The following is a 72089-nucleotide window of genomic DNA, read 5'->3' as shown; positions in this document are numbered from 1 at the left end:
GGCCCGGCTTTTCCTAGTCGGCCAGGAGCACAGCCGGCCTCCAGAAGCCGGCGACTCCCTTCCTCGAAGCAGGAGCCCCATTAAGGAGACAAGACGAGGTGAGGCTACAGTGATAGCCCCCGATGCGGATCACTGTAGCCACACTCACCTCGACAAAGCCCTCATCATCAGAGGCGCGGCTACAGTAAGCAGCCGCCGACAAGACCCTAGGCGGTGGGGCCGGCCTGTCGACCGAGTAGCCGGCAGCCGGCGGGACCCAGCAGCCGGCGGAGAAGCCGGCAGGCGTAGACACTGACGGCTGGGGCCAGTTCCCAGTCGGATTACCATTGTACCCCCGGGGGTAGGGCTATATAAACCCCCCGGAGCACCCATGCAAAGGGTTCGCACCTCTGCATGTTTGGCTTCCAAGCATAGCACACACACACGCACCATAGATAGAGAGAAGCAAGAGCTAGCCTTGTTCTTCTTCTCCCTTGATCCCAACAGCTCTAGGGGCGATTGTAGCTACTCTTTATCGATCTAGTGATCATGCGGAGACCCCGCAGAGCAGGACTAGGGGTGTTATCTCCTCGGAGAGCCCCGAACCTGGGTAAGATTCGCCGGCGTGCATGTCTTCACCTCATCCCGTTTCCAGGCACCGGCGACGTTTTGTTGGCTCCCACAATGATAAGCCATCCCTTGGCATATGTCGCACCAAGCACCAGACATTTGGCGCCCACCGTGGGGCCAGGTGCACCATTGTCCGGAGACCTGTTCTGGACGGGAACCCTCTTCCTCCCCCGCGAGCGCAGCCAGCCTGCTGCGCCCGATGGCGTTTGCCCCGACGCGGTGCAAGGCGTCGACGACGTCTGCGCAGCGAGCCGCCTCGCCGATCTGCTCGGCGAGACTCGCATCTCCGATGAGCATGCGTCCGACGCAGGCACCGACTACCCCGAGAGCCGCCTCGTCAGCCTCCTCGACCAACTTCACGTCTCCAGCGAGCCTGCTGCGGACATGGAGTCTGTCGGCTCCACCGACCCGATGCTCATAGACTCCGACACCGCGTCGCTCGACGCCTACCCCTCCGACTTGGTGGTCTTCGACGACCCACTCCCTCGAGCTGACAGCGGCAGCAGCTGTCACCGAAGTGCTGGTCATCAGCCACGTCTCCAACTCGGGCGGGAGCGCCCGCGACGCTCAGCAAGCGGCGATGCACGACCTCTCCATCCCCATCCCAGCCGACGCCGACGCCGAGACCCTGGAGGCACGCCGTCTTGCCCTCATCACGGAGAGCAAGAAGATAGCCTCGATGAGACGCCTCGCTGAAGCCCACCAGCGCCAAGTCGACCGCGCCGCCTTCGGAACGCCGTCGCCCAGCGGTCCGAGCCGAGCCGGCTTCGTCCAGAAGCGCGGTGCAGCCGTTGCCAGCATGCTGGGCGCAGATCGCCCGTCTACGCCACCCCGCTCGAGAATCTGCGAGCCGCTCAGGCGGCGGCAGAAGAGCTCAATGGGTTGGGGGCCGATGAGCTCCCCTACATGACAAGCCGGCGCCCGTGCTGATAGTCATCCCCCGCGCCGGGAGCACGCCGCGACGTCCCGCTCGCCGACTGCGAGCGGCACGCACCAGAGGAAAGACAAGGAGCCGGCTGCCAGCCGCAGCCGGACTCGCATCACTATCGAGCGCGACGCGAATGGCCGCCCTCGGGCGGTCGAACACCAAGGAAACCTGCCGCCTCCCCCGCCTCGAAGAGAAAGGCGCCTCACTCCGCCGCCCATCACGCATCCGACTCTTGGCGACCGACTCGGCCGCCGAGAAGGAGTCGGCGAGAGTGACGCTCGCCACAGGATCGACCGCCTTGCTCGATCCTTGGCGTTAGAAGAAGAAGACGATGTCGGCCCACCATGCTTTGGCCCCCGCATCCGCGACGAGCCCTTCCCCAAAGGGTTCTCGCTCCCCAGAGACACACCCAAGTACAACGGCTCAGTGAAGCCGGAAGATTGGCTCATCGACTACTCCACAGCCGTCAGCATCGCCAACGGCAATCGGCGCGTCGCCGTGAAGTACGTCCCCTTGATGCTGCAAGGGACGGCGCGCACGTGGCTCAACAGCCTCAAGCCATACAGCATCAACAGCTGGCTGGACTTCACCGAAGTTTCGTCCGCAACTTCACCAGCACCTACAAGCGACCTCCCAAGCCTCGCCAGCTCTCCCTCTGCGTCCAAGGGCCCAACGAGTCGACCCGCGACTACCTCACGTGATGGGCCGAGCTCCGCAACTCCTGCGAGGGAGTGCACGAGGTCCAGGCCATCGAGTACTTCACTGCCGGGTGCCGAGAGGGCACCCTCCTCAAGCACCGACTCCTCTGCAACGAGCCGGCTACCCTCGATGAGTTGCTGATCACCGCCGACAAGTATGCCACTGCCGACTCCTCCATGAAGACCGAGCTCCGAGTGGACGCCTCGGGGAAGGTAGTTGCTCCGGCTCCCAAGATGCCGGCTGGCGACCCAAACCGGCGCCCCTACCAGAACGACCACAAGCGCAAGGGCCCCATGCCGACTTCCTCCAGTCGGCAGGTGGCCACAGTCGAAGACGAGCAGCCCGAGGAGCGGCCCGCTCCCAAGAAGAAGGGAGGCCGGCCGCCCTGGCAGCCGTCCTTCTCCTACGAGCAAGCACTCAATGCTCCCTGCAAGTTCCACAGCGGCGCGAAGCCGTCCAACCATACAACACGAAAATGCCACTGGCTCACCCGCATCACCAAGGGCGAAGGGATGGTGCCGCCTCCGCCTCCCGGCCCGCCGCCTCCAGCTCCCCAGCAGCCGGCGGCCCGGCCTGCAGTCGGCGCCATCCAAGACGAGTTCCCCGAAGCGCACGACGCCTACGTCGTCTTCACAAGTCAAGTCGACGACAAGCGCAGCCGACGCCGGCAACACCAAGAAGTAAACGCAGTCGCCTCTAGCACCGCCGAGTTCATGCACTGGTCGGAAAAGCCCATCAGCTGGAGCCAGACCGACCACCCAGAGGTGATGCCCTCGCCTGGCTCCTATGCTATGGTCCTAGACGTCACCCTCGCGACGGAGAGGCGAGCTGCCAGATTTTCCCGCGTCCTGATAGACGGCGGAAGCAGTATCAACATACTGTACCGCGACACCATGGACAAGCTGAACATCAAAGCAAAGCAGCTCCTGCCGAGCCGCACTGTCTTCCATGGTATCGTACCCGGCCTATCTTGCTCTCCAATCGACAAGATCAAAATGGATGTTCTCTTCGGAGACAAAGATCACTTTCGCCGGGAAGCAATATGGTTCGAGGTGGTAGATCTGGAGAGCCCCTATCATGCACTGCTTGGCCGACCTGCTTTGGCCAAGTTCATGGTTGTGCCCCACTATGCCTACCTGAAGATGAAGATGCCGAGCTCGAAGGGGATCATCACGGTAGACGGCGACTACAAGAAGTCCATCGAGTGTGCCATGGCCAGCAGCCGGCTGGCCGAGTCCCTCGTGGTGGCCGAAGAGAAGAAGATGTTGGAGCGGGTTGTGGCCATGGCCGGCAAGCAGCCAGCCTTGTCCCCCAACCCCAAGGACGGTGATGCGCAGGGCTCCTTCCAGCCTGCGAAAGAGACAAAGAAGATACCTCTAGACCCAGAGCACCCGGAGAGGTTCGCCGTGATTGGGGCGAACTTGGACAGTAAATAGGAAGGCGAGCTCGCCGACTTCCTCCGTGAGAATCGAGACATCTTTGCATGGTCCCCAAAGGACATGCCGGGTGTCCCGAAGGATTTCGCCGAGCACAAGTTACATGTCCGAGCTGATGCGAAGCCAGTCAGGCAACCCCTCCGCCGACTATCAGAAGAGAAGCGAAGAGTCGTGGGAGAAGAGATAGCCCGGCTCCTTGCAGCCGGCTTCATCATGGAAGTGTTCTTTCCAGAATGGCTTGCCAATCCAGTTCTGGTTTTGAAGAAGAATAACAAGTGGCGCATGTGTATAGACTACACAAGTTTGAACAAGGCCTGCCCAAAGGATCCGTTTGCTTTGCCACGGATTGACCAAGTAATAGACTCCACAGCCGGATGCGAGCTGTTGTGTTTTTGGATGCATACTCAGGGTATCATCAGATCAAGTTGGACCCGGCTGACCGCCTGAAGACTGCCTTCATCACACCCTTTGGAGCTTTCTGCTACCTGACAATGACATTCGGCTTGAGAAACGCCGGTGCCACTTTTCAGCGTTGCATGCAGAAATGTCTCTTGAAACAACTCGGCAGAAATGCCCACGTCTACGTAGACGACATTGTGGTGAAGACAGAGAAGCGCGGTACCTTGCTGGAAGACCTGAAGGAAACATTCGCCAACTTGCGCCGATTCCAGATCAAGCTCAACCCCGAGAAGTGCGTGTTCGGAGTGCCAGCCGGCCAGCTGCTAGGCTTCCTGGTCTCCGAACGCGGCATTGAGTGCAACCCTGTCAAGATCAAAGCCATCGAGAGGATGGAGATTCCCACCAAGCTGCGAGATGTGCAGAAGTTCACTGGCTGCTTAGCCTCCCTGAACCGTTTTATCAGCCGACTAGGAGAGAAGGCCCTCCCCCTGTACCGACTCATGAAGAAGTCCACTCACTTTGAGTGGAATGATCAAGCCGACCAAGCCTTCCATGAGTTGAAGAAAATGTTGAACACTCCGCCTGTCCTGGCCGCGCCGACTGAGAAGGAGCCCATGCTCCTCTACATCGCCGCGACAAGCCGAGTCGTCAGCACTGTTGTTGTGGTCCAGCGCCCGGAGGAAGGCCGAGCCCAGCTGGTCCAGAGGCCGGTCTACTATCTCAGCGAAGTACTGTCTAGCTCAAAGCAAAACTACCCGCACTATCAGAAGATGTGCTATGGGGTATACTTCGCTGCCAAGAAATTGAAGCCCTACTTCCAAGAGCACCCCATCACGGTCGTGTGCACTGCCCCGCTCGCCGAGATCATAGGCAGCAGGGATGCATCCGGCCGGGTGGCCAAATGGGCCATTGCCTTGGCGCCCTACACGATCTTCTATCAACCCCGCACCGCCATCAAGTCGCAAGCATTGGCCGACTTCCTCGTCGACTGGGCCGAGACCCAGTACTTACCGCCGGCTCCCGACTCCACCCATTGGCGGATGCACTTTGACGGGTCCAAGATGCGCACTGGCTTGGGAGCCGGCATCGTCCTCACCTCTCCCAAAGGCGACAAGCTCAAGTACACGCTGCAGATCCACTTCGCCGCCTCCAACAACGTGGCCGAGTACGAGGCGCTCGTACATGGGCTCCGGCTAGCCAAAGAACTCGGCATACGCCGGATCCTGTGCTACGGCGACTCAGACTTAGTGGTCCAGCAATCATCTGGCGACTGGGACGCCAAGGACGCAAACATGGCAAGCTACCGATTCCTCGTCCAGCAGATGAGCGGATACTTCGAAGGGTGCGAGTTCCTTCACGTGCCAAGGGCCGACAACGACCAAGCAGATGCCCTAGCACGGATCGGCTCCACCCGACAAGCCATACCGACGGGCGTCTCCCTCCAGCGCCTCCTCAAGCCGTCCATCAAGCCGTCTCCAGAGTCGGATTCCATCTTCGTACCGCCTGCGCCAGAAACAGCCGGATCCGGCTCAAGAAATCCCGCAGGCGGCGCGGGGACTTCGACGACTGCCCCGGGGACTGACGTAGTCGCACCTGGCCCAGGGACTTCAAAACCCGGCCCGGGGACTGCAGCAGTCGGCCCGGGGACTGCAACGACACAAGAAGCGGTGGACGACTCCAATGCAACACCCAACCCACCCACCCGAGTCATGGTGGCCACGTTAACAGCAGAAGAAGTCACAGCTCCCTCATGGGCCCAGCCCATCCTCAAGTTCCTAGTCAGCAGAGAGCTGCCGGCTGATGAGATCGCAGCAAGACTAGTGCAACGACGAGCCGCAGCATACACAATAATCAACAGGGAGCTTGTGAAGCGCAGCGTCACTGGAATCTTCCAGCGTTGCGTCGAGCCAGAAAAAGGAGTGGCAATCCTCAAAGACATCCACCAAGGCGAATGCGGCCATCACGCCGCCTCAAGATCCCTCGTGGCCAAGGCTTTCCGCCATGGTTTCTTCTGGCCGACTGCCTTGGAGGATGCTAAAGAAATAGTCAAGACCTGCAGAGGATGTCAAGTCTTCAGTTCCAAACAACACCTGCCGGCTTCTGCCCTCAAGACCATTCCCCTCACCTGGCCTTTTGCCGTCTGGGGACTGGACATGGTGGGCCCTTTCAAGACGGCCCGCGGTGGCTTGACACATCTACTCGTTGCTGTGGACAAGTTCACAAAGTGGATCGAAGCAAAGCCGATTAAGAAGCTGAACGGGCCGACTGCCGTGACATTCATCACCGACATCACTACTCGGTACGGCGTGCCGCACAGCATCATCACCGACAATGGCACGAACTTCACCAAAGGCGCACTGGCACGTTTCTGCGTGACACAGGGCATCCGACTGGACTTAGCGTCCGTTGCCCACCCGCAGTCAAACGGCCAAGTCGAGCGAGCAAATGGACTTATCCTCTCCGGCATCAAGCCCCGATTGGTTGTACCACTGGAGCGATCGGCCGGCTGCTGGCTCGAAGAGCTGCCGGCTGTCCTCTGGAGTCTGCGAACTACACCCAACAAGTCAACCGGCTTCACTCCATTCTTCCTTGTGTACGGTGCCGAGGCTGTCATCCCTACAGACATCGAATTCGACTCGCCTCGGATCACCATGTACACGGAGGAGGAAGCCAAAGAAGCAAGAGAAGACGGCGTCGACCTACTGGAAGAAGGCCGGCTGTTAGCCCTCAGCCGGTCCGCCATCTACCAGCAAGGCCTGCGCCGCTACTACAACCGCAAGGTCAAGCCAAGATCCTTCCAAGAGGGCGACCTTGTGCTCCGGCTGATCCAGCGAACAGCCGGCCAGCACAAGCTCTCGGCCCCTTGGGAAGGCCCCTTCGTCGTCAGCAAGGCACTCGGCAACGACTCCTACTACTTGATCGACGCGCAAAAGCCAAGAGCACGCAAGAGAGACGACTCCGGCAAGGAGTCGGAGCGACCATGGAACGCAAACCTCCTAAGACGATTTTACAGCTGAAAAGCAGTATGTATCACGCTACCCCTTTTGTATTAAGTTACAAACCAACAGGCCCCCCGAACAGTACTCGGGGACTGCCTTTTATTTATCTATGAATGACGAGTGTCATATCCATGAATGTATTATTACATTTTGAACTCTTGTCCGGCACCGGGTCCGACTAGTCGGCCCGGGGACTGGCCGCCTTGAGCTATATTCTAAGTTCTTCCCGAAGTCAGCAAAGTAGTGTGCCGGCTCCCAAGTCCTCCCTTGTTGAAAGTCGCAGCTCAAAGAACTGACTGTCCGACTAGCAAGAGGAAAGACAGAAAAGACGCCCACACGAAAAACGGCTAAGGAACAACTAACCCATATAGCAAAGAGACGGCCTCCATATACGCCTGCCGGCTGTCACAGCAGCCGGCTGGCCGGCTTCCTAAAAAACTTAGCTTAAGTCCAGCAGAGCTAAAAGTACTTCCCCCTCCCCAATCGGCCAGGCACTCCCCGGCTACAGTTTGTAGAAAAACTGTTTGACTAGGGAGGCGGCAACCAAGGGAGGGCGGCAAAGGAAAAAAAGCAGAAGGACAAAAAGCGAAAGTACAAGGAAAGGCCGATTGCATAACTTATATACATAAGGCCGCCTAAAGGCTGGCAACAGACTTGAGTTTCAATACACCCAGTGGGTGGAATTGTGCAGACTTAACCAAACATTGTTCAAAGCAACAAGACAGGAAAACAAAAGAAAGAAGACTAAGGTGCGACTTGGAGGCCGAACTGATCGGTGAAGGCAGCTCGCCGGCTGAAGGAGTGGCCGCCTAGTTGGTCCCGGCCTGACCACCTCCCGCGGCAGGAGACGCACTCGCACGCGACGTAGTGCTGGAGGCGCGGTCAGGCTGGCCGGCTTCTCCACCAGCCGGCTCGGCGTCTTCACCTCCTCTTCCTCCTCCTCCTCGCCCTCGTCGCTGGAGTCGATCTCCTCCGCCGAGTCCTCGCCATGCGCCGGGTCCAGCCCGAACCAATCTTCCGGCTGGGCGACTCCATTGTCGTCCACCTCGGGGGCGAAGACGTTGGTGTCGGTGTAGTCGGCGATCGCCGAAGCTCGCCGAATGATGGCCGGCCGCGCCGGCTCCAGCTCCGTGTCGGCTTGCTGCCGCCAGGTCGCCAGCTGGTCCAGGTTCAGGCCGGGATACCAGGCCTTGACGAACTCCAGCGCCCGCCTGGCGCCGGAGCGAGCCGCTGACGCCTTCCAAGCCTCGAAGCGGCCGACGGCCACCTCCAGCCAGTCGGCGGTCCGGCTGGGAGTGCGCGGGACCACTTGGCCGGGCCAGAGGGCGGCCAAGACCTGCGACCCGGCACGCTGAAGCCGGCGGAGCAGCCTGTGAGCCGGCTGGATACGAGCCTGGATCGCCAGGAGCTGCTCCTCCAGCGAGCGGCCGGCGGTCGGCGAGATCTCGAAGCCGGCTTGCCTCTTCGCCTGGCGACGAGCTTCGATGGCCTGGTTGGCAGCAGTTGAGTAGCCAGGGAAGTACTCTGCGCGAAGGAGAAAAGGAAAGAAGAACACCAAAATCAGAAAAAACAAGCCGAAGTGGCAGATGGCAAGAAAGGATGAAGGGTAGACGACTTACCGTCAACCAGGTCCTCAATCTGGCCATAGCCAGAGACCAGAGTCTGCCTGGCCTCTGCCCAGCCGGCCGCCTCCGTCTCGAACTCGGCCTGAAGGGCGGCCTCGCGATCCTGCGCAGCTTTCAGCGCAGCCTTGTGGCCTTCCTCCTGGTCGGCCAGCTTCTTGACCAGGCGGTCGCGCTCCTGCACCAAGGCGGCGAGCTCCGCGTCCTTGGCACGAAGAGCAGTCTGGGACTCCCCCAGCTGTGCCCTCAGACTGGCGTTGGCCGCTGCAGAGATAGAAGAAGAAGAAGAAGAATGAGAAATCATCAAGGAAGATCCGAGCCGACTGCTCAGCAGTCAGCCCGAATCTCGGGGACTACACCCAGTGGGTGCGCTGACGCGCCCCCACACGAGATAAAAATCAAGTCACATACCTCGGCTTTCCGTGAGATCGGCGGTCTTCTGAGTCAACTCCCGAGCCTGGGAGTTGAAGGCGGCCGCTCGGAGATTGTGGTAGTCCTGCAAGACGGACAGAAGACCGACGTGAGAACAAAAGCAGCAAAAACAAAATTCTCCAAGAAGTTCCAAGCCGCCTGCTCAGCAGCCGACTCGGAACTCGGGGACTACACCCAGTGGGTGCGCTGACGCGCCCCCACGAGAGAAATCAAGTTCAAAAAGAGCAAAATGAGGATACTAACCCGGATGGCTGCCCGTGTGGCGAGGAATTCGTCGGTGAACTGCCTCAGCGCCGCGGCTTGGCTCTGCAGCCGGGTCCGGACGTCTTGCGCGACGACGTTCACCACGGCCGACCCTCCGCCCGGCGTCCACCCCGAGGTAGCGCTGGCCGCCTCCGCGTCTCGAGCCGACGAGCTGGAGCCCACGGCCGGCTGTGGCTCCGACGCAGCCTTCTGCGGTTCAGCCGCGGCCTTCCCCGCACGCCGGCTTGACGGAACCCGGACCGCCACCTCAGCCCCCGCGGCCGGCTCGCCCCCCGCCGACTGTGCGGGCGCAGGCTCAGGCTGGCGGCCTTGGGTCGCCCCAGTCGGAGGAGTCGGCCCCGGCGCCTCCCTCAAGAAGATGACGTCGTCGCCGCTCCCTCCCAAACCCGGCTGGGAACCGCTGGCTCCCCCTGGCGAGGGATCCGCGCCCCCGGGCACCATGGTGCGCAGGGGGGTGACCATCAAGGCCTCCCCTGCCGCCGCTTCGGCCTCGGCCTCTGCCTGGGCCTTGGCTGCGGCCTCGGCAAGCGCCTTCGCCGCCTCCTCCTCCCGAGCTGCCTGGGCGGCGGCTGCCCTCCGTGCCTCCGCCTCCCGCGCTTCCTGCTCCTCCCGCACCTCCCGCGCGTTCCTTTCCGTCGCCTCCAGGAGGGCGGCACGGGGATCTACGCGGCGGGTGGTGCTCCCAGAGCCCCCTGGCGACTCGACAACGGAGCCGGCAGCCGCCCGCTCAAGTGACAGTGGAGCACTGATCATTGAAAAAGAAGACGAAGACTCAAGAACCATCAAAGGAAAGAAAGAAGGACAGTACGAAGAAAGAGAGAACTTACGCCGATACCGTCTGCGGCTGCTTCACCACCTTGCGGAAGCGAGCCGCCTTCGCGGCCGCCTCTTCCCGCCTGGTGGCCGCCGCCCCACCCCTAGGCTTCTTCGTCCGGCTGCCGAACATGCCCTGGGTGGCGCGACGTTTCTGGCCTCTACCCCGAGCAGGCTGCGCGCCGGAAGAGCTCGCGCCGTGTCCGGGGGCCGGCTGGCGGGGCGGGACGGCTTCGGCTTCGTCTTCGTCTGGCCAGTCCTCGAAGGTAGCGGTAAACCCGGAGCCGCCTGCTTCACCGCCAGCCGGCTCGGTGGCGTCCTCCATATGGACTGCCCCCAGGTCGGGGTCCTCCTGGTCGTGCTCGGTCCGGTCGGGGACGAAGCGGCGCTCCGCGTCCGCCCCGCCGGCCGGTCGAAGCAGAGGACTCTGTCAAAAAGAGCGAACCGACGGAGTTAGAGTCGGCCCAAAGGAACTCGGCGACAAAGCTGAGAGAGAGAAAGAGAAAAAGAGAAAGGGAGCGTACCGTAGGCGGGGGATTGGCGCGGCTGTATGGCTCCTTGCCAAATTGCCAGTCATCGGAAAGCTGGCAATTGGCGAGGTAGTTCACCATGTCGGCGGCGTCAGGCCGCGGCATCTCCTTGGTACACATCCGGCTCGGATCGAGCTGGCCGCTCATCTGACAGATCAGATGAGGCCGGCTCTGGAGCGGAAGGACCCGGCGCGTGACGAACGCGGCCAGGAGGTCGGGCCCCGTCAGCCCCTCCGACTGGACCATCACCCGCAGGCGGGCGATGGCGGCGTTTCCTCCCTGCGACAGCGTTACCGCCCGGAAGGACCACTGGGGCAGCCTCCCCGCCGGCGGGCCGGCTACGTAAGCCGGCAGGTTGAGGTAGTCGCCTCGGGGAGCGATGTTCCGCACGTAGAAGTATGACTTCTGCCACTTCTTCACCGATTGGATCAGCGTGATGACGGGGAAGGGGTTGTCGGCGCCCGATCTCCGCGACGCGATGAAGGCGCCAGTGTGAGCTGGCACGCCCTGCTGCGCGTACCCAGCTTCGACTGGAAGAACTCCCCCCAGAGCTCGAGGGTGGGGAGGACGCCGAGGTAGCCCTCGCACAGGGTGACGAAGGCCGACAGCAGCACCACCGCGTTGGGGGTGAGGTGATGCGGCTGGAGCTGATAGAAGTCCAGCCAGGAGCGGAAGAAGGCGCTCACTGGCAGGCCGAAGCCGCGCAGGAAGTGCGAGCGGAAGACCACCCGCTCGCCATCCCGCGGCGCCGGCCTGACTTCCTTCTCCGGCGCGAGGCGGACCTCCACTTTGTCCGCGCTGGGCAGACGCCGGGTGTCGCGGAGGAAGTCGATGTGGTCGTTGTGGACGATGGAGCCGTCCCAATCCCCGCCAAGCTGCTCTACGTGGGGAGGCATAGCGGAAGCTAGCACGGCGGCGGAGAAGCGTGCGAAGGAAGAGCGCGGCGGCGAGGCGCTGTCGCAAGAACGAGCAAGGCGAGAAGACGAAGGAAGCGGGAGGAGCGTGCGAGGGTCTGCCGCCCTCCACCTCCCCCTACTTATAGCCTCACGCGGCCGAAGAGGCCGGACGTGGGGGGACGTGGGATTAACTGCGCCCACTTCCCCCACGTCTCGCGTTTATTGCGCATAAGTGCGAGCCGAAACTGCCGCACGGAACGTGCGGGCGGTTTCGGGATACAAAGGATCCGCGCCTGGGCCGGGGCGCGGACGTGGCGGGCCCCCTCCCTGCGGCGATGTCCCGTCACGCGCGTGGGCTGGCAGGCTTTCCGGCCACGTGGCACGCCAACGGCCCGAGGCCGGCCCGTGGCCTGGTGCACGAGCTTGCGGGTTCCCGCCCCCCGACTCCAGAAGAATTCGACTAAAGGCGGCACGCCTGCACCAAGGCCGGCTCCTAGCTGCCGGCTTGTCACGATAGGAAGCTGATCGAGCTTCTCGAACCCCACTCCACCTCGAAGCCCAATCAGCTTCGGGGACTACTGTCGGAGTAATTGGCCACGGGTAGCCTAACCGACTACCCCTGGCTCTTCAGAAAATTTATCAGGCCTTTGGGCCTTCAAGCACTCCAAGCATTTGGGCCGCCTTCCCCGGCCGGCTACCACTAAAGCCGACTCCCGGAAGGTGACCCAGCCTCACCGACTCCAAGAAGCCGGCCAAGAAGGACGCCGACTCCTAGAAGCCGGCCAAGACCACAACCGCTCCTACATAACGACGACCTGACGGGGCATGGCCACAGTGCGGCCCACGACCCCCGAAGCCCGAGGCAGGCATGGCTACAGGAGGCCGTACGGGAGGGATGTCTCCCGCGCGGCCCGGCACTGTAGCCACGCCAGCCGCGACGTCATCCACGACCCCCTCCTGTACGGCCCAAGGACCGCGGGCCCCTTCAGCCAGAGAGAGGCGTGAAGGCGGCCCGGCTTTTCCTAGTCGGCCAGGAGCACAGCCGGCCTCCAGAAGCCGGCGACTCCCTTCCTCGAAGCAGGAGCCCCATTAAGGAGACAAGACGAGGTGAGGCTACAGTGATAGCCCCCGATGCGGATCACTGTAGCCACGCTCACCTCGACAAAGCCCTCATCATCAGAGGCGCGGCTACAGTAAGCAGCCGCCGACAAGACCCTAGGCGGTGGGGCCGGCCTGTCGACCGAGTAGCCGGCAGCCGGCGGGACCCACCAGCCGGCGGGACCCAGCAGCCGGCGGAGAAGCCGGCAGGCGTAGACACTGACGGCTGGGGCCAGTTCCCAGTCGGATTACCATTGTACCCCCGGGGGGTAGGGCTATATAAACCCCCCGGAGCACCCATGCAAAGGGTTCGCACCTCTGCATGTTTGGCTTCCAAGCATAGCACACACACACGCACCATAGATAGAGAGAAGCAAGAGCTAGCCTTGTTCTTCTTCTCCCTTGATCCCAACAGCTCTAGGGGCGATTGTAGCTACTCTTTATCGATCTAGTGATCATGCGGAGACCCCGTAGAGCAGGACTAGGGGTGTTATCTCCTCGGAGAGCCCCGAACCTGGGTAAGATTCGCCGGCGTGCATGTCTTCGCCTCATCCCGTTTCCAGGCACCGGCGACGTTTTGTTGGCTCCCACAATGATAAGCCATGCCTTGGCATATGTCGCACCAACCACCCGACAGGCAGTTTGGAGGAGGGTTTTGCTGCAACACACAAAAGACCTTTGCGGTTACCCGGTTAACCGTTGGAGCGTCAAACGACCTCCAAATGGAACGAAACTTGACAGGTGGTCTATCGGTGGTATACCAAGGCCACTTGACAAGCCTCGGTCCATTCCGAGAACGTTTAACACCTGCTCACGAAAAGAGACAAGAGGGGTGCGCCGGTGCATGTGGGAGTGTCGGATTACGAAACGGACAACGGGGAAAATGCTCGGACACATGAGACGAACACGTATGCAAATGAGATGCACATGATGACATGATATGATATGCATGACATGAACAAAATGCAAAATGAAAGACAAAACCCAAACACGAAGGGAATATCATAACACATAGCCGAAAATGGCAAGAGTTGGAGTTACAAATATGGAAAGTTACATCCGGGGTGTTACAACACTCCACCACTACGAGAGGATCTCGTCCCGAGATCTAGGACTGAAAGAACTCCGGATATTCGGAACGGAGGTGGTCCTCGCGTTCCCAGGTGGCTTCTCGGTCGAAATGGTGCGACCACTTCACTTTCAGGAACTTGATTGACTTGTTGCGAGTCTTGCGCTCAGTTTCTTCAAGAATAGCAACGGGGTGCTCATGATAAGATAGATCTTTTTGGAGATCAATCTCTTCGAAATTGATGGTGCGCACAGGAGTCTTGAAGCACTTGCGAAGCTGTGACACGTGGAACACATCGTGCACATTCGCGAAGGTTGAGGGAAGCTCAAGTTGATAGGCGAGGTCGCCTCTTTTGCCAATGATCTTGAAAGGACCCACGTATCTAGGGGCAAGCTTCCCTTTGATACCGAAGCGACGAGTGCCTTTCATTGGAGAGACGCGGAGGTAGACATGGTCTCCGATCTCGAAAGCCACATCACGGTGCTTGCTATCATAGTAACTCTTCTGGCGCGATTGCGCGGCTTTGAGATTTTCACGGATGACTTTACACATTTCTTCAGCCTCTGTGATTAAGTCATTGCCAAGAAGTTGGCGTTCACCCGTCTCTGACCAATTGAGAGGAGTACGACACTTTCTGCCATAGAGAATTTCGAATGGGGCCTTGCCCGAACTCGCTTGGAAGCTGTTGTTGTAGGAGAATTCGGCATATGGAAGACAATCTTCCCACTTCATGCCAAAGGAAATGACACAAGCCCTGAGCATATTTTCAAGGATTTGATTGACTCGCTCGACTTGGCCACTAGTTTGAGGATGGAAAGCTGTGCTGAAGCGAATGTTGGTACCCATGGCCTTCTGGAAGGAGTCCCAGAACTTAGAAGTGAAAATGCTTCCACGATATGAAGATATCAATTGTGGAATGTCGTGCAAGGAGACAATCCTGGAGGTGTATAGCTCTGCCAACTGAGCTGCTGTGATAGATTCTTTGATTGGAAGGAAATGAGCCACTTTTGTAAGCTTGTCGATGACAACGAAGATAGCATCATTTCCACGCTTGGACTTAGGAAATCCAGTCACGAAGTCCATTTCGATATGATCAAACTTCCATTCTGGGATAGCAAGAGGTTGGAGGAGACCAGCTGGTCGTTGGTGTTCTGCTTTCACCCTTCGACAGACATCACATTCGTTCACGAATTGAGCGATTTCTCGCTTCATTCGAGTCCACCAATACGACTGCTTGAGGTCATGGTACATCTTCGTACTTCAAGGATGAATGGAAAGAAGAGAATTGTGTGCCTCGTTCATAATGACTTTCCTTAGATCACCTTTAGGAACCACAATCCGGTCCTCAAAGAATAAAGTGTCTCTGTCATCAATGCGATAGCACTTGTATTTGGAAAGACCCTTGTCGATACCACGTTTCACCTTCTTCACCATGGTATCCAGGAGTTGTGCCTCACGAATTTGATCTTCCAAGGTAGGAGAGACTAGGAGGTTGGCAAGAAAGCCTTGAGGAACAACTTGGAGATTCAACTTGCGGAAAGCTTCACAAAGGTCCGGTTGGAATGGCTTGAGAATTAAGCTGTTGCAATAAGCCTTCCTGCTCAAAGCATCTGCAATGACATTGGCCTTGCCTGGAGTATATTCAATACTCGGATTGTACTCTTGAATCATCTCGACCCATCGAGTTTGCCTGAGGTTGAGGTTGGCCTGAGTGAAGATGTACTTGAGACTCTTATGATCGGTGAATATGTCCACTTTTCTTCCCAACAAGAGATGTCTCCATGTTATTAATGCATGGACAACTGCCGTCAACTCAAGATCGTGAGTGGGGTAGTTCTTTTCGTTGGGCTTCAACTGACGAGAGGTATAGGCCACAACTTTCTTCTCTTGCATTAACACAGCACTGAGACCTTGAAGAGAAGCATCACATAAAACTTCGAATGGCTTGGATTCGTCAGGAGGAGTTAAGATAGGAGCTGTGACGAGTTTCTCTTTGAGAGTGTTGAAAGCAACGTCACACTCAGGAGTCCAGACATACTTCACATGCTTCTGGAGGAGGTTGGAAAGTGGCTTTGCAATCTTAGAGAAATTCTCAACGAATCTTCGGCAATAGCTTGCAAGACCAAGGAAACTACGGAGCTGCTTCACATTCTGAGGAGGTTCCCAATTCACAATTGCAGACACCTTCTCGGGATTAACAGCGATGCCCTTGGCAGAGATGATATGACCAAGGTAAAGAACTTCATCAAGCCAAAACTCACATTTGGAAAACTTCGCATAGAATTGATACTCTCTGAGCTTGTCGAGCACCAATCGCAAATGTTTGGCATGGTCCTTCTTATTCTTGGAGAAGAGCAAGATATCATCGAGATACACCAGGACGAATTCATTGGTATAGGGGTTGAAGATGAAGTTCATCATTCGAGAGAACGTTGGAGGAGCATTGACAAGGCCGAAAGACATGACAGTATATTCATAAGAACCAAAGCTTGTTCTGAATGCTGTCTTGGGAATATCTTCTTCACGAATGTGAATCTGATGATAACCCATTCGAAGGTCAAGCTTGGAGAATACTTTAGCACCTTTAAGTTGCTCGAATAGCTCATTGATGTTGGGAAGTGGATACTTGTACTTAATTGTCTTCTTGTTCAATGGACGGTAGTCGACACAAAGTCGGTCCGTGCCATCCTTCTTCTGGACAAAAAGAACACCACAACCCCATGGAGATGAACTCAGTCTGATCAAACCCAGACGCTCTTGTTCATCGAGCTATTTATTCAATTCTTTCAACTCCTTGGGTCCAAGCTTGTAAGGACACTTGCAAACGGGTTCCGTGCCAGGCTCAAGATCGATAACAAACTCAACTGGCCGGTGAGGAGGCATACCCGGAAGCTCTTCTGGAAAGACATCTTGGTACTCACAAACGACTGGAATTTGAGAAATAGCATCCAACTCACCCTTCTCATTGAGAGAGAATAACCGAATGGTCTCGTCACGAGCGGCATAGATAATCACATCCTCAGAAGAGTGTGTCAATTGAATTTCCCTGGCAGCACAATCAAGTTGAGCCTTGTGCTTAGAAAGCCAGTCCATGCCGAGAATTAGATCAATATCCGAGTCACCAAGAACCATTGGAGAAGATAAAAATTTATAGTTGCCCATCTTGATAGAAACATCAGGAGCCATCATTTTGGTATTCATGAATAAGCCCGGAGAGGAAACCGCTATCGTCTTAGACACATCGACAGTATGCAAATTGTTCATGGATGCAAAAGGTCTTGATATGAAAGAAATAGATGCACCAGTATCAAATAGGACTTTTGCAGGAATATCATTAACTGAGAGATTACCCATTATCACATCAGTAGATTCCTCCGCTTGAGCTGCATTCATCAGGTTCACCTTTGCAGACTTGGGATTATGCTTGACCACTGCATTGCTGGAAGATCTCATAGGAGGAGGAGGCAGAAGGCGCCTTTGGTTAAAGCACTTGTTAGCATAGTGACCTTTCTGCTGACACTTGTTGCAAGTCACCTCTGAGAGTGGACGATGATAAGGAGCATTCGACTTTGGAGCTTGATTCTGAGACTTTTTCTGATAGCCAGGGTTGGATGGGTGGGAAGATCCATGGCCACCTTTGTTCTTCTGCTGGAAAGGCTGACGAAACGGAGGAGGAGGAGGCAACCAAAACTTCTGTTGCTTAGCAGCCACTAGTGAGGAAGAAGAAGACTGAACCGTGTCCCTGACTCTCTTCTTAGAAGCCTCACACTTGATCTGAGCAGCCTCTTGCTTCAGAGCCATATTGTAGAAATCATCATACTTGGTCGGCTCAAAAAGCATGAGAGGTAATTGCAGATCTTCTCTGAGGCCACCTATGAATTGATAGATCATGCTCTTTTCATCAGGAACGTCTTGCTTAGCGAAGCGAGCGAGTTTCTGAAACTGGGTATTGTATTGATACACGGACATGCTGCCTTGCTTGAGATTGCGGAACTCCTCACGCTTGCTCTCAACAACACTTTGTGGAATGTGGTGAGCTTTGAAGTCTCGGCGGAAATCATCCCAGGTAATCACACGACCTCCTCTGGAATCTTTGTATTCTTGATACCACTCGGCAGCTTGATCCTTGAGTTGAAAAGAAGCGAACTTGACAAAGTCCTCAGGCCTGACATTGCTACATTCAAAATGCTTGTTGATGTCCACGAGCCAATCATCGGCGTCTGTGGCCTCGGCACAGTAGCTGAAAGACTTCGGCTGATTTGCGAGGAACTGGTTGAGGGTAGCGAAGTGAGGCTGATTGTTGCCTTGGCCTTGATTTCCTTGATTGCCTTGCCCTTGGGTGCGCTCTTGCAAGAGTTGCAAAATCATCTGAGCATTGGCGTTGGTGGCTGCCATGATGGTGGCGGAGGTGGTGGCGGAGGGTTCGCCTGACTCCCCTCATTGCGTTCCGGATTCTGACGCGTTGGCGGAGCCATCCTGAAGAGGGTGACATCCGTTAGCATCTTGATAGACAAATAGACAAGTTGAATCAACGGATAGAAATTGCAGCATATAGTCTTCATAATAAACATTCGAACGAGGATGAACGAATGAATTCCATAGTAAATCATCACACTTCCAATAGGTGAGAAGCCACTTGATAAGAGATTGATGAATAAAATAAAAAGGTACGAGTGGAACAAATAAATGGTAAGGATTACCCAATCACAAACCAAATATCTGTGGAAAGAAATGCTAAGAGCTACTTGAATCCCACCTATAAACTCCCGAAACTTTCTGGTTATGCAATCTGGTGTTGGGGATATAGGGGACACAAAATATATTAACCAAACTAGCAATCCCTAGATCCAGCTGTATCCATCCGTCAACACATAACCAAGAAACCTTCGGAAATCATGTACCTCAACCTTCGAAAAGCATCCGTTATACGAGTTATGGCAATACTCCCGAACTCCCGCCCCAGTACTGGGTGGCGTCGAGGTGATCTCACCAACAACTGCATAAAAGAGATTTTCGATGTCTGCGAAACTCAGGTATTCCAGAACTGCAACGATAAAATTGTGACGACAACAGCTCGGAGCTCAACTCCCCGGGACACTGCCTCAACCCCTAAATGTCAGGAGGCACCAAGAACAATGTTCTCGTCACAAAACCATCGGAACGATTCTAAGATACCCGCGTGATCCTAAAAAAATTAGTGAAAATTTGAGGAGAGAAGAGTCAAAACTTCTATGTCAGGAGGCCTCACCAGAGCGATGAAGGGACTGAGGAGTAAAAAGAATCCTACTCTCCGATACATATAATCCTAAGACTCAAAACATTTTTGTTCTAGACTCAACAACGCCAACGATTCGATCAAGCAGGGGGCTCATAAGTCGGGGATGGCTCTGATTACCAACTTGTAACGCCCCCGATGCGGCTATATCTCCCACGTGTCAAGGCACGACTTAGAGGCATAACCGCATTGTAGGTATTGTCGCAAGAAGGGTCATCTTCACACAATCCCATGTAATGAACAAGAATGGGATAACGAGAGTTGGCTTACAATCGCCACTTCACACAATACATAAATAAAATCATACATCATCCAAAATCCACACATAGACCGACTACGGTCAAATCCAAATGAAAATAAGATAACCCCAAATGCTAGATCCCCGATCGTCCCAACTTGGCACCACTACTGATCATCGGGAAACGAAACATAGTAATGACCACGTTCCTTGTCGAACTCCCACTTGAGCTCGGTTGCGTCATCTGCACTGGCATCGTCGGCACCTGCAACTGTTTTGGTAGAATCTGTGAGTCACGAGGACTCAGCAATCTCACACCCGCGAGATCAAGACTATTTAAGCTTATAGGAAAAGATGGTGTAATGAGGTGGAGCTGCAGCAAGCACTAAGCATATATGGTGGCTAACATACACAAATGAGAGCGAGAAGAGAAGCAACGCAACGGTCGCGAAGCTAGAAATGATCAAGAAGTGATCCTGAAACTACTTACGTTCATGCATAACTCAAACCGTGTTCACTTCCCGGACTCCGCCGAAAAGAGACCATCACGGCTACACACACGGTTGATGTATTTTAGTTAAGTCAAGTGTCAAGTTCTCTACAACCGGACATTAACAAATTCCCATCTGCCACATAACCGCGGGCACGGCTTTCGAAAGATAATACCCTGCAGGGGTGTCCCAAGTTAGCCCATTATAAGCTCTCACAGTCAACGAAGGATAAACCTTCTCCCGGGAAGACCCGATCAGTCTCGGAATCCCGGTTTACAAGACATTTCGACAATGGTAAAACAAGACCAGCAAAGCCACCCGAATGTGCTGACAAATCCCGATAGGAGCTACACATATCTCGTTCTCAGGGCACACCGGATGGGCAAGACGTCGGGTTGGCATAGACCCTGGTTGCCTAGGGGGCGCCGGACATCGCCCAGTTTGGGCCAGCACTCGAAGGAGCACTGGTCCGGGGGGTTAAATAAAGATGACCCTCGGGCTCGCGAAAACCCAAGGGAAAAAGGCTTAGGTAGGCAAATGTAAAACCAAGGTTGGGCCTTGCTGGAGGAGTTTTATTCAAGGCGAACTATCCAGGGGGTCCCATAAATCACCCAACCGCGTAAGGAACGCAAACTCAAGGAACATAATACCGGTATGACGGAAACTAGGGCGGAAAGAGTGGAACAAAGCACCAGGCATAAGGCCGAGCCTTCCACCCTTTACCAAATATATAGATGCATTAATTAAATAAGAGATATTGTGATATGCCAAAATATCCATGTTCCAACATGGAACTAACTTCAACTTCACCTGCAACTAGTAACGCTATAAGAAGGGCTGAGCAAAAGCGGTAACTTAGCCAAACAACGGTTTGCTAGGAATGGATGGTTAGAGGCTTGACATGGCAATATGGGAGGCATGATATAGCAAGTGGTAGGTAGCGCAGCATAGCAATAGAACGAACAACTAGCAAAGCAAAGATAGAAGTGATTTCGAGGGTATGGTCATCTTGCCTGCAAGGTTCTCAGAGTTGTCGAAAGCTTGATCCTCGTAAGCGTACTCAAAAGGTTCCTCGTTCACGAACTCATCTCCCGGCTCTACCCACAGCAAGAAAACAAGCAATGGAACCACAATCAATCACGGGAAATGCACAAACAACATGATGCAATACATGCATGATATGCGAGATATGATATGCGATGCGTATGCGTGCTCCGGAAGAAAAAGAATGAACAAGGCAGTAAATTGGCAAACCAATTATGCCACTGGAAAGATGAGATGATTTCGGTCGAAATCGATATAAAGATCACCGGAAACGGATGCACGGTTTGCAAATGGCAAGCGAAACAAGAAAGACCCGATTCTGCGATTAACAGCATGATAGCACTTAGAATACATCAAGTAACTATGCTACAGCACCCCAACATAGCAACAAAGCATATGGCAGTAATATAAAAGAGATTCTTGACAAAAGATGAACACTGAGCTACGGCTAGATCACAACATAACAGGTTCAAAAAAGCATGGCAAAAATACAAAAGATATCAGGTTCACAGACTTGGAGAAAATACTGAACATGGTTGAAACAGCATCAGGTAGCAATGTTCAGAGCAGGCAATCAACATGCTACAGGAACTTAACATAGCAAAACAAGGCATGGCATGAAACTACTAAATGCATAGAACAAAAGTCCCTTATTGACCATAAGCCAAAAAGGATCAGAAGATATGATGAAACCCATGTAAACATAGCAACTTTCGTTTACAGGTTTCAGACTTGGCAGAAAACAGAACATGGCATTACCAGAATTATGAAGGCATCTTTGTGAGCTTGATTCACTCATCACAAAGCAATGCATGACAAACCAAGCATACCTACAGCAAGATGGCATGTTTATGAAGCTATCCATGGCAAGATCAAGTTCATATCATGTATGGATCAACTACAACAACCTTGGCAAAATTGAATATCACGTTACATTCTGCCAGAAATATTTTATAGCAAAAGTAGAGCAAGATTAAGACATGCTAGGGCACTCCATAATTGCAAACAGGGGCATGGATGGATAGATCACAACCCTATATACAAAACATCCTTACTGAACATACTCAAAATAAGCATGGATCTCACTGTAGCCACATGGATACATGGCAACAAACTAACAGTAGTAACAGACAGCAAAATCCTAAGTCCCTGAAAACAGAAACATCACGAAGCCTAGTTTGCATGCTTGTGCTAATCACCACATAGATCACAAAAATACATGGCATAGACCTCTATAAAGATGGCATGGCATAGATCAAAACACCTGTAGAGCTCATGCCCATAAGATGCACACACCAAATGCGACAAAAATAACAAAACATCAAGTTCTGATAAGTAACAGCAGTAAACATCATATAGCACTCTTGCACCAGAGATTTGGGCATTAAGATGGACTCAAACGAGCATGGCACAATAGAACAAAATGAAGAGCATCTCGTGACGAACATTTCGATATATGATGCACGCAAAACAGAGCAGTATGCAATGAGATATGATGTGATGAATATAGCAACATATTGCAAAATCTCTGGGACTTGGAGGAAAATATGGGGCAACCTGCAGATCTAGGGTTCGCGAACCGAGGCGGGCGGCTCGCCGGAGTTCGTCGCGGGGAGGGCTGAGGAGGCGCCGGCGGGGACGAGGACGAGCGCGGAGACGACGGTTCGGAGGAGGCGGCGGCAGTCGGCGAGGAGGAGCACGGCGGGCGCGGGTGGAGCCGCGGCGGACGGTGCGGGCTCGCGCCCGGCGAGGCACCGGCGAAGGCGGCGACGGGCGGCCGGCGAGAGGCGTGGGCGAGGACGGCGAGGCGCGGGTCGCCTCGGGCGCGGGCGAGCGGGAGGCGCGGCGTGGCTCGGGCGCGCGGGCCGGGAGGGCCCTGCCTGGGCCCCGGCAGGCCGGCGCGCGGCGGCGCGGGGAAGTGGGCGCGGGACACGTGGCGCGATCTTATTGGGCGAGGGCGGCGGCGGACGTGTCCGGCGCACGGAGGAGGAGGAGGCTAGGGTTTTGGACGCAAATTTCGGAGGGGGAGGTGTTTATATAGGCATAGGGAGCTAGGAGAGTCCAAATGAGGCACGGTTTTCGCCCACACGATCGTGATCGAACGACCGAGAGCATGGAGGGGACTTAGATGAGTTATTGGGCTGTTTGGAGGGGGTTTTGCTGCAACACACAAAAGACCTTTGCGGTTACCCGGTTAACCGTTGGAGCGTCAAACGACCTCCAAATGGAACGAAACTTGACAGGTGGTCTACCGGTGGTATACCAAGGCCACTTGACAAACCTCGGTCTATTCCGAGAACGTTTAACACCTGCTCACGAAAAGAGACAAGACGGGTGCGCCGGTGCATGTGGGAGTGTCGGATTGCGAAACGGACAACGGGGAAAATGCTCGGACACATGAGACGAACACGTATGCAAATGAGATGCACATGATGACATGATATGATATGCATGACATGAGCAAAATGCAAAACGAAAGACAAAACCCAAACACGAAGGGAATATCATAACACATAGCCGAAAATGGCAAGAGTTGGAGTTACAAATATGGAAAGTTACATCCGGGGTGTTACAATGAAGGAGGCGGCAGAGATCGACGAGCACCAGCCGTAGTAGTACTCTTTGTTTTGTTTAATTAAGAGCGCTGGTCTTTAATTTGTTAGAGTAATGTTTAGGTCAGCTGGCTCTGTTTAGTTGCTGAACTTGCTCGATTAAGAAGTGTGGGTGTGCTGTAGTCTCCTTTGTGTACCCAAATTATGCAATGACGTGGATGACCACCGTAACCAGGGAAATTCGAACCAAAATTTTTGACGTTCAAACTCATCACACACGGGTTAAGCTATCTGAATCGTTTGTGATGTTCACATATCGTACACAGTTCTGAATAAGGGATCGTGTCTGATGACACTTTGCGCGCCAGTTTTTTCGCTGAACCGATTCAAAATTTTCGGCTTCCGCGGAAATATCTACCTCCCCGCTCCCCCTTACCAAAAGCCACATTTCCCCTGTTTATGACTTCCTTTTCAAGTTGAAACCTTCACTCCTTGCTTGCAGCGTCGCCTCCTCGTCGGCGACCCTCCTTCATGCTGCTCGGCCTCGTCTATCTAGGCAGGTAATCCACACCCGGCCCCCATCCTCCTCCTCCTTCCACATCCCACATGCCCCGACCACCGGCGCGACACCTTCCACCCAAATCACCGACCCCTCACCAAATAAGCGCCGCCCTAAGACATGGTGCACGCAGTATAGCCAGGAGCTCAAGGAGCATTTGGCAGCGGAGAAGCAAATCGTGGACGCACGCGTGGATGAGGTCGCGATGGCTGCCATTCGTGCTGAACCCCAGATCTTGGAGGAGCACCTCGCCGTTGAGGCCACCGTCGATGCCTCGCGTGCCGACGCCGCGTTGCGGTTGACTGCTTTAAACGACAGTTCGTGGCGTTTTCTCGAGGCCACCCTCGGTGCCTTCGACGAAGACTAGGAGGTGTTTTCTCAGCGTGCATGTGCTTACCTCAACTCGAGAGCCAGCAGGTTGGTGCCCGGAGCGGCTCAGGCAACTCGCCACTATGATGAGGGCACCCGCGATGCTGAGGCCTCGCCCCCTTCCATGTCCAAGGAGCCAATCGTCATCGATATCTCTGACAATGAGGAGTAGCTTGTCTTATTAGCTCACTATAAGGACCCATGTTCAGTTTGCTAGCTACTGCCTTTCCTTAACAAATTCTAGTGAATTGTGTTATCTACTTTTACCATGCAATCTGTTGCTCTAGTGTATAGTTCTATATGTCATGCAATGTGGTGCTCACTTATTAACATTTTGGTTAATTAGTTGTCGTGTTCAGTTAACTGTTTGGTTCAATTCTGTAAATGTGATGTTCAATTCTTCAGGGTGCAATTTTGTATTGTCTTCCATGTGAGAAATAAATTGAATTTTTCTTCACAAAATACATGAGAAACAAATACATTGCTATATTTCCAAGTTGTCAAGCATGCTTGGTTTGGTTAACTGTCTGATCTTCTAGTATGTTATACATTGTGCAATGTGGTGCTCAGCTAACGTTTGGTTCATTTGTTATGGTGTTTAGTTAACTGTTTGGTTCAATTCTGCAATGCGATGTTCAATTGTTGTGAGTGCATTATGTTAATATATACCATGTGAGAAATAAATCGAATTTGGCTGTACTAAATACATGAGAAACAAATACAATTGCTATATTTCCAAGTTTTTAAGCATGCTTGGTCTGGTTAACTATCTGGTCTTCTATTAGGAGTATGTTATATTGTGCAATGTGGTGCTCAGTTAATGTTTGGTTCATTTGTTGTGGTGTTTAGTTAACTGCTTGGTTCAATTCTGCAATGCGATGTCCAATTGTCGTGGGTAGAATTTTGTATTGTTGTGCATGTAAGGAATAAATCGAATTTGGCTGCACTTAATACATGAGAAACATATACGATTGTTATATTTCCTAGTTCTTAATCATGCTTGGTTTGGATAAATGGGTTTTCCATGTGGCTTGAATTAATCTGATGAATCTGCAATGTGCTTATTTTTCATCAACATATTTTACGAATAGCAATGCGAATCCTTACTTAACCTGATCACTAACTACCTTATATGTGTTGTAGGGAAACAATGAGAGGCACTGACGTTTACAATCGAGGTTTGCACATGCATGGTCCTTTGTCTAATAGCACATTATTGTGCAATTGCAGGAACCATTCTAATATTTAGTTTTTTAACAATTTGGTCTTGCACATGTAGGTCCTGCTATCAGAGGTTCTGACCCACTGTTCGATCCTTTTTGCATATGGGGAAATGAGTTGTCCATGAATATCAGTCAAGTCAAGAAATTCAGAAAGATTGCTAGGATAAAGAAATTAGAGACAAAAAACAACAAGATCTTTGTCTGCACAATGAAGAAGACATCAGTTCACTATAGGATGGTACTAACTATTATACCTTGCCTTTTTTATTCCTTTGCCCCATTTCCAATATAGAGAAGATATTTATGCACATCCTTGTTTTCAGGCCTTTCCAAAGCAGTTCACTGATGATTACCTCTCAAACCACCTGTATGGTCAGGAGGCGAAGAAGGTATTCATACAACACCCACGGTTCAATATTGAAGTGTTCCTGAAGAGGACGAAGGATGAATGGTCAATCATCCACAGGCACTGGCCTAAAGTTGCAAAGACCTTCAACATCAATGAAGGCTCAATATTCGCCTTCCGTTTCAGCAGTTTTCCAGATGAGATACATCTGTCTATGTACCGTCTATGATGCTAATATCGAAAGGTTATATATGTTACATGTGAAACTTGATGCTGGTGCAGTTGTGTAATGGGGTAGCTGAGTGCTGAAGCTATATGATGTTGTACTCTGATGTATTTCAATTATGAATGCCAATTAGATTAATAAATGGATTATTAATAATAGGACAATTAGCCTGCTAATTGGGGTTTTCTATTGCAAACAGTTATTGAGAAAACACTATGGGCGATGACCTCAGTTCACTATAGGATGGTACTAACTATTATACCTTGTCTTTTTTATTCCTTTGCCCCATTTCCAATATAGAGAAGATATTTATGCACATCCTTGTTTTCAGGCCTTTCCAAAGCAGTTCACTGATGATTACCTCTAAAACCACCTGTATGGTCAGGAGGCGAATAAGGTATTCATACAACACCAACGGTTCAATATTGAAGTGTTCCTGAAGAGGACGAAGGATGAATGGTCAATCATCCACAGGCACTGGCCTAAAGTTGCAAAGACCTTCAACATCAATGAAGGCTCAATATTCGCCTTCCGTTTCAGCAGTTTTCCAGATGAGATACATCTGTCTATGTACCGTCTATGATGCTAATATCGAAAGGTTATAGATGTTGCATGTGAAACTTGATGCTCATGCAGTTGTGTAATGGGGTAGCTGAGTGCTGAAACTATATGATGATGTACTCTGATGTATTTCAATTATGAATGCCAATTAGATTAATAAATGGATTATTAATAATAGGAAAATTAGCCTGCTAATTGGGGTTTTCTATTGCAAACAGTTATTGAGAAAACACCGTGGGCGATGACCTCAGGCAACACACACAGTTTCTAGGAATAAACCGTGTTGGATTAATGAACAATCACACACGACATCCTCTTGAAAACTGTTTGCGTCAGGCCACCTGGCGCAAACGTTTACCACATAAAACTGTGTGTGATAGATAACCTTTGCCACGCAGTTTCTTCTACGCACCATGTGTGATGCATTCAATAACGCAAACGATAAAATTGTTAATACCGTGTGCAATGGAAACGCTATCACAAATGATTTAACGGGGAAAATTGTGTGTGATGTACCTGCACACAGAAACGTTTTCCTTGAAGCGACTGTGTGATATGTATATACGAACGAAAATGTTTAGCGGGGACTGACTGTGTGGGATGAACTTACGACCGGAAACGATTTCGCCTGTATAATTGAATTTTTTTAGCACTACTCTACGTATAACTGTATTTGATCGCTCGCCGGTTGCACACGACCTCATTTTGCCGAGCGTGTGTGCCAGGAGGGCATATCCCCGATGGTTTCTGGGTCGTGTGGGAAGGACCCCCTATCGTAGTCACTCACTAGGCGACGGTTCCAAATGCCGTCGCGGAAAGGGGTTAAAAACCATTTGTATAGCACCTCGCTGTACTAGTGCCCCCTGTGCGCCAGCGACGACCTGTGCACCACTGCAGGCTCTGTCCCACTCCGTCTTCATTATCTTGCCAGCAAGATGGCCATCAGTTAGCAACCCATATGACACATGATCAAAGCTAACAAGTAGAACATGATGTATGCTCACTGAACACAACTTACAATGATCACTACTAAGTACTAACACATTATCAGTGCTACTCTAATAAGTGGTTACAGTTATCAGTGCTAACACTGATCAGATGAATCCACCGCTCACATGTCCTACTTGCACCTACTATTTTTGGCATTCATGTATGTCCTACTTGCATGCCACATGCACTCACGTACCCTAGCAACAAGAGCAACATAACAACAGCAGCAATAAGAGTAGCATCAACAACAATAGCAAAAGAGTAGCATGAACAACATCAGTAAGAACTAACAACAGTAGCATATACACTAGTAGTAGCATCAAGAACACACAATGTTGCACTACAAACTAACAATTTGGTAGTAGAAAGTAACAATGTGGCACTAAAACGATGCAAGCTGTTGTGGAACGTAGCAGAAATTCAAAATTTTCTACGCATCACCAAGATCAATCTATGGAGTTTACTAGCAACGAGAGGGAAGGAGTGCATCTACATAGCCTTGTAGATCGCGAGCGGAAGCGTTCAAGAGAACGGGGTTGATGGAGTCGTACTCGTCGTGATCCAAATCACCGATGATCCTAGCGCCGAACGGACGGCACCTCCGCGTTCAACACACGTACGGAGCAGCGATGTATCCTCCTTCTTGATCCAGCAAGGGGGGAGGAGAGGTTGATGGAGATCCAGCAGCACGACGGCGTGGTGGTGGAAGTAGCGGGATCCCAACAGGGCTTCTCCAAGCGCTGCGGGAGGAGGGAGATGTGTCACGGGAGGGAGAGGGAGGCGCCAGGGCTTGGATTGCTGCTGCCCTCCCTCCCCCCCACTATATATAGGGCCAAGGGAGAGGGGGGGCGCAGCCTTGGCCCTTCCTCCAAGGAAGGGTGCGGCCAGGGAGGAGTCCATCCTCCCCAAGGCACCTCGGAGGTGCCTTCCCCCTTTAGGACTCTCCCTTTATCTTATCTCTTGGCGCATGGGCCTCTTGGGGCTGGTTCCCTTGGCCCATATAGACCAAGGCGCACCCCCCACAGCCCATGTGGCCCCCCCGGGGCTGGTGGACCCCCGGACCCCTTTCGGCACTCCCGGTACAATACCGATAAAGTGCGAAACTTTTCCGGCGACCAAATAAGACTTCCCATATATAAATCTTTACCTCCGGACCATTCCGGAACTCCTCGTGACGTCCGGGATCTCATCCGGGACTCCGAACAACTTTTGGGTTACCGCATACTAATATCTCTACAACCCTAGCGTCACCGAACCTTAAGTGTGTAGACCCTACGGGTTCGGGAGACATGCAGACATGACCGAGACGACTCTCCGGCCAATAACCAACAGCGGGATCTGGATACCCATGTTGGCTCCCACATGCTCCTCGATGATCTCATCGGATGAACCACGATGTCGAGGATTCAATCAATCCCGTATTCAATTCCCTTTGTCTATCGATGTGTTACTTGCCCGAGATTTGATCGTCGGTATCCCTATACCTTGTTCAATCTCGTTACCGGCAAGTCTCTTTACTCGTTCCGCAACACATCATCCCGTGATCAACTCCTTGGTCACATTGTGCACATTATGATGATGTCCTACCGAGTGGGCCCAGAGATACCTCTCCGTTTACACGGAGTGACAAATCCCAGTCTCGATTCGTGCCAACCCAACAGACACTTTCGGAGATACCTGTAGTGCACCTTTATAGCCACCCAGTTACGTTGTGACGTTTGGTACACCCAAAGCATTCCTACGGTATCCGGGAGTTGCACAATCTCATGGTCGAAGGAAATGATACTTGACATTAGAAAAGCTCTGAGCAAACGAACTACACGATCTTGTGCTAGGCTTAGGATTGGGTCTTGTCCATCACATCATTCTCCTAATGATGTGATCCCGTTATCAACGACATCCAATGTCCTAGGTCAGGAAACCGTAACCATCCATTGATCAACGAGCTAGTCAACTAGAGGCTTACTAGGGACATGGTGTTGTCTATGTATCCACACATGTATCTTAGTTTCCTATCAATACAATTCTAGCATTGATAATAAACGATTATCGTGAACAAGGAAATATAATAATAACCAATTTATTATTGCCTCTAGGGCATATTTCCAACAGTCTCCCACTTGCACTAGAGTCAATAATCTAGTTCACATCACCATGTGATTAACACTGACAGGTCACATCACCATGTGACCAACATCCAAAGAGTTTACTAGAGTCAACAATCTAGTTCACATCACTATGTGATTAACACTCAATGAGTTCTGGTTTGATCATGTTATGCTTGTGAGAGAGGTTATTAGTCAACGGGTCTGAACCTTTCAGATCCGTGCGTGCTTTACGAATATCTATGTCATCTTGTGGATGCTACCACGCGCTATTTGGAGCCATTTCAAATAACTGCTCTACTATACGAATCCGGTTTACTATTCAGAGTCATCCGGATTAGTGTCAAAGTTCGCATCGACGTAACCCTTTACGACGAACTCCTTTTCACCTCCATAATCGAGAAAATTCCTTAGTCCACTAGATACTAAGGATAAGTTCGACCGCTGTCATGTGATCCATTCCCGGATCACTATTGTACCCCTTGACCAACTCATGGCAAGGCACACTTCATGTGCGGTACACAGCATAGCATACTGTAGAGCCTACGTCTAAAGCATAGGGGACGATCTTCATCCTTTCTCTCTCTTCTGCTGTGGTCAGGTCTTGAGTCTTACTCAATACTCACACCTTGTAACACAGCCAAGAACTCCTTCTTTGCTGATCTACTTTGAACTCTTTCAAAATCATGTCAAGGTGTGCGTTCTTTGAAAGTATTATCAAGCGTCTTGATCTATCTCTATAGATCTTGATGCCCAATATGTAAGCAGCTTTATCCAGGTCTTCCTTTGAAAAACTCCTTTCAAACAACCCTTTATGCTTTCCAGAAATTTTACATCATTTCGGATCAACAATATGTCATTCACATATACTTATCAGAAATGTTGTAGCGCTCCCACTCACTTTATTGTAAATACAAGTTTCTAACAAACTTTGTATAAACCCAAAAACTTTGATCACTCCATCAAAGCGTACATTCCAACTCCGAGATGCTTGCTCTAGTCCATGGAAAGATCGCTGGAGCTAGCATACCTTTTAGCATCCTTAGGATCGACAAAACCTTTCTGATTGTATCACATACAACCTTTCCTTACGAAAACTGGTAAGAAAACTTGTTTTGACATCCATCTGCCAGATTTCATAAATGCAGCTAATGCTAACATGATTCCGACGGACTTAAGCATCGCTACGGATGAGAAAATCTCATCGTAGTCAACTCCTTGAACTTGTGGAAATACTCTTTGCCACAAGTCGAGCTTCATAGACGGTAACATTACCGTCCATGTCCGTCTTCTTCTTAAAGATCCATTTATCTCGGATTTCATGGCTTCTAACCATTTGTCGGAATATGGGCCCACCATCGCTTCTCCATAGCTCGTAGGTTCATTGTTGTCTAACAACATGACTTTCAAGACAGGATCACGTACCACTCTGAAGTAGCACGCATCCTCGTCGTCCTACGAGGTTTGGTAGTGACTTGATCCGAAGTTTCATGATCACTATCATAAGCTTCCACTTCAATTGGTGTAGGTGCCACAGGAACAACTTCCTGTGCCCTGCTACACTCTAGTTGAAGTGACGGTTCAATAACCTTATCAAGTCTCCACCATCCTCCCACTCAATTCTTTCGAGAAAGGACTCGTTTCTAGAAGCAATTACTTTTGCTTCCAGATCTGAAATAGGAGGTATACCCAACTGTTTTGGGTATTCTATGAAGATGCATTTATCCGCTTTGGGTTCGAGCTTATCAGCCTAAAACTTTTTTTTACATAAGCATCGCAGCCCCAAACTTTTAAGAAACGACAACTTAGGTTTCTCTAAACGGTGTCGTCTCAACGGAATTGCGTGGTGCCCCTTTTAAAGTGAATGCGGTTGTCTCTAATGCCTAACCCATAAACGATAGTGGTAATTTGATAAGAGACATCATGGCATGCACTATATCCAATAGGGTGCAGTTATGATGTTCGGAGACACCATCACACTGTGGTGTTCCAGGCGGTATTAATTGTGAAACACTTTCCGCAATGTCTTAATTGTGTGCCAAACTCGTAACTCAGATACTCATCTCTATGATCATATCACAGACATTTTATCCTCTTGTCACGACAATCTTCAACTTCACTTTGAAATTACTTGAACCTTTCAATAATTCAGACTTGTGTTTCATCAAGTAAATACACTCAGCATCTACTCAAATCATCTGTGAAGTAAGAACATAACGATATCCACTGCATGCCTCAGCACTCATTGGACTGCATACATCAAAATGTATTACTTCCAATAAGTTGCTCTCTTGTTCCATCTCACTGAAAACGAGGCCTTTCAGTCATCTTGCCCATGTGGTATGATTTGCATGTCTCAAGTGATTCAAAATCAAGTGAGTACAAACGATCCATTTGCATGGAGTTTCTTCATGCACATATACCAATAGATATGGTTCGCATGTCTCAATCTTTTCAAAAACGAGTGAGTCCAAAGATCCATCTACATGGAGCTTCTTCATGCGTTCTATACCAATATGACTCAAATGGCAGTGCCACAAGTATGTGGAGCTATCATTACTATTTTATATCTTTTGGCACGAACATGTGTATCACTACGATCGAGATTCATTTTAGGTGCAAGACCATTGAAGGTATTATTCAAATAAACAGAGTAACCATTATTCTCCTTAAATGAATAACCGTATTGCGATAAACATAATCCAATCATGCTCAACGCAAACACCAAATCTCGATGGTAGAGGGAGCATGCGATGCTTGATCACATCAACCTTGGAAACACTTCCAACACATATCGTCATCTCACCTTTAGCTAGTCTCCGTTTATTCCGCAGCTTTTATTTCGAGTTACTAACACTTAGCAACCGAACCGGTATCTAATACCCTGGTGCTGCTAGGAGTACTAGTAAAGTACACATTCATATAATGTATATCCAATATACTTCTGTCGACCTTGCCTGCCTTCTCATCTACCAAGTATCTAGGGTAGTACTGTTTCAGTGACCGTTCCCCTCATTACAGGAGCACTTAGTCTCGGGTTTGGGTTCAACCTTGGGTTTCTTCACTAGAGCAGCAACTGATTTGCCGTTTCATGAAGTATCCCTTCTTGCCCTTGCCCTTCTAGAAACTAGTGGTTTTACTAACCATCAACAATTGATGCTCCTTCTTGATTTCTACTTTCACGGTGTCCAACATCGCGAATAGCTCAAGGATCATCATATCTATCCCTGATATGTTATAGTTCATCACGAAGCTCTAATAGCTTGGTGGGAGTGACTATGGAGAACCATCACTATCTCATCTGGGAGATTAACTCCCACTCGATTCAGCGATTGTGGTACTCAGACAATCTGAGCACATGCTCAACGATTGAGCTTTTCTCCCTTAGTTTGCAGGTTTAAGAAACTTGTCAGAGGTCTCATACCTCTTGACGTGGGCACTAGTCTGAAATCCCAATTTCAGTCTTCGGAACATCTCATATGTTCAGCGACGTTTCAAAACCATCTTTGGTGCCACAATTCTAAACCGTTAGCAATACACACTGAACTATCACGTAGTCATCAAAACGTGTATGTCAGATGTTTCGTAACATCTACAGACGACGCTGAGGTTCAGCACACCGAGCGGTGCATTAAGGACATAAGCCTTCTGTGCAGCAATGAGGACAATCCTCAGTTTACGGACCCAGTCCGCATAATTGCTACTACCAACTTTCAACTAAATTTTCTCTAGGAACATATCTTAAACAGTAGAACTAAAGCGCAAGCTATGACATAATTTGCAAAGACTTTTTGACTATGTTCATGATAATGAAGTTCATCTGATTATTTAATGAACTCCCACTCAGATAGACATCCCTCTAGTCATCTAAGTGATACATGATCCGAGTCAAACTAGGCCGTGTCCGATCATCACGTGAGACGGACTAGTCATCATCGGTGAACATCTCCATGTTGATCGCATCTACTATACGACTCATGTTCGACCTTTCGATCTCTTGTGTTCCGAGGCCATGTTTGTACATGCTAGGCTCGTCAAGTCAACCTAAGTGTTTCGCATGTGTTCCGAGGCCATGTCTGTACATGCTAGGCTCGTCAACACCCGTTGTATTCGAACGTTAGAATCTATCACACCCGATCATCACGTGGTGCTTCGAAACAACGAACCTTCGCAACGGTGCACAGTTAGGCGGAACACTTTCTTGAAATTATTACAAGGGATCACTTACTTACTACCGTCGTTCTAAGCAAATAAGATGCATAACATGATAAACATCACATGCAATCAAATAGTGACATGATATGGCCAATATCATTTTGCTCCTTTGATCTCCATCTTCGGGGCACCATGATCATCTTTGTCACCGGCATGACACCATGATCTCCATCATCATGATCTCCATCATTGTGTCTTCATGAAGTTGTCACGCCAATGATTACTTATACTTCTATGGCTAACGCGCTTAGCAATAAAGTAAAGTAATTTACATGGCGTTATTCAATGACACGCAGGTCATACAATAAATTAAGTCAACTCCTATGGCTCCTGCCGGTTGTCATACTCATCGACATGCAAGTCGTGATTCCTATTACAAGAACATGATCAATCTCATACATCACATATATCATTCATCACATCCTTTTGGCCATATCACATCACATAGCATACCCTGCAAAAACAAGTTAGACATCCTCTAATTGTTGTTGCATGTTTTACGTGGCTGCTATGGGTTTCTAGCAAGAACGTTTCTTACCTACGCAAAAGCCACAACGTGATATGCCAATTTCTATTTACCCTTCATACGGACCCTTTTCATCGAATCCGATCCGACTAAAGTGGGAGAGACAGACACCCGCTAGCCACCTTATGCAACTAGTGCATGTCAGTCGGTGGAACCTGTCTCACGTAAGTGTACGTGTAAGGTCGGTCCGGGCCGCTTCATCCCACGATGCCGCCGAATCAAGATAAGACTAGTAACGGCAAGTAAATTGACAAAATCGACGCCCACAACTACTTTGTGTTCTACTCGTGCATAGAAACTACGCATAGACCTAGCTCATGATGCCACTGTTGTGGAACGTAGCAGAAATTCAAAATTTTCTACGCATCACCAAGATCAATCTATGGAGTTTACTAGCAACGAGAGGGAAGGAGTGCATCTACATACCCTTGTAGATCGCGAGCGGAAGCGTTCAAGAGAACGGGGTTGATGGAGTCGTACTCGTCGTGATCCAAATCACCGATGATCCTAGCGCCGAACGGACGGCACCTCCGCGTTCAACACACGTACGGAGCAGCGACGTCTCCTCCTTCTTGATCCAGCAAGGGGGGAGGAGAGGTTGATGGAGATCCAGCAGCACGACGGCGTGGTGGTGGAAGTAGCGGGATCCCAACAGGGCTTCTCCAAGCGCTGCGGGAGGAGGGAGATGTGTCACGGGAGGGAGAGGGAGGCGCCAGGGCTTGGATTGCTGCTGCCCTCCCTCCCCCCACTATATATAGGGCCAAGGGAGAGGGGGGCGCAGCCTTGGCCCTTCCTCCAAGGAAGGGTGCGGCCAGGGAGGAGTCCATCCTCCCCAAGGCACCTCGAAGGTGCCTTCCCCCTTTAGGACTCTCCCTTTATCTTATCTCTTGGCGCATGGGCCTCTTGGGGCTGGTTCCCTTGGCCCATATAGACCAAGGCGCACCCCCCACAGCCCATGTGGCCCCCCCGGGGCTGGTGGACCCCTTGGTGGACCCCCGGACCCCTTTCGGCACTCCCGGTACAATACCGATAAAGTGCGAAACTTTTCCGGCGACGAAAATAAGACTTCCCATATATAAATCTTTACCTCCGGACCATTCCGGAACTCCTCGTGACGTCCGGGATCTCATCCGGGACTTCGAACAACTTTCGGGTTACCGCATACTAATATCTCTACAACCCTAGCGTCACCGAACCTTAAGTGTGTAGACCCTACGGGTTCGGGAGACATGCAGACATGACCGAGACGACTCTCCGGCCAATAACCAACAGCGGGATCTGGATACCCATGTTGGCTCCCACATGCTCCTCGATGATCTCATCGGATGAACCACGATGTCGAGGATTCAATCAATCCCGTATTCAATTCCCTTTGTCTATCGATGTGTTACTTGCCCGAGATTCGATCGTCGGTATCCCTATACCTTGTTCAATCTCGTTACCGGCAAGTCTCTTTACTCGTTCCGCAACACATCATCCCGTGATCAACTCCTTGGTCACATTGTGCACATTATGATGATGTCCTACCGAGTGGGCCCAGAGATACCTCTCCGTTTACACGGAGTGACAAATCCCAGTCTCGATTCGTGCCAACCCAACAGACACTTTCGGAGATACCTGTAGTGCACCTTTATAGCCACCCAGTTACGTTGTGACGTTTGGTACACCCAAAGCATTCCTACGGTATCCGGGAGTTGCACAATCTCATGGTCTAAGGAAATGATACTTGACATTAGAAAAGCTCTGAGCAAACGAACTACACGATCTTGTGCTAGGCTTAGGATTGGATCTTGTCCATCACATCATTCTCCTAATGATGTGATCCCGTTATCAACGACATCCAATGTCCTAGATCAGGAAACCGTAACCATCCATTGATCAACGAGCTAGTCAACTAGAGGCTTACTAGGGACATGGTGTTGTCTATGTATCCACACATGTATCTTAGTTTCCTATCAATACAATTCTAGCATTGATAATAAACGATTATCGTGAACAAGGAAATATAATAATAACCAATTTATTATTGCCTCTAGGGCATATTTCCAACACAAGCTACCACTACATTATGTACAATCTAGGAATATGGGATGAACAAAGTAAGCATGCACTCTTGTTCATCCCCCAAACAGTGGATTATCACCGAATCCGGTCGAATCTAGTAGAATCCAGTCGAATCAGATCGAATCGGATTGAATGTACGGGCCACAATCTAATCTAGCACAGTATGAACTACCCTAAGAACCCTAACTAAGAAGCAGAGGGGGATTTGAGAGCTTACAGTGGGGGTTGGAGGTGTAGCGTACGCCGGCCGTGGTGAAAACTCCAGCTGGAAGAGGGGTGCTGCCGCCGCCGATGAAGAGGACCCGACCATTCCAGGGTCGCGGCCGTGCACCTCGGCCTGCGCCGGCTCAAAGATGACGCCGGCGTCTTCGAGATCCCCTCCCCTTGCACCGGACGCAGAGGAGAAAACCTCTCTTATGGGGGTAAAAATACCCCCATAAGAGAGGCCTGCAAAGGACGACGCCGGCGGGTATTGGATCCCCGCGATGTTCGAGCCGATGGAGAGGACCACCGGCTTCGGTGGTGGAGCCGGAGCGACCCGCGCCGGCGCTGCATTGGCCCGGGGCGGCGGCATGGTGCAGACAGGGGAGGGAGCTCGCAGTGCCGCCACCAGATCTACTCCAGCCGCGGAGAGGCCGGCAACCCACCTCTCTTAGATGGGATTGCTGCCGGTGATGACCAGAGTGGGTGGGGCGTGGCGAGACGGCGACGTGGCCATCGGAGAAACCGAACAGGCGGTGAGGTAAGAGAGAGGGAGTGGGTGTGAATTGGCAAGGAAGGTGACGGGAGAGGGCTCGGGGAGTTATGAGCAGTCGCGTCGTCTCCCGCACGTCCCAAGGCGTGCAGGCACTCGCCACGCGTGGCTCGAGCGAGCCTGGCTCGCAAAAAAGGGCCTATTCAGCCGTTCGTCCAGAGCCAGGCTGAGACATGCTTTGAAGTTCGTGCGGGCCAGGTTTTTGATGCGGCCTAAGCAACCAAACAAGACAGATTCTTTCCGCGCGGGTCTGGCCCGACCTAATGCGACCAACCAAACACGTCCTAATTAGATGAGATGTTGGTTTTCGAGAGCAACTAGTTAACGAGCGCTTCTTCGGGAGCCTCGCAACGATCAGCGCCACTTGGCGCACTCTCAGCCATTCGCCACATGTCGTGCTCTGGACGCTCCCTCCGGATTTTTATTTATTTTTCGCACGCGTTTTCGGCTTTTTAAACGGTTGTTTTTTCGGGTTTTTTCGACGTTTTGGTTTTCCTTAGCTTTTCGATAAAAAAAATTCGAATTTTTTTTGCACGAAAAAAGCGTTTTCTTTTTCTTTTTTTCACGAAAGTCACGGTTTTTCTTCCGCGAGAGGCACAAGTGTGCTTTAGCGAGAGTCACGGCCATGCCTTTCGGAAACAGAAAAAATGCGTTTTCTGGGTTTTTTCGCGAGAGTCACGGTTTTGCTTACGCGAGAGGCACGGTTGTGCTTTCGCGAGAGTCACGGCCGTGCCTTTTGGAAAGGGAAAAACAAAATGCGTTTTCTGTTTTTTTTCTTTCGCGAGAGTCACGGTTTTGCTTCCGCGAGAGACACGGTTGTGTTTTCGCGAGAGTCACGGCCGTGCCTCTCGGAAAGGGGAAAAACACGCGTTTTTTCTTCTTTTTTTCTTTCGCGAGAGTCACGGTTGTGCTTTCGCGAGAGTCACGGCCGTGCCTCTCGGAAACGAAAAAAAACACGTTTTCTTTTTTTTGCTTCCACGAGAGGCGCGGTTTTGATTTCGCGAGAGGCACGGGCGTGCCTCTTTAGGAAAGAAAAAAAACGTGCTCCTGGTTCAGTTTTTCGTCCGGTTTTTTCGTAAAAAAAAGTTCGTCAAAACCTATCAACATGGGATCTAGTTTTGAAGATCTCGACGCGAGGAATCTAATGGTGAAAACGGTTCGAGATTTGGACGCACGGTTTAAGAGATAAAACGTTTTGAATAAACAGATCTATGAAAAAGGGAAAACTTCCAGATTGCGACAAGTGATGCGCTATACCTGGGGGAGTGTTTTTTTGCAACAAATACTCCTTAATTAATGACTTGGATGGTTTTCTCCATGTTTGTTTTAGCTCACCTAGGCTCGACGGGCCAGGCTTGCTCGCGGAGGCTACCAATCAAGATGCTCCAAACACAACCTGGGCTTGCTGCCTTGCGCTGCAGCCTCTAACCGCAGCCGTCTGATCGAGATAATTGCACGTATCGTCCTGGAAGTCGACGGCTAGGTCCAACATGATCTTGGAAGTTGAGAAGTGCTTCAATACGGTCCTGATACATGGAAATACGTGATCAATACGGTCCTGGAAGTTGAAACGGCAGTCCTAGCTCTACACGTTGCATACATATTGCATATTCTCGCGTACGACATGTCAGCACGGGGCCACGTCCGTATAGGACCCATGTGTTAGTGGGCGCCAGAAATAGAAGAAACAAAAGGCGGTGGGGGGTTTCGAACCTGCGACCTCGGCACATACGTCGCGTTTGCTTAGCCACCACAAGCGTTTTCTCTTGATCGCTGTAGGGATGTATTTCCTATTATATATACCTCATTGTCTTTTCCGCTGTAGCGCACACACACTTTTTTCCCCTGAGGACGCGCGTGCTAGCAAATTAAGCTGGCAGCAGTATTTGTTTTTGTCGCGAAAAACAGTAGTATTTGCTCCTAATAAGATGCACATGGTTTTATATTTAGACAAACAGACAAAGAAAATGGATTTATATTTTTGTATAACCTGTCATTTTGTTGGACTAATAACTTTAGCTTGTCACATTTTACCTTGTCCTTATGCATGAAAAATATTTACTTAGATGTCAGAAACTAAAAACAAATGATTACTTATGGAAAATAGAAGTTCTTCTAAATTTGTTGTAGGTAAGATAAATTTTATTGTTTAAGTGAAGGCACACTTTGGACAATTTCTTCGCATTTCATATCTATTTTCATTTGTGTCAGTGAACTGATTTTAGTAGATTTTCAAGCGCTAGTTTTCTATTCTAAATATGCAAAAACATAATAAATTAATCTCATGTTTGATAGATTACCGTGCCAAGTTTACACCGCAAAAAAACACACATGCTGTTTTCCGGATGTGCTATATATATGTACCATTCAGTGTTATGTGTTAAAGTTATTTTTTTGCGGAACTATGTGTTTAAGTTTTCAACCCTGAAAGCACATGTTGATTTCGGAATGTGCTTACATATATCATTAGAAGTAATCCATATATTTCTTCCATTTGTCATGGTTGTGAAATTCCAAAGTAAAAAAATCGGATCCTTGTGGATTTGATGATTTACGTGGTCGAATAATAAAATTAATGTTTCTTTCATTATTAGTTTCTGGTTATCAGTGAGCGAACGAACTTAAAATGGCCTCATTAAGGATTTTTAAGAAGAAAATGCATGCAGGCGCACTAGTGCTCATAAGAAGGGAATAATCTATTTATTAATATCGATAGCCCTGGTTGAGTTGGCTAGCACGAGCGAGCGAGCGAACATGCATTCTGCCTGGTCGTGTGTTCGACTCGCTAGGCAATAGCAATTTTTACTTGTATTTTCTCCTCGCGCTCACTGACAGGCAGGTCCCACACAGGTGGAGAGAGAGAGAGTTGACCTGTTCTCCAGCAGCGCGTTATGCAATACGTATGCGATGTGTAGAGTCAGGACCGTCGTTCCATGTATCAGGACCGTATTGATCACGTATTTCCATGTACCGGGACTGTATTGAAGCACTTCGGACCTTGCCGCCGACTTCAATGACGATACGTGCAATTATCTCCCGTCTGATCAGACAAATCACGCATCCTAGCCGCACACTCCAAGGTCCTGAGTTATTTCTCTCGTCTCCTTCCCCCACCTCGGCCGCACGCCCGCACCCTCGGCGCCTCGACTACTATACATCCTACAGATTCCCCCGTCCAAAGGCAGGCGAGATGGCTTCCCCCGCGGCGGCGGCGCCGCCAACGGAGCCCGAAAGGTGGAGAGACCTGGACATGCTCCTCTCCCGCCCCGGCAACCTCGTCCACTCCACCTTCGATCCCAGCCCCGGGGTGAGCCGCCGCCGCCGCCACCGCTCCAACCCCTGTCCGGCGTTTTCGATCCTTCTCGCGATTTCACACTGAATCGGCTACTTGCGCCGTGCTTGCAGCTGCGGGACCTTATTGGGAGCTACGTCGAGGTGCTGGTGGTGGGGGCGGGCGGGCTGGGCTGCGAGCTCCTCAAGGACCTCGCCCTCTCCGGGTTCAAGAACCTGCACGTCATCGACATGGACACCATCGACGTCTCCAACCTCAACCGCCAGTTCCTCTTCAGGTCCTTTTTGACACCCAGTCCTTCTGATTATACACAAGAATAGGGTTTATGCAGTATAGTGGTATTAAACTTTGCTGCCTTGTTCACGTGCTAAGCGCTAGATTTAAGGTTGTTTGCTCCACGGGATCATATTTCTGGCTTGCATAGATAGTGGGCAATGTATGGATTGGAGAATAGATAAATAGAAGGACGTTCTACTGTTAGGTCCTGTAAAATGAAACTGGGTTCAATTATTTGGAAGTTCTGAGTGACCAGAAGTGAGGAACACTAGAGAGGATTTCAGGTTAACATATACTTTTGTCCTATGTGATGTGATGTCAACAATATATCAGCATTTGGAAAATATTATGTGGGCATGGTACATTAGAAATTAGATAACTGTAAGAACGCATTATCCATGGTATATCAGATAACTACATGGTATATTAGATAAATATTATGCGAATTTCTGAAGCAATAACAAATATATATTGGTAAAAAGGGAATCCTCATTCTCCATAAAATTTGGTCAGCATGGTAAACGGTGGATTATGATAATCTTGTGTCATTGAATCCCTTCTAAGATATTAGATACTGTATGTTTTGCTACCTGTTCTTAATCAAGTTGCAAGCAGCCAAACAATTATTGTGGTCATAAACATGCAAGATCATTGAAGGCCAATCATTGAATACGACACTTTGTCTAACTTCAGTATGATTGCCAAACCAGTGATAGATTCTCACACACACAATAAATAAGTGAATTGACAGCAGCTGTAAACATAAGCACTGCACAGGACAACAACCGCAAACCAAGCCTTACTCATCGAGTAAGGCCAAAACCTCACTTTATTGCGGCATCAACTGTATATCTGTTTGGATTTTGCATGTTCTACTTACGTTTCTCTGTAATGTTACCATCTCAATGAGCATTGCATGTGATTTTATACAGGATTCAAGATGTTGGGAAGCCCAAGGCTGAAGTAGCTGCGAAGAGGGTTATGGAGCGAGTTAGTGGAGTGAACATTGTGCCCCATTTTTGTAGGATTGAAGATAAAGAGCTAGAGTTCTATAATCAGTTCCAAATAATTGTTCTTGGTCTGGACTCAATTGAAGCTCGAAGCTACATCAATTCTGTGGCTTGTGGTTTCTTAGGTATATATTTCAATGCCGTTTTTATGGATCTCTAGTCTTTTACTTGGAAAGAAGGCTTCAACTAGTAAATATCTTTGGTCTGCAATGTGTCCATATGTCCTTTCCTTGTATAAATTTGCAAGTGACTATAGCGTGCACATTCATAGCAACTATAGATTGAGACTGAAGAAAGTTTTGCAAAAAAAGTGCTAGAGATGAATGTGAATCAATACTGTTCTGTGTTAATATTTCCATCCCAAGTAAAATGGTATGTTGGGCTGCACATAAAATGATAAAATCATGGTTCTCTAATATAATACAGGTAGTATTTGCCCGTTTATGACTCAAATGATGAGAAACTTGTAAATTTACACAATGAAACTCATAATATCCTTCATTTATGTCCTGATGCCGGTATGTCTTTGGAATTGCAGAGTATGACTCAGACGACAGACCAGTCCAGGAGACAGTTAAACCTATGGTAGATGGTGGGACAGAAGGTTTCAAAGGTCACGCTAGAGTCATTATACCAGGGATGACGCCTTGCTTTGAATGCAACATATGGCTTTTTCCTCCCCAGGTCAAGTTTCCCTTATGTACCCTTGCTGAGACTCCAAGAACTGCAGCTCATTGCATTGAGTATGCTCATTTGATCAAATGGGACGAGGTATAATTCTTGCATCTGTAATTTGCTCTTTAATTTATTTTCATTTGTAACAACTATATTTTGTCTTGTAGGTTCACAGTGGAAAACCTTTTGATGCTGATGATACAGAACATATGCAGTGGATTTATTCAGAGGTTTGCTCTAGTCTGATGACATACAAAATTATATAGTGTCCTATCTTTATCTGTCTAATCTTTTGTCATGTATACTTGACAGGCTTTAAAGAGAGCAGAACTTTTTGGTATTTCCGGAGTTACGTATTCTTTGACTCAGGTGTGTCATCTTCTCCGTTTATTTATTCTCCAGGCCTAAGATGTAACTTAATCCCTATCTATCCCAGAATGTTTCAATGTTCGACTCCTCTATTCTTAACTGTGCTTGTGCCCTCGTTAATAATGCATTCTATCGTAAAACTAATAATAATCAAAATTCTTGCCAGAATCATAGTATTTTGTTATTTATACCTTTATATATCATAACAAACCCAACCTTATTACGTTAAATTCATGTTCAAAGGGGGGCCAATATTGTGCTGGTAAGGTGAAAATTCCAGTGCTGGGTTGGTCAGAAGTTTTTTGAGTGAGTGTGGAATGTGGATGCAACTCAAATTCAATATCTGCCATATACTCCAAATTATTGCCCTGTTAAGATTATCTCGTTTTTCTAGTAGTCTGCTGTGCTCCAGTAGTAGGTGATTTTGCTACTAGTATTTGCTGTTATAATCATTGTGTAGTTGGGTTAGGCTGTGTGCAAGTTTGCACTATGGGCAAGCTGGCACTGGTAGTAGTAGCTCATTATCCACTTCAATAGTGGACAGTTTGATATTTAAGAAGTTGAAGATAAGAATGGTCTTAGTTTATAACTTGTGTAAGTTTTGTTTAATCATAGCGATGTTTAAAGTTAACTAGCCTTGTAATCCACCTACATATGATTTTTCTGACTAAATATCTATTCACACAATAATCTCTGTCTCTTTTCTGCATGCTGCTCTTTTGCTTTGTGCAAAAAAAATATCTATTCACACATGGTTTAGCTGTCACCTATGCAGCTTCAGCATGCTTGTCAATGTTTAATTTCCACAGTATTGCGTTATGTCCAATTTTTTCTTCTGACAGAAGTTTTTTGTGTGCCATTTAGTTAGTTTATTTATCAGCAACTAGTTCTCTGTATGCCATGATGCTTCTTTGGTCTGTTACATCCGCCTACTTAATGCCAATCAAATATAAAATAAAATTACCACCGCTTAATGGGAATCCCACAACTTAGAATGTATCTTAGCGTCCTTCAGATAGTAGGCATTTCAGAGAGAACCTTTTCATATTTGGTAGTATGTGGAGGCATTTTTGCTATTGTTGCGCCAGTGATCTAATCTGCAAATTTTCTTATCCCTCTATATTCCTTCAGGCCAATTAATTTGGATGACCAAGTACAATTTTATTACTTTTTCTGTTGTATAAATCTTGGAATCAGGAAGCACAAAGTTGTTAATTTTAAGAGGACATTGACATTTGTATTCCTGATTACAGGGTGTTGTCAAGAATATCATCCCAGCTATTGCTTCAACGAATGCAATTATTTCTGCTGCGTGTGCACTTGAAGCTTTGAAGCTCGTCTCTGGCTGCAGCAAAAGCGTGTCAAATTATCTCACGTGAGTTGCATTACTCCCATTCTTACTCTGTTACTCAAATAGTTGGTATCCCCAAAGAGTAAGACCGAAGTTTTTTTATTTTTGTTACTTGTAAATACTTTTATTCTTATCTTTTAGTCAAAACTATTACTATTTGAATGCAAAACATACACGCCAAAACTCCTGCAGCAAAGTGGACCATGCATTGGTTAGTCAGGAAGGCACACCATAGGAGTATTCAGAAAATGATAGGTTGATTCATGTTGCATTACTTGTAATGGTTCATTTCACTCACCTGAGTTTATTTCAGTGTATGAACTAGGTAAAACTGCAGGCGCACGTCTGACAACCTACGCAACAGATTCCAAACAGACTAATATTTTAGATAATACTCCCTCCGTTCCAAAATAGATGACCGAACATTGTACTAACTTTGTACTAAAGTTAGTACAAAGTTGAGTCATCTATTTTGGAACCGAGGGAGTAAATCATAAATGAACCATACACACCAACTTTCAATCGATGACAAAAGGAAAACATATAATCTTCATATTATTCACGTCCGTTTGCACAAGGCAATATCTCGCATGCAAAGCTTTTTTTTGAAAAATAAAACATGCAAACTTTCTGAGTACGAGACAAATACAGCTTGTTGAAAGAAACTCTTTGGTTATTTGAGCGCACACATTCAGAAGTAAAGCTTCATTAGCAATGTGGCGCATTATGAATCTAATTTGCTTGAATTGCTCCTAAAGATTTGGGTGTTTGGCTAGCTATTATTTTCTCTTAATCATGTGGCAAATAAATATTATTTTTTATTCCAAACTACTCACTCCGTCCCATAATATAAGAGCGTTTTTTACACTAGTGTAATGTCAAAAACGCTCTTATATTATGGGACGGAGGGAGTAGCTATTATTTGCTTGAGGTTCTTTTTTTGTCTTGTGATGGCATTCTATTCTATCCTTGATTGGTTGAAATCATTTGGTTAAAATTGGTTATTGACTTATGGCATCATATGTCGCCATATTCCCTCAAAATATTATTTACATACGCCCACATGGTATTGTTGCTGGTAACTTGTTTGACAACCATATCTGAAGGAGATGCATTCCGGTTACAAAAACATGACGCATTGCCAATTTGAAGAGCCTAACAGTTAATTTTATGTTCTCATGCAGGTACAATGGTCTTGTAGGAACTCATATTAAAGTCACAGAGTTTGTTAGAGATACAGATTGCCTTGTATGTGGGCCTGGTACCCTTATTGAGCTGGATACGTCATCGACACTTTCGGAGGTCAGTAACACTCAAATCATAAAAACTTGCATACCTTGTGCACATCTGTTCGTATAGTGAAGGTATATATCGACTTGAAAGGCGATGAGATGAATCATGAACTACATTTGTACACAAAATATGGAAGGTGCTAAGATGTGTTAACTTTCAAATACATAAACATGAAGTTTTATTTAGCTCACATGTCCACATACATGAATGCATTCATCATGTAAAAAAATACATCATTTGGCTCAAAAGAAATGTATATTTTGCTGCATTGCCTGCAAACTTCATAACATGTGCCGTATTTTCAGCAAAATGGTACTTCTAAATAGTGGGTTTTACTATAGTCTGAACAACGAGAAAGCTGAAAAGAAAACACTTCCTCACTGACACAAAGGCTAGGCAGTTTAATACCTAGGTTTATGTTCCTAGTTGCATCACACATATAATTCTAAAATGGCACTGAATAGAGAATGTACTGTTGTGTATACGGAGCCTGTGTGCCTGTAGATTTCTGAATCCTTTTCCACTTATCATGGACAGTTCATCAAGATGCTTGAGGAGCACCCCAAACTGCTGATGTCAAAAGCTAGCGTAACGCACGGAGGCAACAATCTGTACATGCAGTCGCCAGAAGTTCTTGAGCAGATGACACGGCCAAACCTGAGCATCCCCATGTTTGAGCTCCTTAAAGGAACCCCATTTGCTACTGTGCATGTTAGTGGTATGGCGGAGAGCAATGGGAAGAAAGTGTCATCGCTGAGGAAGCTGCGTGTAGCCTTCAAGGGCGTCGAGGAAGCTTCGAAGATGGATACAACTGAGAGCTCGTGATATCATCGTTTAGATAATATTAACCCCCCATTTAGTTGAGGGAGTAGTGTATTTCGAAGCAGATGAAACAGAAGCTGAAATTTACACTTGCACAATCTCTTCGGGGTCAACTTAAATATATTTGGCAAAACTTGGTAGTTTCTGCAGTAGTTTGGCTTGTATCTCAGTGGTGGACTGCTATTTCACCGGATCTGGTTTAAGACGCAGCAGTTTTGCCGAGAAGACGGTTCCTGCCATGATCTCATAAAATGACAGTAGCCTAGAGAAATCCTTGCATCTCAGACAAGCCCTTTCCTTCTGTAACTGTTTCAGGGTCTCTTTAAACACCGGAGAGAAAAAAACATAATGCTATACGTAGAATTTTGGTTGGGATAATCAATTTTATGCCCCACTCGGCTGTTTGCCCCTAGTTTTCAAAAACTCTCAGTCCTGCCCAAGCCACTATCACTGTGAAAACTTCATAACAAATTCATATTGACTTGAAAAAATACAAATAAGATATCCAAATGTTCAGAAAAAAAATCACTTATATGTGCATGTCATAAGATGAGCGAAGTGCCTTGGTCCAGGCTGATGATTTTTGAAAATTAGTGGCAAAACTGGGACACAACTAGGGGCGCAGAAATAATTATCCCATTTTGGTCTGTTTGATTGATTGTATCATAGGAAAACAAATATTTTTTTCAAAAATATTTTAGTGGATGCTAAAATTCCTTTGGAATGTAGTGCAATGAATCCCTTTCTTATATAGGATTTATAATCCTATAAATCAAACAACCAACATAGAAAAAATTCACAAAGATTCCAATCTTTCAAAATTCCAATGAAAATCCTTTGAATCATAGGAGGGCTTAATTTTGTTTCTGGGTAATGACAGGACCGTGGCAACAAGGAAGCGCGAGAGCATTTCCAGATTACTTAAACTTAGCTACCGAGCTCACCTGTGAACAGTAAAATCAGAAAAAAGTAATAGAAATTAAAAAAACTGATTTTTTTTCTAGAAGATGTTTTGAGTGTATGATGTCCGTGCCAATTTTCAACACGTCCGGACATCTGAATAGCTCCCGACAAAAAGAAAGGGTATGTGAAATAGTTTATCAGACCGATTTTTTTTGTTTTGCTGACAGATACTCAGATGTTTGAACGCGCTAAAAATTGACACGAACCTCACGCACTCAAACATTTTTCATGCAAAAAAAAACTCAGGATTTTTTGAAAATTTTCAGTATTATTTTATTTTACTGTTCACCAAGATCATATGCAGGGCCGGCTCTATGTTGCGGACGGCCCTTGGGCGAACTCCACGACAATAATACTAATTTTTTTATCAAGCTACCTATCAACGCTACAATCCATTGCAACACGTTCTGGTGATGTTCATGTGAAAGGGAAAGCCCCACTTCAATACTATTTCCCTCTTACAGCTCACGCATGCAATAATGCTTCCACTAATCTTGTTTCTTGGATACCCTGGTCACTGGGTATGTAAAGCTAAATACAGATGGATCTGTTTTGAATGGAGTTGGAGGAACTGGTATGCTGCTCCGTGACCACACCGGCGCCATCATCTTCAGCTCTTGTAGACACCTTTTTTCTTGTGATGATATTTTGGAGGCTGAGATCTTAGCAATCCGGGAGGGACGAGAAAATTGCAAAAAACCACCACAATTGTGGACGCGATTTCACAAAACCGCCACCTTTCTTTTTTTCAAAAAACCACCACGTTTGTGCTGATAGTTTTCAAATAACGCTGATCGAGCGTTTTGCCGCGTCTGATAGCAAACCTGACCGGTTGGGCCCGCTGTCAGGTGCCACGTGGACAGGGGGCGACGACGGCCGTCACGCGCCGTTAGACGGCGTCGCACAAAGCCTAACGACCCAATCCAAAGCAGCCAGTTCCCCCTCTCCTCCCCCGATTCCCCCCTCCCCCCATGGCGACCGGCGGCGGCGGTGACGACAGGGACGACCCCCACCTCTCCATCCTCGATTCCGCGGGCCTCTCCGCCCTTCGTAGCTCGCCGACGGTGCTCCCAGGTACTGCTGGCCCTGTTCGATCCGCCATTGCCGGTGTTGATGAGCGCGGCGAGGAGGTCAGCAGATTCAAAGCGAGCTCCGACGACCTTGAGTCCAGGGCGGCGGCCAATCTGGCCCAGGTGTGGAAGGCCAATCCAGGGCATAGCCATCAGTACACATCCGGCCTTGGTGGCGTGGAGTGAGTTTTTTCCCCTTTCCAGTTATTTGCATTGCGATTCTGGTAGTGTAGGTGAACAATTGATGTGATTTAGGTACTGTAGTTATAAGGTTTCCTTTGTTTGCAGCTGAATGTAGGAATTAGGGCAGTGCAATTAGGGTTTGTAGCTCAACTAAGGAATTAGGGTTTGTAGTTGTAGAATTGTTAACTGAATTGTAGCTCAATTAAGGAATTAGTTTTTCAATTCAGGAGTTAGGGTTTTAATTGTACAATTGGTGTTCAATTTGCTATGAGCTGAATTTTCTTAACTGAAATCTCTTAACTGAACATGATGTTTACTTACTTTTGCTGTGAAACAATTGGGTTTTAATTGTTAACTGAATTCTCTAAGTTTACTGAATTTGCTGTGAAACAATTGGGTTTTAATTGTTAACTGAATTCTCTAAGTTTACTGAATTTGCTGTAAAATAATTGGGTTTTAATTGTTAACTGAATTCTCTAAGTTTACTGAATGTGCTATGAGCTGAATTTTCTTAACTGAATATGTGGTTTACTTACTTTTGCAGTTTGGATGAAGATGAACCTTGGGATCTCAGGTTCCATTTTCAAGGTTGTGACAACCTGGAAAGGACCATATGTGAATCTGATATCACATACATCAATATGTTAGCTATTATTGGGATTGAGGGGTATGATCAGAAGGACTCAATGTATTATGTGAAGCAACATGGTGTGGGAATGGCAGGCATGAAGCAAATCAAATCTGAGGAAGATGTTGAAGAAATGCTGATATTATATGAGGGCAAGAGGTGTGTCAATGTCACAGTGATGAAAGGAAGAGAGTCTGACATGGAAATGAACATTGGAGATGGATGTGAGCAGCAGATTCCAATTTCTGAGATTGGTTCTCCTAAGGTATATAGTGTAGATGATGCAGGTGTGATATATCAAACTCAGACCAGTGAACCACAGCCAGAAGATTCTTATGGTGAATATCTTTTCACACAGGAGAGTTGCAATGTTAGAAGTGGGAAGGACACAGCAGGTATCAAAGTATTAGATGACTTTCTTAATGAGTTTGCTGACATACCAGTAGTGCATGAAGAAGATTACATGGAAGAGGACAAGGAGGAAGAGGTGCAAGAGGAAGAGGAGGAAGGAAAGGAACAACAGGAAGATGAGCTAGAGGAAGAGGAAGATGAAGATGATGCAGACTTAAATCAGAAAATAAAAGACTTGAAGAGGAAGAGGGTTTTTGAAGGTGATTGTGAGCCAGAAGACTTATTCTGTGAGAATGAGGAGGAGGAGGATGGAGAGGGGTTTGTTCAAGCACCACCTGTGCAGAAATTGCCTGTTAGAAGAGGTCCAACAGATAGAGCACATTGCAGTTCACAAGGTGAACTTGAGGCAGACTACATTCCTGTATCTGATGAAGATATGGATGAACTTTATGTTGATTCAGATGAAGAAGTAGTGGTGCATTGTCCCACATTTGGAAGAAAGTCCAGGGCAAAAAAGAGGAAGGCCAGGATATGGTATGATGAGAATAGACTTGTGCCAGAGCAACAAATATGTTGGCATATGTGTTTTGTTGATGTTTACCAATTCAGAAGAGCACTAGTTAACTTGCATGTGACACAAAGGAGGAACTTCCATTACCACAGGAACAACAAAGACAGGATCATAGTTGATTGTCTTGAGGAAGGCTGCCCCTTTCACATGGTTGCATCTGTGGTTGCAAATGAGAAAACATTCAGCATTAGGAAACTGCAACTAGAGCATACTTGTGCTCCAAGTGGTGAGAATTGCAAGGTTCCTGCTAGGTATGTGGCCAAAGCTGTTGAAGACTGCTTCAGGACTGACCCCAGAGCAGGTATTGAGACTGTCATAGACAAGACAAAGGAGAAGTATGGTGTGGAGGTTGGAAAGATGAAGGCTTATAGGGCAAGGCAGCAAGCTTTGAATGTTGTGCAGGGTGACCAGGAAGCACAATATACTAGAATTAGAGACTATCTGCAAGCTGTTTTGGACACAAATCCTGGGAGCAGATGCATTGTGACAACTAGGGTGGTGAAAGAGCATCCAAGCAAGAATCCAAGATTTCATAGACTTTTCATTTGTCTAGCAGCTCAAAGGGAGGGTTTTCTTAATGGATGTAGACCTTTCATTGGTATGTGTCAGCTCTCTTATTTGTCTTTTACCTACACACTATTGCTATGTTTCTAAGTTTTATTTTTTTAGGTCTAGATGGTTGTTTTGTGAAGTTAAACACAGTTCAACAGATCTTGGCAGCTACTGGCAGAGATGGAAACAATAATATATTTCCTTTGGCCTTTGGAGTAGTTGAGAAGGAGGACACCCCTACTTGGTGCTGGTTTTTAACTCAGCTCAAGATTGTTCTTGGTGGTGAATCAGGACAATTTGGAAATTACACAATAATTTCAGACAGGCAGAAGGTAATGTCAATACCACATTCCTTGAGATTTTCATTGCACACCATAGTTCTTGTTGCACAACTTAGTTATAGCAAACTTAATTAGTATTTTCATTTCTGAAACCAGGGTCTGCTTAATGCCATTGACCAAATATTTCCTAACTGCCCTCAAAGATATTGTTTAAGGCATATTTATGCAAATTTCCAAAGTGCTGGATTTAGAGGAGATGAGCTTAAACAATATATGGATGCAGCAGCTTATTCTTACACTAGGAATGGGTTTGAAGAAGCAATGGAAGAAATTAGAAAGGAAAGTGAGGATGCTTGGGTCTGGCTTAAGAAAATTCCTGTAGAAACATGGGCTAGATATGCTATGGACACCAACTGTAAAACTGATCTAGTAGTGAACAACATTAGTGAGGTGTTCAACAGGATGATTTTGGATATTAGGGGCAAACCCATTAAAACAATGGTTGAAGGGGCTAGGTCCAAATTGATGGTGAAGTTCAATGAAAAAAGAAGTGGGGGGCAGAGTGCTAGATGGACAATAACCCCAACATATACAGAAATGCTAGAGGAGTCCAAAGAATGGGCTAGGAATTGCAAGGCTTTGATGGCTGGGCCAGATCTATATCAAGTAAATAGTGGTGAGAAATCATATGCAGTTGACTTGAAGAAGTGGACATGTGGCTGCAGAAAATGGGACATGAGAGGTGTACCATGTAACCATGCTGTCTCTGCCATCTACAAATCAAAACAGCAGCCTGAAGATTTTGTACACCAGTTCTTCAAGAAGCCTATGTACTTAGAAACTTACAAGCCAATGATTTACCCTGTTCCTGGACCTGACCTATGGAGAAGAACAGATTCAAGAGACATAGACCCCCCTGTGTTCCATAGGAAGAAGGGAAGAAACCAGACTCAGAGAAGGAAGGGCCAGTTTGAAGTACCAAAACCCAAAGACACTTCAAGAATTGGAACTATAACTTGCAGCAACTGTGGAAAGCAAGGGCATAGGTACACAAATTGTGGTGATCCTTTGAAGCCAGCACTTGCAGCTAGGAAGAACAAGCATAAGGTCCTCAATTTAATAGCTTTTGCATCAAATTTATATTTTATATCTCACTGAACAACTAATGCACACCTTTGTTCTATTTAATTTTGTATCAGGAGAGAAGATCTGCCCCTACAGATGCAAGAGCTCCAAGAGCAACATCTGGTGGAAGAGTTGCAGCTGAACAGCCTGCTCCAACAGCTGCTGCAAGTTCTAGGGCTGCATCATCTGCTCCCAGGCCTACTTCTGCTGCTGCTGCAAGAGCCTCATCATCAGCAACAACAGCCAATGCAGCAACTGCTCCCAGGGCTACTTCTGCTGCTGTTGCTGCTGCAAGAGCCTCTTCATCAGCAACAACAGCCACTGCATCAACTGCTCCCAGGCCTACTTCTACTGCTGCAAGAGCCTCTTCATCAGCAAACAGCCACTTCATCAAGAGCTAGGTCTTCATTTGCTCCTCCAAGGACTGCCACTACTGCTCAATCTGCTTATGGAAGGGCGAGGAAGAGGCCTAACAGACTTAGGGATTACTTCTATGCTAGTGGAAATTAGAGCATATCTAGCTGTTGTTCTTGTTGTGCTGCTGGCATGTCTTTTGGAGAAAAACTATGTGCTTGTTGTGCTGCTGGCAACTTGTCTTTTGGAGAAAACTATGTGCTTGTTGTGCTGCTGGCAAGTTAGAACTTGCTGAATGCTGCTGCCAAACTATGTGTCATGTTGCCAAACTTGTTATGTTGTGGTGCTGGCAAGTTAGAACTTGGTGTAATGTTGGCAACCTATGTGAACCATGTTGTTTATTGTGAACCTGATGTCATGTTATGGTGTTGTTCAACTATATGGCTTCACATTCTGTTGAAAATGGTGTTGTTCAACTATATGGCTAGGGGTATGCTAACCATAGTGGTGGATGCCTCTCGTCGACGGTTGTCGAGAGGCTAGGGGTATGCTAATCATAGTGGTGGATGCCTCGCGGCAACGGTTGTCGAGAGGCTAGGGGTATGCTAACCATAGTGGTGGATGCCTCTCGTCAACGGTTGTCGAGAGGCTAGGGGTATGTTAACCATAGTGGTGGATGCCTCTCGTCGACAGTTGTCGAGAGGATAGGGTTATCCAAACCTTGGATAACCCTATCCTCTCGACAACCATCGACCAAAGGCATCCACCACTTTAGTTTGCATAACCCTACCCTCTCGACAACCGTCCACAAAAAGCATTCAACAAAAAGGTTTGGCTAACCCTACCCTATTCAATTCGGACAAGAATGCATATCAATAAAACAATTCCATATGAGCAAATTCAACTAATATCATAGCTCCAAACACATATATAGTTCAACAAATATTCCATTGCACATTACAACATAGTCTTCACACACCACCATACATAGTTCAACATCATAATACTAAGGTTCATATTGGACCCCAATAGTCTTCACACCACACCATACATAGATCAACAAATAACAACCAGCAAGGCAGAACACATAATACCAACAAACATCATACTTTACTCATTGCAAATTTCACTGATTTTCCTTATCTTCATCTTGTTCTCCTCCCCAGCCTTAAGCAAATCAGCTATGATATACTCAAGTCTTTTTTTCTCTTTCTTCAACTGTTCCATACCTTGCTCTGCTACATCATTCTTCCAATTACTAACCAACTCATCATTGCTCTGCTTGATCACTTGGAGTGCTGTCTTCAGTTCCATATTCTCTTTCTCTAACCTAGCCCTTTCTTCATCGGCTTCAACTACAACACTTTCTACATTACCATCCTCCATAATCTTCTTGTAATTCTCCTTCATCACATTCTTGTGAACTGTTGCAAAAAAATGCTTGTTTCCTTGATGTGGTTGTGGTGCTTCTCCTGGATTAGCCTCTTCTCTTCTCCAAGCTTCACTATGAGCTTTTCTTTGGATTCATTCTCTTTGCTACTCTGCTCATACATATCCCAAAGTTTGCGAAGTGCATTTTTCATGGGTTCTGGCCACTGTGGGTCAATCCACTGAACCAGACCACAATTGTCTCCCTCCTGTAATAACAATAATTAATAACCATTTACTAAAACCTGCCTAATTCAGTGAGATAGCAGGACAGGGTAATAACAAATTTGTTCTAATGCACACCTTTGTTCTAATTAAAATGATGGAACAAATAACAAATTTAATAGCAGGACAACAATATCAGCTAACTAACACACATACTCAGTGACAACACAACAAATTATTTTCAATTAACATAGTAAAACCTGCCAAATCTCATCTAACAAATATATTGAGTTAACCATTCATTTCACCTGCCAGATTAATTCATCAAAACACCAAATAATACACCATTTTCATATAACTAAGTAAACTGCTGTCAGCTAACAAACAAACCTACATTCAGTTAACCTGCAACTAACCTCATTACCACATCCGTAAAACCTACGGCCAATGTTGATTCCTTGAAAAACAACAGCCCTGTGCACAACAACGTTGTGGCAGCACACCGGTCCTCCGGCAACAATGCCACACCACTCGGGGTCAACAATGGTATGCGGGATCTAGAATAGTGCAATATAACTCATATATACTCCCAGAGCTCAAATCAATGAAAAGCAAAGCTCAAATCGATGGAAACCCTAACCCTAATCCACGGGCAAATCATACTCACATAGGTTTCGTCGTCGTGGGCGTTGAAGAGGGGTGACACAGAGTCCTCGCTGCTGGTTTCGCCGTCCTTCCAGTCGACCATGGCTGCGGCGGGTTTCGGCCGGCGGCGAGAAATGAGCAGCGGAAGAGATGGGAGGCAGAGACTGGATCGAGAGCGAGGAGAATGGACGACTGGGTTCGGCTGCACCAGGCTTTGTGCGACGCCGTCTAACGGCGCGTGACGGCCGCCGTCGCCCCCTGTCCACGTGGCACCTGACAGCGGGCCCAACCGGTCAGGTTTGCTATCAGACGCGGCAAAACGCTCGATCAGCGTTATTTGAAAACTATCAGCACAAACGTGGTGGTTTTTAAAAAAAAACGAAAGGTGGCGGTTTTGTGAAATCGCGTCCACAATTGTGATGGTTTTTTGCAATTTACTCGGGAGGGACTCATGCTCGCTCTACAGTGAAGCAGTATACCAATTTATATTGAAAGCGACAGTTTGGAAGCAGTGAACATGGTGAAAAGTGGAGATACAAATAGATCAAAATATGCCTTTCTTATTAGAGAGATTAAAGATAGTATGTCCGAACGTAGTTCTTGTATTACTCATATCCATCGTAGTTGTAATAATTCTAGTCATGTTTTGTCCAATTTTGGGAGGACTCAAGGCCGAATTGCTGTATGGCTTGGGTCAGGACCAGATGCCGTTTTGAACGCTGTTAAGCGTGACTGTAACCATGTTTTGATTGAGTAATACAAGAATTATTCCAAAAAAATATTAAAATTGCGATGAACAAATCATGTACGTATTTTTGAAAGACAGAGAGAACGATGATCGATGAACTTGCGCCGTAGCACCGTCGCAGCCTCGCCGACAGCTGGACGGCAAGAGCAAGACGGGCCAACGGCAGCACACCACACGGCGGCGAGAGCCGTCTTCAACAGCCTGTTACAGCGGCGGCGGCAAGAATAGGGAGCGGCAGTTCAGAGATGAAGAAGCGATCACGATGGGATGTTTTCTACGAGAACGCGATCGTGATGGATCGATGCATGCGAGATGCTTCGTGCGAGTGATTTCCTAGCGCTAGCGATCAATTGGCCCAGCCCATCACGTTGTTCTTTTTTTCCTTTTCTCTATTTTTTCTGAGCTATACATATAGATAGATACCAGATAGGGGTGCAGAGCGGCGTCCCGCAAAGTCCCGCAAAAGTGCCAAGCTAGTACAAAATACTTTAATGCACTCTGATCCAGCTAAAAGAGAATTTTCTTGTTTTGAACCGGAAGCGGGGCGGGCGCCGCCCTGCATCCCTAATACCAGATCATGAGCCCCCTCCAGGCTGGGCCCGAGGCCATCGCCCCTCTAATACACACGAGGGCCATTCCTGATCAGATGAGCCCGAGCTCAGAATTGGACATTCGTAAACTTACTTAATATCCGTAAAACCCCAACTCAATAGCAATATCTGTTGGAAATATTCCTAAAGGCAATAATATTTGAGTATTACAAGTTTATAATTAATGTTTATATTCTATGCTATAACTGCTATGGTTCTCGAAATGTGATTCAGCAATAAACTCATAAGCACGTGTAGAGTTACAACGGTAAAACAAGATTCCTAGTCTGGCCTCTAGGACTAGCTCAAGTATTGCATGATGGTTCTGTTTTCTTGATCATTGGCATAGTTAAGTGTGTTGGGAAAGGTAGTAGAAAACAAATTTTCGTCCTACGATCACGATTAATGAACGCTATGAAGATGCATTAGAGGAGGTTTAGATCGGATCGTTAGAATTTTCAGTCGCGGAACTCGGACGCCCCCTCCCCCCTCTCTCTCGCGACCGCATCGCCCCCCAGCGGGCGAGCGGTGGCGCGACCGGCCTCCTCCCTCCAGGCCCCCTCCCTCCTCCCTTCCTGCCGCCGTCGCCAGCGCCCGCGGCCGGCTTGGCCCCGGGGATGCTGGTGGCGGCGGCCTCCTTGCCCTTCCCCTCCCGGTCGCTCTCCGGCGCGGGCGGAGCTGCTCTGGGGGGTGCACTCAGGCGGCGGCGGTCTGGCATGGCGACGGGGTTCCGTGGCGCGTGCAGGCGAGCAGTTTGGCGGCGGGGCGGCGCGGCGGCGGGATCTGGTGTCGTCCGCTCGGCCCAGATCTGGGCCCTTCAGGCCCCATCTGGGCCTGGGCGGGCCGGCGGCGGGGCTGGTCTCCGGTGTGGCTTCTGGGAGGCGGGGGAGATGCGACGAGCGGCTGGGTGCTGGCGGCGCTGACGCTGGCCTGCTGCATCGTGCCCGGCGGGGCTTAACGGGCCCGCTGCAGGCCTGGCTGGGCCAGGGGTGGCCCGGCATGCCCCACTGCCGTGTCTGGACGGCTACCGCGAGGGTGCCGGAGGCACGGGCCTCCCGCACGATGGCGGTGGAGGTGGTTCCCTCCCGCTCGGCGTAGGTGTTGCTGCTCCCGTCGTGGTGCGCTTCTCTCCGGCCCTCTTGGCCTCGTGGTGGTGTTCGTAGTGAGGCAGCGTGGGTGGCGGTGCTACTGCGTTGGCGCATGGTGGTGGGCGACGGTTTGGCGGGTTGGTTCCGTCCGGTTGGGCGGTTGGGTTTGGAATGCGGGAGAAATCCCTGCCGGCTCCAGCCCCGACGCGGTGACACCCGCGGGTGCCACCTTTCCTTCCTAGAGGGTGTCGGTGGTATTCACCCCCACTTCCCTCCGCGTGCCGGGGGAAACCCTAGGACTTCGTCCGGGCAGCAGCGACGTCGGTGTCGCATTCCTTCTTGGAGGTGCTGCTTGGTACGCGGCGGTTCGGAGCCTTGGTATGTGGTGGTTTGTATCCGGTGGGCGCCGCGATGGCGGGTCATCCGCGCTTTGTCGAGCTGCCGTGGTTGGCATTTGTTTCTTTTTCTTCTTTTTTCTTTTGGTGTGTTGTGCTGCTCGCCACAGCGATCTCTGTACTCGTGTGGGTTGCTTTGGAATACAACGCGGGGGGAAACCCTTTTTCGGTATCGGATCATTACCAACTTCGAGTTGCAGCGGAAGAAGAGTTGGTGTAGATCGTTGATGAAGTCCCTCGAACCGTTCACGAATGATCCCTCGAATCGAAGCCTCTCTACGGATTGCAGTCGTATAGGCTTCAAGATCCTGCAACGCTTCGCCATCCAGAGCTAATCGTCGCCAAAGAATTAGAGGGATAAGAAGAGAACCGCACAGGGCTTCTCTATTATGAGGATTAGAGATATCTAGGTCAAGCTCTAATTATAACAACTCTATATTAGAACTAGAACTAGAGGGCTAGAGGAGGCTCCAAAACTTGTGTGTCTCGAGGGGCGTATTCCTCTAGTATATGTAGGTGTAGGGGAGGGAGGCACACAAGGGAGAGTGATACGTCTCCAACATATCTATAATTTTGATTGTTCCATGCTATTATATTATCTATTTTGGATATTTTATATGCATTAATATGCTATTTTATATGATTTTTGGGACTAACCTATTAACCTAGAGCCCAGTGTAAGTTCTCTTTTTTCCTTGTTTTAGAGTTTCGTAGAAAAGGAATACCAAACGGAGTCCAAACGGAATGGAACTTTCACAATGATTTTTCTTAGACCAGAAGACATCCAGAGGGCTTGGAGTGCATGTCAGGAAAGCCACGAGGCGGCCACAAGGTCGGGAGGCACGCCCAGGGGGGTAGGGCGCACCCCCACCCTTGTGGGCCCCTCGTGACTCCACCGACCTATTTCTTCCGTCTATATATTCTCAAATATCCCAAAACCTTTGAGGGGAGCCACGAAACCACTTTTCCACCCCCGCAACCTTCTGTACCCATGAGATCTCATCTAGGGGCCTTTTCCGGCGTCCTGCCGGAGGGGGATTCGATCACGGAGGGCTTCTACATCAACACCATTGCCTCTCCGATGAAGCGTGAGTAGTTTACCACAGACCTACGGGTCCATAGCTAGTAGCTAGATGGCTTCTTCTCTCTCTTTGATTCTCAATACCATGTTCTCCTCGATGTTCTTGGAGATCTATTTGATGTAATACTCTTTTCCGGTGTGTTTGCCGAGATCTGATGAATTGTGGATTTATGATAAGCTTATCTATGAGTATTATTTGAATCTTCTCTGAATTCTTATATGCATGATTTGATATCTTTGCAAGTCTCTTCGAACTATCAATTTGGTTTGGCCAACTAGATTGGTTTTTCTTGCAATGGGAGAAGTGCTTAGTTTTGGATTCAATCTTGCGGTGCTCGATCCTAGTGACAGAAGGGGAACCGACGCGTATTGTATTGTTGCCATCGAGGATAAAAAGATGGGGTTTTCATCATATTGCTTGAGTTCATTCCTCTACATCATGTCATCTTTCTTAATGCGTTACTCCGTTCTTTATGAACTTAATACTCTAGATGCATGCTGGATAGCGGTCGATGTGTGGAGTAATAGTAGTAGATGCAGGCAGGAGTCGGTCTACTTGACACGGACGTGATGCCTATTGATACGTCTCCAACGTATCTATAATTTTTGATTGTTCCATGCTATTATATTATCTATCTTGGATGTTTTATATGCATTTATATGCTATTTTATATGATTTTTGGGACTAACCTATTAACCTAGAGCCTAGTGCCAGTTTATGTTTTTTCCTTGTTTTTGAGTTTTGCGGAAAAGAAATATAAAACGGAGTCCAATTGACCTGAAAATTTACGGTGATTTTTTATGGACCAGAAGAAGCCCCAGAAGGAAAAGAGTTGGGCCAGAAGAGCCACGAGGACTCCACAAGGGTGGAGGGCATGCCCACCCCCCTAGGGCGTGCCCTCCGACCTTGTGGTTGACTCGTGGACCCCCCTGACTTGTTCTCGATGCAAAAAATTCCTATAAATATAGAAACCCCCAGAAATAAACCTAGATCAGGAGTTCCACCGCCGCAAGCCTCTGTAGCCACCAAAAACCAATCGGGACCCTGTTCCGGCACCTTGCCGGAGGGGGAAATCATCACCGGTGGCCATCTTCATCATCCCGACACTCTCCATGACGAGGAGGGAGTAGTTCACCCTCGGGGCTGAGGGTATGTACCAGTAGCTATGTGTTTGATCTCTCTCTCTCTCTCTCGTGTTCTTGATTTGGCACGATATTGATGTACCGCGAGCTTTGCTATTATAGTTGGATCTTATGATGTTTCTCCCGTTCTACCTTCTTGTAATGGATTGATTTTTCCCTTTGAAGTTATCTTATCGGATTGAGTTTTTAAGGATTTGAGAACACTTGATGTATGTCTTTCATGTTCTTATCCGTGGTGACAATGGGATATTCATGTGATCCAGTTGATGTATGTTTTGGTGATCAACTTGCGGGTTCTGTGACCTTGTGAACTTATGCATAGGGTCTGGCACACGTTTTCGTCTTGACACTCCGGTAGAAACTTTGGGGCACTCTTTGAAATTCTTTGAGTTGGTTTGAATAGATGAATCTGAGATTGTGTGATGCATATCATATAATCAAACCCGCAGATACTTGTGGTGACATTGGAGTATCTAGGTGACATTATGGTTTTGGTTGATGTGTGTCTTAAGATGTATTTTAGTACGAACTCTAGGGCTGTTTGTGACACTTATAGGAATAGCCCAATAGATCGATCAGAAAGAATAACTTTGAGGTGGTTTCTGAAGGAAATATGCCCTAGAGGCAATAATAAAGTTCTTATTTATATTTCCTTATATAATGATAAATGTCTATTATTCATGCTAGAATTGTATTAACCGGAAACTTAGTACATGTGTGAATACATAGACAAACAGAGTGTCCCTAGTATGCCTCTACTTGACTAGCTCGTTAATCAAAGATGGTTAAGTTTCCTGACCATAGACATGTGTTGTCATTTGATGAACAGAATCACATCATTAGAGAATGATGTGATGGACAAGACCCATCCGTTAGCTTAGCATAATGATTGTTAAGTTTTATTGCTATTGCTTTCTTCATGACTTATACATGTTCCTCTGACTACGAGATTATGCAACTCCCGAATACCGGAGGAACACCTTGTGTGCTATCAAACGTCACAACGTAACTGGGTGATTATAAAGATGCTCTACAGGTGTCTCCGAAGGTGTTTGTTGGGTTGGCATAGATCGAGATTAGGATTTGTCATTCCGATTTTCGGAGAGGTATCTCTGGGCCCTCTCGGTAATGATCATCACTATAAGCCTTGCAAGCAATGTGACTAATGAGTTAGTTACGGGATGATGCATTACGGAACAAGTAAAGAGACTTGCCGGTAACGAGATTGAACTAGGTATTATGATACCGACGATCGAATCTCGGGCAAGTAACATACCGATGACAAAGGGAACAACGTATGTTGTTATGCGGTTTGACCGATAAAGATCTTTGTAGAATATGTAGGAGCCAATATGAGCATCCAGGTTCCGCTATTGGTTATTGACCGGAGATGTGTCTCGGTCATGTCTTCATAGTTCTCGAACCCGTAGGGTCCGCACGATTAACGTTCGATAACGATTTGTATTATGAGTTATGTGATTTGATGACCGAAGTTTGTTCGGAGTCCCGGATGAGATCACAGACATGACGAGGAGTCTCGAAATGGTCGGGAGGTAAAGATTCATATATTGGAAGGTTTCATTCGGATATCGGAATGGTTCCGAGTGATTCAGACATTTTTCCGGAGTGCCGGGAGGTTACCGGAACCCCCCGGGGAAAGATATGGGCCTTATGGGCCATAGGAGGAAGGCTAACCAGCCCACAAGGGGCTGGTGCGCCCCCCACAAGGGAGGAGGCCGAATTGGACTTGCGAAGGGGGCGTCACCCCCCTTTCCTTCTCCTACTCCCTCTCCTTGCCCTTTTCCCCCTCCGGTAGAAGGAAAGAAGGGTGGGGCCGAATCCTACTAGGACTGGAGTCCTAGTAGGACTCCCCTCTCCCTGGCGCGCCCCTTGTTGGCCGGCCTCCTCCTCCCCTCCTTTATATACGGGGGCAGGGGGCACCCAAAAGACACAACAGACAATTGTCTTAGCCGTGTGCGGTGCCCCCCTCCACAGTTACACACCTTGGTCATATCGTCGTAGTGCTTAGGCGAAGCCCTACGCCAGTAACTTCATCATCACCGTCACCACGCCGTCGTGCTAACGGAACTCTCCCCCGGCCTCAACTGGATCTAGAGTTCGAGGGACGTCACCGAGCTGAACGTGTGCAGATCGCGGAGGTGCCGTGCGTTCGGTACTTGATCAGTTGGATCGCGAAGCCGTTCGACTACATCAACCGCGTTACTAAACGCTTCCACTTTCGGTCTACGAGGGTACGTGGACACACTCTCCCCGCTCGTTGCTATGCTTCTCCTAGATAGATCTTGCGTGATCGTAGGATCTCTTTTGAAATACTACGTTCCCCAACAGTGGCATCCGAGCCAGGTCTATGCGTAGATGTTATATGCACGAGTAGAACACAAAGAGTTGTGGGTGATAATAGTCATACTGCTTACCAGCATGACATAATTTGATTCGGCGGTATTGTTGGATGAAGCGACCCAGACCGACATTACATGACCGCGTTCATGAGACTGGTTCTACCGCCGTGCTTCACACACAGGTGGCTAGTGGGTGTCTGTTTCTCCAACTTTAGTTGAATCAAGTTTGACTACGCTCAGTCCTTGTTGAATGTTAAAACATCACACTTGACGAAAAATCGTTGTGGTTTTGATGCGTAGGTAAGAACAGTTCTTGCTAGAAGCCCGTAGTAGCCACGTAAAACTTGCAACAACAAAGTAGAGGACGTCTAACTTGTTTTTGCAGGGCTTGCTGTGATGTGATATGGTCAAGACGTAATGAGATATAAATTGTTGTATGGGATGATCATGTTTTGTTAAAGTTATCGGCAACTGGCAGTAGCCTTATGGTTGTCTCTTTATTGCATAATATGCAAGCACCATATAATTGCTTTACTTTATCGCTATGCGATAGCAATAGTTGGTGAGACGACCATGTGACGACACGTTGATAGAGATCAAGATGATGGAGATCATGGTGTCATGCCGGTGACGATGGAGATCATGATGGTACTTTGGAGACGGAGATCAAAGGCATAAGATGATGATGGCCATATCATGTCACATATTTTTGATTGCATGTGATGTTTATATTTTATGCATCTTGTTTTGCTTAGTACGACGGTAGCATTATAAGATGATCCCTTGCTAAAATTTCAAGGTTTAAGTGTTCTCCCTGAGTATGCACCGTTGCGACAGTTCTTCGTGCTGAGACACCATGTGATGATCGAGTGTGATAAGCTCTACATTCACATACAACGGGTGCAAGCCAGTTTTGCACACGCAGAATACTCGGGTTAAACTTGACGAGCCTAGCATATGCAGATATAGCCTTGGAACACTCAGACCGAAAGGTCGAGCGTGAATCATATAGTAGATATGATCAACATAGTGATGTTCACCATTGAAAACTTCTCCATCTCACGTGATGATCGGACATGGTTTAGTTGATATGGATCATGTGATCATTTAGATGACTAGAGGGATGTCTATCTAAGTGGGAGTTCTTAAGTAATATGATTAATTGAACTTTAATTTATCATGAACTTAGTCCTGATAGTATTTGTATAACTATGTTGTAGATCAATAGCTCGCGATGTAGCTCCCCGTTTATTTTTGATATGTTCCTAGAGAAAAACTATGTTGAAAGATGATAGTAGCAATGATGCAGACTAGGTCCGTGATCTGAGGATTATCCTCATTGCTGCACAGAAGAATTATGTCCTTGATGCACCGCTAGGTGACGGACCTATTGCAGGAGTAGATATAGACGTTATGAACGTTTGGCAAGCTCGGTATGATAACTACTTGATAGTTTAGTGCGCCATGCTTTACGGCTTAGAACCGGGACTTCAAAAACGTTTTGAACGCCACGGAGCATATAAGATGTTCCAAGAGCTGAAATTGGTATTGAGACTGATGCCCGAGTCAAGAGGTATGAGACCTCTAACAAGTACTTTGCCTACAAGATGGAGGAGAATAGCTCAACCAGTGAGCATGTGCTTAGATTGTCTGAGTACTACAATCGCTTGAATCAAGTGGGAGTTAATCTTCCAGATAAAATAGTGATTGACAGAGTTCTCTAGTCACTATCACCAAGTTACTGGAACTTTGTGATGAACTATAATATGCAAGGGATGACGAAAACGATTCCCGAGCTCTTCGTGATGCTGAAATCGACGAAGGTAGAAATCAAGAAAAGCATCAGATGTTTGTTGGAAATATGCCCTAGAGGCAATAATAAATTGGTTATTATTATATTTCCTTGTTCATGATAATCGTTTATTATCCATGCTAAAATTGTATTGATAGGAAACTCGGATACATGTGTGGATACATAGACAACACCATGTCCCTAGTAAGCCTCTAGTTGACTAGCTCGTTGATCAATAGATGGTTACTGTTTCCTGACCATGGACATTGGATGTCGTTGATAACGGGATCACATCATTAGGAGAATGATGTGATGGACAAGACCCAATCCTAAGCCTAGCACAAGATCGTGTAGTTCGTTTGCTAAGAGCTTTTCTAATGTCAAGTATCATTTCCTTAGACCATGAGATTGTGCAAATCCCGGATACCGTAGGAATTCTTTGGGTGTACCAAACGTCACAACGTAACTGGGTGGCTATAAAGGTGCACTACAGGTATCTCCGAAAGTGTCTGTTGGGTTGGCACGAATCGAGACAGGGATTTGTCACTCCGTGTAAACGGAGAGGTATCTCTGGGCCCACTCGGTAGGACATCATCATAATGTGCACAATGTGACCAAGGAGTTGATCATGGGATGATGTGTTACGGAATGAGTAAAGAGACTTGCCGGTAACGAGATTGAACAAGGTATCGGGATACCGACGATCGAATCTCGGGCAAGTAACATACCGATAGACAAAGGGAATTGTATACGGGATTGATTGAATCCCCGACATCGTGGTTCATCCGATGAGATCATCGTGGAACATGTGGGAGCCAACATGGGTATCCAGATCCCGCTGTTGGTTATTGGCCGGAGAACGTCTCGGTCATGTCTACATGGTTCCCGAACCCGTAGGCTCTACACACTTAAGGTTCGATGACGCTAGGGTTATAGGGAATAGATATACGTGGTTACCGAATGTTGTTCGGAGTCCCGGATGAGATCCCGGACGTCACGAGGAGTTCCGAAATGGTCCGGAGGTAAAGATTTATATATGGGAAGTCCCGTTTTGGCCACCGGAAGAGTTTCGGGCGTCACCGGTAATGTACCGGGACCACCGAAGGGTTCCGGGGGTCCACCGGGAGGGGCCACCAGCCCCAGAGGTCCCTATGGGCTGTATGTGGAGAGGGACCAGCCCCTTAGTGGGCTGGGCGCCTTCCCTCCCAGGGCCCATGCGCCTGGGGGTTTGGGGGAACCCTAAGGGGAGGCGCCCCCCTTGCCTTGGGGGGCAAGGCAACCCCCCTGGCCGCCGCCCCCTCCTCAGATTGGATCTGAGGGGGCCGGCCCCGCCTCTCCCTTGCCCCTATATATATGTGGGGGGTGGGAGGGCAGCAGCAACCCAAGTTCTGGCGCAGCCCTTCCCCTCTTCCATGTCCTCCTCCTCTCCTGCGGTGCTTGGCGAAGCCCTGCGGGATTGCCACGCTCCTCCATCACCACCACGCCGTCGTGCTGCTGCTGGACGGAGTCTTCCCCAACCTCTCCCTCTCTCCTTGCTGTATCAAGGCGTGGGAGACGTCACCGGGCTGCACGTGTGTTGAACGCGGAGGCACCGTTCTTCGGTGCTTAGATCGGAATCAACCGCGATCTGAATCGCTACGAGTACGACTCCTTCATCCGCGTTCTTGCAACGCTTCCGCTTAGCGATCTACAATGGTATGTAGATGCACTCCCCTTCCCCTCGTTACTAGATTACTCCATAGATTGATCTTGGTGATGCGTAGAAAATTTTGAATTTCTGCTACGTTCCCCAACAGTGGCATCATGAGCTAGGTCTATGCGTAGTTTCTATGCACGAGTAGAACACAAAGTAGTTGTGGGCGTCGATTTTGTCAATTTACTTGCCGTTACTAGTCTTATCTTGATTCGGCGGCATTGTGGGATGAAGCGGCCCGGACCGACCTTACACGTACACTTACGTGAGACAGGTTCCACCGACTGACATGCACTAGTTGCATAAGGTGGCTAGCGGGTGTCTGTCTCTCCCACTTTAGTTGGATCGGATTCGATGAAAAGGGTCCTTATGAAGGGTAAATAGAAATTGGTATATCACGTTGTGGCTTTTGCGTAGGTAAGAAACGTTCTTGCTAGAATCCCATAGCAGCCACGTAAAACATGCAACAACAATTAGAGGACGTCTAACTTGTTTTTGCAGGGTATGCTATGTGATGTGATATGGCCAAAAGGATGTGATGAATGATATATGTGATGTATGAGATTGATCATGTTCTTGTAATAGGAATCACGACTTGCATGTCGATGAGTATGACAACCGGCAGGAGCCATAGGAGTTGTCTTAATTTATTGTATGACCTACGTGTCAATGAATAACGCCATGTAATTACTTTACTTTATTGCTAACCGTTAGCCATAGTAGTAGAAGTAATAGTTGGCGAGACAACTTCATGAAGACACGATGATGGAGATCTTGATGATGGAGATCATGGTGTCATGCCGGTGACGAAGGTGATCATGCCGCGCCTCGAAGATGGAGATCAAAAGGCGCAAGATGATATTGGCCATATCACGTCACTTTATGATTTGCATGTGATGTTTGTCATGTTTACATATTATTTGCTTAGAACGACGGTAGCATAAATAAGATGATCCCTCACTAAAATTTCAAGAGATGTGTTCGCCCTAACTGTGCACCATTGCGAAGGTTCGTTGTTTCGAAGCACCACGTGATGATCGGGTGTGATAGATTCTAACATTCGCATACAACGGGTGTTGACGAGCCTAGCATGTACAGACATGGCCTCGGAACACATGCGAAACACTTAGGTTGACTTGACGAGCCTAGCATGTACATACATGGCCTCGGAACACAAGAGATCGAAAGGTCGAACATGAGTCGTATAGTAGATGCGATCAACATGGAGATGTTCACCGATGATGACTAGTCCGTCTCACGTGATGATCGGACACGGCCTAGTTTGACTCGGATCATGTATCACTTAGATGACTAGAGGGATGTCTATCTGAGTGGGAGTTCATTAAATAAACAGATGAACTTAATTATCATGAACATAGTCAAAGGTCTTTGCAAATTATGTCATAGCTTACGCTTTAGTTCTACTGTTTAAGATATGCTCCTAGAGAAAATTTAGTTGAAAGTTGATAGTAGCAATTATGCGGACTGGGTCCGTAAACTGAGGATTGTCCTCATTGCTGCACAGAAGGCTTATGTCCTTAATGCACCGCTCGGTGTGCTGAACCTCGAGCGTCGTCTCTAGATGTTACGAAACATCTGACATACACGTTTTGATGACTATGTGATAGTTCAGTGTGTGATGCTAACGGTTTAAAATTGTGGCGACAAGACGGTTTTGAAACGTCACAGAACATATGAGATGTTCCGAAGACTGAAATTGGGATTTCAGACTAGTGCCCACGTCAAGAGGTATGAGACCTCTGACAAGTTTCTTAAGCCTGCAAACTAAGGGAGAAAAGCTCAATCGTTGAGCATGTGCTCGGATTGTCTGAGTACTACAATCACTTGAATCGAGTGGGAGTTAATCTTCCAGATGAGATAGTGATGGTTCTCCATAGTCACTGCCACCAAGCTATTAGAGCTTCGTGATGAACTATAACATATCAGGGATAGACATGATGATCCTTGAGCAACTCGCGATGTTTGACACCGCGAAAGTAGAAATCAAATAGGAGCATCAATTGTTGATGGTTAGTAAAACCACTAGTTTCAAGAAGGGCAATGGAAGAAGGGATACTTCATGAAACAACAAATCATTTGCTGCTCTAGTGAAGAATCCCAAGGTTGAACCCAAACCCGAGACTAAGTGCTTCTGTAATGAGGGGAACGGTCACTGAAGCAGAACTACCCTAGACACTTGGTAGATGAGAAGGCAGGCAAGGTTAACAGAAGTATATTGGATATACATTATATGAATGTGTACTTTACTAGTACTCCTAGCAGCACCAGGGTTTTAGATACCGGTTCGGTTGCTAAGTGTTAGTAACTCGAAATAAAAGCTGCGGAATAAACGGAGACTAGCTAAAGGTGAGATGACGATATGTGTTGGAAGTGTTTCCAAGGTTGATGTGATCAAGCATCGCATGCTCCCTCTACCATCGAGATTGGTGTTAAACCTAAATAATTGTTATTTGGTGTTTGCGTTGAGCATAAACATGATTGGATTATGTTTATAGCAATACGGTTATTCATTAAAGGAGAATAATGGTTACTCTGTCTATTTGAAGAATACCTTCAATGGTCTTGCACCTAAAATGAATGGTTTATTGAATCTCGATCGTAGTGATACACATGTTCATGCCAAAAGATATAAGATAGTAATGATAGTACCACATACTTGTGGCACTGCCACTTGAGTCATATTGGTATAAAACGCATGAAGAAGCTCCATGTTGATGGATCTTTGGACTCACTCGTTTTTGAAAAGATTGAGACATGCGAACCATGTCTATTAGTATATATGCATGAAGAAAGTCCATGCAGATGGATCATTTGGACTCACTTGATTTTGAATCACTTGAGACATGCAAATCATACCACATGGGCAAGATGACTAAAAGGCCTCGTTTTCAGTAAGATGGAACAAGAGAGCAACTTTTTGGAAGTAATACATTTGATGTGTGCAGTCCAATAAGTGCTGAGGCACGCACTGGATATCGTTATGTTCTTACTTCACAGATGATTTGAGTAGATGCTGAGAATATTTACTTGATGAAACACAAGTCTGAATTATTGAAAGGTTCAAGTAATTTCAGAGTAAAGTTGAAGATCGTCGTGACAAGAGGATAAATGTCTGTGATATGATCATAGAGATGAATATCCGAGTTACGAGTTTGGCACACAATTAAGAAATTGTGGAAATTTTTTCACGACTAATACCGCCTGGAACACTATAGTGTGATGGTGTGTCCGAACATCATAACTGCACCCTATTGGATATGGTGCATACCATGATGTCTCTTATCGAATTACCACTATCGTTTATGGGTTAGGCATTACTGGCAACCGCATTCACTTTAAATAGGGCACCACGCATTCCGTTGAGACGACACCGTATGAACTATGGTTTAGAGAAACCTAAGCTGTCGTTTCTTAAAAGTTTGGGGCTGCGACGCTTATGTGAAAATGTTTCAGGCTGATAAGCTCGAACCCAAAGCGGATAAATGCATCTTCATAGAATACCCAAAACAGTTGGGTATACCTCCTATTTCAGATCCGGAAGCAAAGTGATTGTTTCTAGAAATAGGTCCTTTCTCGAGGAAAAGTTTCTCTCGAAAGAATTGAGTGGGAGGATGGTGGAGACTTGATGAGGTTATTGAACCGTCACTTCAACTAGTGTGTAGCAGGGCACAGGAAGTTGTTCCTGTGGCACCTACACCAATTGAAGTGGAAGCTTATGATAGTGATCATGAAACTTCGGATCAAGTCACTACCAAACCTCGTAGGTCGACAAGGATGCGTACTACTTCAGAGTGGTATGTAATCCTGTCTTGGAAGTCATGTTGCTAGACAACAATGAACCTACGAGCTATGAAGAAGCGATGGTGGGCCCGGATTCCGACGAATGGCTCGAGGCCATGAAATCCGAGAGAGGATCCATGTATAAAAGCAAAGTATAGACTTTGGAAGAAATACTTGATGGTCGTAAGGCTGTTGGGTGCAAATGGATTTTAAAAGGAAGACAGACAATGATGGTAAGTGTCACCATTAAGAAAGCTCGGCTTGTCGTTAAGATGTTTTCCGACAAGTTCAAGGAGTTGACTACGATGAGATTTTCTCACTCGTAGCGATGCTAAGAGTCTGTTGGAATTATATTAGCAGTTACTGCATTATTTATGAAATCTTGCAGATAGGATGTCAAAACATTGTTTCCTCGACGATTTTCTTGAGGAAAGGTTGTATGTGATACAACTAGAAGGTTTTGTCAATCCTGAAAGATGCTAACAAGTATGCAAAGCTCCAGCAATCCTTCTAAGGATTGGAGTAAGCATCTCGGAGTTGGAATGAACGCTTTGATGAGATGATCAAAGATTTTGGGTTTATACAAAGTTTATGAGAAACTTGTATTTCCAAAGAAGTGAGTGGGAGCACTATAGAATTTTTGATGAGTATATGTTGTTGACATATTGTTGATCAGAGATGATGTAGAATTTCTGGAAAGCATACAGGGTTATTTGAAAAGTGCTTTTCAATGGAAAACCTGGATTAAGCTACTTGAACATTGAGCATCAAGATCTATAAGGATAGATCAAAAACGCTTAATAGTACTTTCAAATGAATACATACCGTGACAAGTTTTTGAAGGAGTTCAAAATAGATCAGCAAAGAAGGAGTTCTTGGCTGTGTTACAAGGTGTGAGTATTGAGTAAGACTCAAGACCTGACCACAGCAGAAGAGAGAGAAAGGACGAAGGTCGTCCCCTATGCTTTAGACGTAGGCTCTACAGTATGCTATGCTATGTACCGCACATGAAGTGTGCCTTGCCATGAGTTGGTCAAGGGGCACAATAGTGATCCGGGAATGGATCACATGACAGCGGTCGAACTTATCCTTAGTATCTAGTGGACTAAGGAATTTTCTCGATTATGGAGGTGAAAAGGAGTTCGTCGTAAAGGGTTACGTCGATGCGAACTTTGACACTAATCCGGATGACTCTGAGTAGTAAACCGGATTCGTATAGTAGAGCAGTTATTTGAAATGGCTCCAAGTAGCGCGTGGTAGCATCCACAAGATGACATAGATATTCGTAAAGCACACACGGATCTGAAAGGTTCAGACCCGTTGACTAATAACCTCTCTCACAAGCGAGATATGAACAAACCCCATGGGTGTTGGATTCATTACAATCAAATGGTGATGTGAACTAGATTATTGACTCTAGTAAACTCTTGGGTATTAATCACATGGCGATGTGAACTAGATTATTGACTCTAGTGCAAGGGGAGACTGTTGGAAATATGCCCTAGAGGCAATAATAAATTGGTTATTATTATATTTCCTTGTTCATGATAATCGTTTATTATCCATGCTAAAATTGTATTGATAGGAAACTCAGATACATGTGTGGATACATAGACAACACCATGTCCCTAGTAAGCCTCTAGTTGACTAGCTCGTTGATCAATAGATGGTTACGGTTTCCTGACCATGGACATTGGATGTCGTTGATAACGGGATCACATCATTAGGAGAATGATGTGATGGACAAGACCCAGTCCTAAGCCTAGCACAAGATCATGTAGTTCGTTTGCTAAGAGCTTTTCTAATGTCAAGTATCATTTCCTTAGACCATGAGATTGTGCAACTCCCGGATACCGTAGGAATGCTTTGGGTGTACCAAACGTCACAACGTAACTGGGTGGCTATAAAGGTGCACTACAGGTATCTCCGAAAGTGTCTGTTGGGTTGGCACGAATCGAGACTGGGATTTGTCACTCCGTGTAAACGGAGAGGTATCTCTGGGCCCCTTAGTGGGCTTGGCGCCTTCCCTCCCAGGGCCCATGCGCCTGGGGGTTTGGGGGAACCCTAAGGGGAGGCGCCCCCCTTGCCTTGGGGGGCAAGGCAACCCCCTGGCCGCCGCCCCCTCCTCAGATTGGATCTGAGGGGGCCGGCCCCCCCTCTCCCTTGCCCCTATATATATGTGGGGGGTGGGAGGGCAGCAGCAACCCAAGTTATGGCGCAGCCCTTCCCCTCTTCCATGTCCTCCTCCTCTCCTGCGGTGCTTGTCGAAGCCCTGCGGGATTGCCACGCTCCTCCATCACCACCACGCCGTCGTGCTGCTGCTGGACGGAGTCTTCCCCAACCTCTCCCTCTCTCCTTGCTGGATCAAGGCGTGGGAGACGTCATCGGGCTGCACGTGTGTTGAACGCGGAGGCACCGTTCTTCGGTGCTTAGATCGGAATCAACCGCGATCCGAATCGCTACGAGTACGACTCCTTCATCCGCGTTCTTGCAACGCTTCCGCTTAGCGATCTACAATGGTATGTAGATGCACTCCCCTTCCCCTCGTTGCTAGATTACTCCATAGATTGATCTTGGTGATGCGTAGAAAATTTTGAATTTCTGCTACGTTCCCCAACAATGTTGATGGTTGACAAGACCACTAGTTTCAAGTAGAAGGGCA

The 72089-nt window shown here is 47.9% G+C and overlaps 1 protein-coding gene across 1 annotated transcript; it reads left to right on the top strand.

The window, feature by feature from the left end:
* The first annotated feature begins 40342 nt into the window (after window positions 1–40342).
* LOC123078164 (NEDD8-activating enzyme E1 catalytic subunit) lies at window positions 40343–46572 on the top strand. Its single transcript, XM_044500568.1, has 9 exons — window positions 40343–40639; window positions 40738–40901; window positions 41833–42035; window positions 42449–42681; window positions 42753–42815; window positions 42898–42954; window positions 44208–44329; window positions 45490–45607; window positions 46136–46572. The coding sequence occupies exons 1-9, from the start codon at window positions 40346–40348 to the stop codon at window positions 46421–46423; spliced, it is 1542 nt and encodes a 513-aa protein (XP_044356503.1). The 5' UTR covers window positions 40343–40345; the 3' UTR covers window positions 46424–46572.
* The last annotated feature ends 25517 nt before the right edge of the window (window positions 46573–72089 follow it).

The sequence above is a fragment of the Triticum aestivum genome, chromosome 3D (assembly GCF_018294505.1).
Source record: "Triticum aestivum cultivar Chinese Spring chromosome 3D, IWGSC CS RefSeq v2.1, whole genome shotgun sequence".
Lineage (NCBI taxonomy): Eukaryota > Viridiplantae > Streptophyta > Magnoliopsida > Poales > Poaceae > Triticum > Triticum aestivum.
Note: the sequence above shows the minus strand (reverse complement) of the source record. Positions and strands in the feature narration are given on the sequence as shown.

What these genes read in the sequence shown, in the direction of transcription:
- LOC123078164 (XM_044500568.1), top strand. Translation starts at nt 40,346, where the DNA reads ATGACGATACGTGCAATTATCTCCCGTCTGATCAGACAAATCACGCAT. An exon ending in CCTTCGATCCCAGCCCCGGG is followed by an intron (nt 40,640 to 40,737) that starts GTGAGCCGCCGC and finishes CCGTGCTTGCAG; the next exon opens with CTGCGGGACCTTATTGGGAG. An exon ending in TGTGGCTTGTGGTTTCTTAG is followed by an intron (nt 42,036 to 42,448) that starts GTATATATTTCA and finishes TTGGAATTGCAG; the next exon opens with AGTATGACTCAGACGACAGA.